At 32.8% G+C, this 72,089-nt stretch overlaps 6 protein-coding genes, 1 long non-coding RNA gene and 1 other non-coding gene across 10 annotated transcripts; 7 read left to right on the top strand and 1 right to left on the bottom strand.

Moving 5' to 3' along the window:
* Positions 1–6,332: 6,332 nt before the first annotated feature.
* On the top strand, positions 6,333–8,262 carry LOC107896260 (rhamnogalacturonan I rhamnosyltransferase 1). Its single transcript, XM_041113183.1, has 6 exons — positions 6,333–6,546; positions 6,633–6,725; positions 6,960–7,027; positions 7,113–7,201; positions 7,283–7,445; positions 7,899–8,262. Exons 1-6 carry the CDS (start codon positions 6,516–6,518, stop codon positions 7,938–7,940), a joined length of 486 nt encoding a protein of 161 aa, XP_040969117.1. The 5' UTR covers positions 6,333–6,515; the 3' UTR covers positions 7,941–8,262.
* A 15,067-nt stretch (positions 8,263–23,329) lies between these two features.
* On the top strand, positions 23,330–25,333 carry LOC107906634 (transcription factor FER-LIKE IRON DEFICIENCY-INDUCED TRANSCRIPTION FACTOR). Of its 2 annotated transcripts, none has more exons than XM_016833683.2 (4): positions 23,330–24,344; positions 24,437–24,637; positions 24,759–24,932; positions 25,020–25,333. In XM_016833683.2, exons 1-4 carry the CDS (start codon positions 23,856–23,858, stop codon positions 25,053–25,055), a joined length of 900 nt encoding a protein of 299 aa, XP_016689172.2. In that variant the 5' UTR covers positions 23,330–23,855; the 3' UTR covers positions 25,056–25,333. The 2 variants fall into 2 exon arrangements, with proteins under 2 accessions (XP_016689172.2, XP_016689171.2); XM_016833682.2 differs by having other exon boundaries at positions 23,332–24,344; positions 25,042–25,333.
* Positions 25,334–26,576: 1,243 nt separating this feature from the next.
* On the top strand, positions 26,577–29,537 carry LOC121229296 (superoxide dismutase [Cu-Zn], chloroplastic). Its single transcript, XM_041113182.1, has 8 exons — positions 26,577–27,039; positions 27,611–27,672; positions 27,775–27,814; positions 27,913–28,008; positions 28,098–28,129; positions 28,244–28,319; positions 28,540–28,593; positions 29,351–29,537. The coding sequence occupies exons 1-8, from the start codon at positions 26,751–26,753 to the stop codon at positions 29,374–29,376; spliced, it is 675 nt and encodes a 224-aa protein (XP_040969116.1). The 5' UTR covers positions 26,577–26,750; the 3' UTR covers positions 29,377–29,537.
* A 7,375-nt stretch (positions 29,538–36,912) lies between these two features.
* On the top strand, positions 36,913–38,132 carry LOC121229295 (zinc finger protein ZAT5). Its single transcript, XM_041113181.1, has one exon. The coding sequence runs from the start codon at positions 37,157–37,159 to the stop codon at positions 38,030–38,032; it is 876 nt and encodes a 291-aa protein (XP_040969115.1). The 5' UTR covers positions 36,913–37,156; the 3' UTR covers positions 38,033–38,132.
* Positions 38,133–40,352: 2,220 nt separating this feature from the next.
* LOC121229294 (uncharacterized) lies at positions 40,353–41,048 on the top strand. Its single transcript, XR_005927024.1, has 2 exons — positions 40,353–40,564; positions 40,714–41,048. It is a non-coding gene; the product is annotated as an uncharacterized lncRNA (long non-coding RNA).
* TRNAV-UAC (transfer RNA valine (anticodon UAC)) lies at positions 40,520–40,592 on the top strand. Its single transcript has one exon. It is a non-coding gene; the product is annotated as a tRNA-Val (tRNA).
* On the bottom strand, positions 40,918–43,849 carry LOC121229293 (50S ribosomal protein L9, chloroplastic). 2 transcript variants are annotated; one of them, XM_041113179.1, is made up of 7 exons: positions 43,570–43,849; positions 43,343–43,470; positions 43,109–43,154; positions 42,596–42,693; positions 42,457–42,504; positions 41,421–41,601; positions 40,918–41,123 (listed from the first exon to the last, which is right to left on the bottom strand). In XM_041113179.1, exons 1-6 carry the CDS (start codon positions 43,711–43,713, stop codon positions 41,481–41,483), a joined length of 585 nt encoding a protein of 194 aa, XP_040969113.1. In that variant the 5' UTR covers positions 43,714–43,849; the 3' UTR covers positions 40,918–41,123; positions 41,421–41,480. The 2 variants fall into 2 exon arrangements, with proteins under 2 accessions (XP_040969113.1, XP_040969114.1); XM_041113180.1 differs by having other exon boundaries at positions 41,355–41,601; positions 43,570–43,811.
* A 26,535-nt stretch (positions 43,850–70,384) lies between these two features.
* Positions 70,385–71,985, top strand: LOC107906639 (protein SENSITIVE TO PROTON RHIZOTOXICITY 2). The gene has a single exon (XM_016833690.2). The coding sequence runs from the start codon at positions 70,506–70,508 to the stop codon at positions 71,703–71,705; it is 1,200 nt and encodes a 399-aa protein (XP_016689179.2). The 5' UTR covers positions 70,385–70,505; the 3' UTR covers positions 71,706–71,985.
* The last annotated feature ends 104 nt before the right edge of the window (positions 71,986–72,089 follow it).

The raw sequence follows: 72,089 nt of genomic DNA, 5'->3' as shown, positions 1-72,089 counted from the left end.
CTTAAATATACTTTGATCATAGCATTATAATCATTTTGTATGTTGTCCGTCGAGAGGTATGGAAATGTTGGTAACGGTTAGCCATGGGAAGGGTTATTCTTGATCACTTTTGGAATATGTATGACAAACTCTAGTTGATCCATGGAGGATCATGAAATAGGTAAAGTTTACCTTAAAAAAAACAGATGCTGGCAGCAGCAGTGATGTGGATGTGAAAAATCACTAAAAATAGTAGGAATGGAATTAAATAGTGAATAAATTATGTAAGCGAACCTTGATGAATCTATTTTCATAGGAAAGTAACGAAATGATCATATGGACAGTATGTTAAGAGATATTCAGGTTCTCGTGAGACAGGGCCAGAACGGTTTCTGGATTCCCTGTTTCGACTTTGGAAATTCATTATAAATTAACCAGATATAATTAGGAGTCATGCCATATATTTATATATTCCTATCTGAGTCTAGTTTCTATAGAAACAAACGGCATCAGTATTGAAACTCTGTGCAGGGAGATATCCAAATCGTAATGCATGAAGGTCAGTGTAGTCGCACCCTGTAACAGGGGAGAATTTAACGAATAAACTGTACTAATTGGCCCGACCAAAAATTCTAGAAAAAAATATGTAGATGGGCATATGAGTCTAGTTTCAGGGAAAAATTACGAAACTGATTTTCGAGTTGTGAAACTCAAGATATGATTTTTAAGGTGACAGTGACGCAGTTAGCCAACTGCCTGGAAATTTTTAAAATGGACTGCGATAGTAAACGAATTTAGTCTGTGAACCCCTCGTGTCCGAATCCGGCAACGGTCTCGGGTACGGGGTGTTACAATTTTATTGGTATCAGAGCTACGGTTTAGTCGATTCTAGGACTACCGTAATACGTTTGGGTCTATCTATACATGCCATTATGTGAATATTTGATAGTGTGGTGATTTCTGACAATTGAAAATGTGTTTATTTATTGTAATGAATTCCGATCCCGATCGAGCTGTAGCAGATGGTATTGAGAGGACTGAGACATGCTTATGATGTGTCAATATTGAGAAGGGTATAACATAAGTAAGTTCTTGAGTAATAGAGCTTAAATTATGATTTGATTAGATCATGTTTTAAGCAAATCAAAATCATGCTCTTTGTGTGCGGCTATTGAGCCGAAATTGCAAGAGTGATAAGTGTCTTGTGTTTGAGTTTTGCTAATGAAAATGAAATACGAATGTGTCATGATTTATTGTTAAATGTGCATGGTTATTCAAATGATGTCCGGGCTAAGTCCCGAAGGCTTTGTGCTAAGTGACCATATCCGGACTAAGATCCGAAGGCATTTGTGCGAGTTACTAATTCCGGGCTAAGCTCGAAGGCATTGGTGCGAGTTACTAAATCCGGGTTAAGTCCCGAAGGCATTTGTGCGAGTTACTATAACCGGGCTAAGTCCCGAAGAGCATTCATGCTAGTGATGTATCCGGGCTAAGTTCCGAAGAGCATTCGTGCTAGTGATGTATCCGGGCTAAGTCCCGAAGAGCATTCATGCTAGTGATGTATCTGGGCTAAGTTCCGAAGAGCATTCGTGCTAGTGATATATCCGTGCTAAACCCCGAAGAGCATTCGTGCTGGTGTTATATCCGGGCTAGGTCCCAAAGAGCAATCATGCTGGTGACGTGTATTCGGGCCTTCGTGCCCAGTAGGCTTCGTGCCGGTAATTTGAGCAAAGTTTAAGTATTCATTACTATACGAATTCAAATTTAAATGAGATGATATGTTTAAAAGTGTACATACATGATGTTTATAGACTTGGTTAAGTCATTTTAATGTGTAATAACGAATGAATAAGAGCACTATGTGTGTGAATGATTAGAGGCACTGTGTGTGTGTGAATTCCTTTAATCGAGCACTATGAGTGCGAGATCGGTCAGTGGGCACTAAGTGTGTGAAGTGGAATTCATGTAAGACCTCGTCTAGGACGAAGGCATTGATTGAGATAGTGTGTAAGACCATGTCTGGGACATGGCATCGGCTCGATATGTGAGCATATGAAAGACCATATCTAGGATATGGCATTGTAAGAGCTATATGTGCTTAATGAGTATCCGTAATGATTTCGAATGATTCAACGGGTATCGTTAACAGTGATTAAATGTGCTAAATGAATTCAATGTTCAGGTATGTGGAAGTTGATTTTCTTTTGGAAATGAGTTAAGTTGAATATTGAGATGTGATAAAGTTATAAAGGATATTTATTGGGATGTTTGAGTATATGTGTACTTTCGGTTAGGTTACAGCTTATACATGAATGAAAATGTGGGTTACAAATATGTGGGTTGATGATGTGAATTATACATGTTATTATGTGCTTAATATGTGTTTGAAATGCATTTGTGAATTAAATTAAGTGATTATTGCTTATGAAATCAATAATGAATTACAATTGCTATCGATGAGCTAATGTTTATATGAATATAATTCAATAAGAGGACGTTATCCTAAACTATGCATCGGTAGAAATTTTCGGGGACGAAAATCCCTAAAGGGGGGAAGAGTTGTGACACCCCTAAAGTGACCCTAGTCAGAAAGCGGTCTCGGGACCGCTAGACCGAGTCACCAAATTATTTGAATGTGATAATTATTTTCTAAAATATGTGAATATAAATGTGTGAAAGTTTTAAGCTTCGATTTAGTTAATTGCATGTGAATTTAGTTGATAGGACTTATGTGAGAAAATTTAGAAATGTGCTAGGCAAATGCAAGTGGCCCAATAGTGCATGTAATCAAAGGGGTGGACTTGCATGTCAATTTCCCCCCATTTAAGTACTAGTGGCCGGCCATGACAAGGGATGATGGGCAAAACATGTTGTGTTAATGGAAAAATAAAATAAGAAGCATGGGCAAAACATGTCATGAAACATGTTGTGTTAATGGAAGAATAAAATAAGAAGCATTGGCAATAAACTAATAAGAAATTGAAGGAAGAAAACAAAGAGAAAAAAATGTGTTCATCATTCTCATACATGACAAAAAAAAAGAAAAAAGAGAAAGGCTCTCATGTTGTTCTTGGCCGAATAGGAGAAAGAAAAAGAAGGAAAAAGAGCTTTGAGGAAATCGGCTATGGTGGTTTGATAGACTAAGGTATGTTTGATGATGTTCCATGAGATGCATGCATGTTTTAGTAGTTAGCTTGAGTTCTAAATAGCCCATGGTTCAAATCTTTACTATGTCATGGAGATGATATTCGGCCAAGGTGGATTGGTGTTGATATCATTTGCATGCTAAAAGTGAAGCTCTGTAATGGTGCATGTGATGGTGGATTGATGATTCTTGAATCTTCTTTTTAGCATTTTTGAGTGAGACATTAAGTTCTTTGTTTAACCATGACCAAAAATTGAAATGGTATGGTGTTGTGATGCAATCGGCCCCAACATAGACATGTATGTTCGGCCACATGAATAAGTACATAAGTTATGTGTATATTCGGCCATAAGCTAGCAAAATGAGACTTTAATGAGTTAAATTTGTTTGAATTAAGCTCAAGAGCAAAGGGGAACTAAATCCGATAAAGGGAAGGAAAAAGTGGTCGAATAGCCGCCGAAATCGTTCGACAACATCCGAGGTAAGTTTTAAGTGATTAAATGTTGAGTAAATTCAATTATAATAGGACATGATGAGTTGATTTAATAAGATATGATGTGGCCATGATATGTTCTAAGTTCAAATGGTAAGTTCTTAAGTGTTTGAGCTTGGGAATTTAAGGGTAATTTGAAATAGTCTGCTTAGGACAGCAGCAGTAACGTGACTTTAGAAAATCACCATAAATTTATGGATTTGAATTAGAGGCTGAATGAGACATTAAATTAAAGCTTAATGAGTATAGTTTCTTATAAAAGAAACCGTGTAAGCAAAGGAATCTCCGATAATGAGATACTTAAATTTGTGTGAGACAGCGCAGAATGACACTGTAATCCTCTGTTCTGTATTTAGAAAATCATTATAAATTGTACAAAAATGGTTATAAGATAAAATTTATATGCTTAGACTCCTTGATGAGTCTAGTTTCAAATGAAATCAAATACAACACATTTTGAATTCTGTAAAATGAGAAATTTGATTCGTAGTGAAGAGTGGTCAGATTAGTCAAACAGTGAAACAGGGGAAACTTTAAGAAAAATCTGGTATTGATTGGCCAAACCTAAAATTCTGGAAATTTTATGGATGGAAGATATACGAGTCTATATTCAGGAAAAATTAACGGAAAGTGATTTGGAGTTTTTTAGCTCCAGTTATAAATAATTTAGTGACTATTGCTCAGGAAAAACAGCTTGTGCTGAATTTGAGATTGTGTTGTAAACCTTGATAAACTTGTTTTAGTTGCTCATAAGCTATTGATTAAACCCATACGTGAATTCTAAATTGTGATATTGGAAAATGATAGATGTAGATTCAGCCAAGACAGTGTGTATACGTGAAAGTATATGTGGTATGTGAAGTATATTTGGATAATTGTGATGTGAATACATGAAAATCTATATTTTGATTTAGGATTCTATGTGATGGATGTGAACATGCATATATGAGATAAGGCCTAATGGCCGATGTGATGAATGTGAAAGTGAATATATGTGATAAGGCCTAATGGCCGATGTGATGAATGTGAAAGTGTATATATGTGATAAGGCCTAATGGCCGATGTGATGAATGTGAAAGTGTATATATGTGACAGGGCCGAGTGGCCAACGTGATGGATGTAAAAGTGTATAAATGTGATAAGTCCCGAAGGGCATTTGTGTCAGTACTATATCCGGGTTAAAACCCCGCAGGCTTTATGCGAGAATATTATCACTGATTAATGTCCGTAAGCTTCATGCTCGTACTATATCCGAGCTCTAAAGACCCGATGACTACGTGTGGGGATTTTGTCCGGGTAAGACCCGATAACTTCGTGTGGAGATTATGTCCGGGTAAGACTTCGTAATAAGAATTGCTTATAAATATATTCAATGCGAAAGGTTAAACAGGTATGTACTCCAAGTTTATATGTGAGCTTGATTTGCACTAAATCATAAGGTAGTTATGTGATGCATACGAGAGCAATCTATGAGACTATTCCTATGATTATGTGACATCGGATCAATGTGAGAGGTTATGTGAAATCATACGATATATCTATGTCACATGAGCTCACTTTTATGTGAAAGTTTATCTGCCTATTGTATATGATGAGATGTGCATATTCGGTAAAGGGATGGTATGCCCGAAGGAAGAGTGAAATAAAAAAATACGAACAACTATATTATAATTTGATTGTTATCTGTTGACACTGCTTAAAACTTACTAAGCATTAAATGCTTACTCCGTTCTTTGAATCTCTGTTTTATAGATTTTGGTTCGTCAGCTATCGGACTCGGGATTTTTTGAAGTCGAAGTCTCCCACATTATCAAAGCCCCCTTTTGGTACAATTTTGGTTGAACTTTGAAATGGCATGTATAGGACTACCCTTTTATTGTTGGTTATGTACCCTTCGGTTTTGTGTAAATTTGGATAGCCATGCGAAAATGGCTTAAATATACTTTGATCATAGCATTATAATCGTTTTGTATGTTGTCCGTCGAGAGGTATGGAAATGTTGGTAACGGTTAGCCATGGGAAGGGTTATTCTTGATCACTTTTGGAATATGTATGACAAACTCTAGTTGATCCATGGAGGATCATGAAATAGGTAAAGTTTACCTTAAAAAAAAAAACAGATGCTGGCAGCACCAGTGATGTGGATGTGAAAAATCACTAAAAATAGTAGGAATGGAATTAAATAGTGAATAAATTATGTAAGCGAACCTTGATGAATCTATTTTCATAGGAAAGTAACGAAACGATCATATGGACAGTATGTTAAGAGATATTCAGGTTCTCGTGAGACAGGGCCAGAACGGTTTCTGGATTCCCTGTTCCGACTTTGGAAATTCATTATAAATTAACCAGAGATAATTAGGAGTCATGCCATATATGTATATATTCCTCTCTGAGTCTAGTTTCTATAGAAACAAACGGCATCAGTATTGAAACTCTGTGCAGGGAGATATCCAAATCGTAATGCATGAAGGTCAGTGTAGTCGCACCCTGTAACAGGGGAGAATTTAACGAATAAACTGTACTAATTGGCCTGACCAAAAATTCTAGAAAAAAATATGTAGATGGGCATATGAGTCTAGTTTCAGGGAAAAATTACGAAACTGATTTTCGAGTTGTGAAACTCAAGATATGATTTTTAAGGTGACAGTGACGCAGTTAGCCAACTGTCTGGAAATTTTTAAAATGGACTGCGATAGTAAACGAATTTAGTCTGTGAACCCCTCGTGTCCGACTCCGGCAACGGTCTCGGGTACGGGGTGTTACACTACTCCCCTTTGAACAACTCTTCCCGATTACCGTCAGTTTTCCTATATGGCCGTGATTCCGAACATTGGCTTATCATTTTGGAATTTCCAGAACGCCCAAAACCTTTGAAAGAAGAAATGATCGATACCTATGTTAAAACCCTCGCTTCTGTTGTCGGCAGGTTTTTAAATTATAATTATTCCTTCAGATTTCATTAAATTTTGAGTTTTATTTTTCTTTTTTATTTGTTCTGATCTTGTAATGAAGAGGAAGCGAAAAAGAGAATATACTCTGTTTGTACAACGAGGTATACTGGGTTTCGTGCTATTTTTTCTAAGGATTTGGTCGAAGAACTTAGAGGTAATTTCATTTCTCATTTACTAGGGTTTAGGGTTTACATGGTTTTCCCTTTTTCTAGTGTAATTGGAAGAAGAAATAGGTTTTCTGAAACAATGGGTTTTCAGAAAGAAAAAATAATAAACATTGGTACCTTGTATGTGTCCCTGAATTTTATTGAAGGAAATATTTTTGCTTTCTCAGTTTGATCTTTTGGTAAAAGTAAGACCTTCATTCTTTTGCATTTGCATTTTGCAGGAAACTATAAAACTAATGGTTTTCTCAAAGTTTCATGCAATGGGGGCTTGAATCAAATGCGTGCTGCGGTCTGTGTCTTTCCTCTAGCTCATCTTTTCCTTGTTCTTCTATTCAACATTATGTTATTAATTTAAGCTGATTAAGCCTTTTTAGATCTGTGACATGGTAATCGTTGCTCGACTTTTAAATCTCACTTTGGTTGTTCCAAAACTTGATAAGACATCATTCTGGGCGGACCCTAGGTAAATTTATAATTCTGGAAAGGTTGTTTAGTTCTTTCTCAGCTGCTGTAAATTGTCTTTGACTCATGATCTGTTTGGCAGTGATTTTGGTGACATTTTTGATGTGAGCCATTTCATTGATTCTCTAATGGATGAAGTTCGGATTATCAAAAGGCTGCCAAAGAAGTTTAATAGGAAATATGGGTTTCAAGCTTTTCAGATGTCTCCTGTTAGCTGGTCAAATGAAAAGTACTACTTAGAACAGGTTTGGTTGCTTGTTATTAATTACTATTTTTAGCTTAAAAATATTCATGTCAAAACACTCAAATTATCATAGCAAAAAGTGGTGTACCATCTGTTTAGGAGACACAAAGTAGTGATTAGTGAACCCCAGCATTCACACATCCTACAAATAAGATAGAAAATCTGTGTGCTGCGACTTAGATATGAGAACTTCTCTAAAGTATAATGTCAGACAGGGAATAAAAATAACAGTATGATGCCTTCTGCTGTTGGTAGGCAAATAACCAAAGTATGACCATGGTGCACCCTTGCCTTGTTTTTTATGAGTTGCATCAAATGTTTGCACTAGTGATGACAAGATATTAATCTGCACTTTTAAATCTATGAAGTATCTTGTGATCTTAATATTATCAGTTTCAAGAATCAGGACGCAATGATACAGAAATGTAACTAGGTAGTTACCCCTTTCTTTCAGGTACGCATACCCTTGGTGGAGAGAGAAAGAGATAATGTCTGAAGAGAGGAGACAACAAGGGTTGTGTCCTCTGACACCCGAAGAAGCGATGCTAGTTTTGCAAGCATTAGGTTTCGATAAGGAAACTCAGATTTACATAGCTTCTGGTGAGATTTGTGGCAGTGAACGGAGATTGGCATCGCTAAGAGCTGCATTTCCACACATTGTGAGATTTTGACCCTGTAAATGTTTTGCTCTGGGCATTTGTAAGGTTGTTTAAAGCCTGGTGAGAGCACTGGGTTTCTATATTGACAACTTTTTCGGATATCTTGATGATAATATCTTATATTTTACATGGTTATGATTTAAGTCCTTATTTCATTGATATCTTTATATTTAATTTAATTTAATTATTTATTTTAGTTTTGATTCTAAATTTTTATTTTTATTTTAATATTTTTAGTTAAAAATTTAATAGAAAATTTTTATATTTATATCATGGATATTATTCTTCTCAATATTTTGATAATGAATTTTAAATTTTTTATATTTTTCATGACTTTTATAATATTTTATTTTTTTAAAAATTTCATTACCTTTAGTGGCGTTTGTGGGAAAAGTGCCGCTAAAGGTCATGACCTTTAGCGGCGTTTTTTTAAATAAACGCCACAAACTTTTGTGGCGCCGTTTATAGCGGCGTTTTTTGCGGCGCTTGTAAAAACGCCGCAAATAATTTTAGCGGGGCTTAAAGACCTTAAAAAACGCCGCTAAAAGTCAATTTTGCTGTAGTGCATCTATGAAATGTGCATAAAGTACATAAACATGTACATAATATGTATAACAGTGCAAATGTATGTATGTCTAGCTTATATTAGCTTTAGCTAGTTATATCTAGATTAATTTCAATTCTGTCTGATTTTTTATTTACTATGTATTGAACTTGATCAAATATGTTTTTATATTTATTTTGCATACTAATAAAACTGAAAATTTTACAATTATAGTTAAATTTTAACTGCACAGCCAATATATAACAAATTTGAATTCAATGAATGATTTAAATGAAGTTTGAAAGGTAGATAAAGGATTCCGCATCCTTCCTTCAAATACTTGTTAGTTATAGTTTATTAAAAATTATAAAATTACGACATTGATTTTATGGATATTTTCATTACGAATAGTTTGAAGTTATACTAAAAAAATAATAATAAAATTATTTTATTTTTATTATTATTATTAGATTTGGATCCATTAATATAATTTCTTTTTCTTGGAGAAAATCGAAGCCACGCCAGCTAGAACCCTATTGATTCACTTTTGGCGAACGCGAGCTGGAGCACATGTGTAATGTGTTACTATTATTTGTTTTTTAAAAGATTTTCCGTGTCTGATATTTAAGTATAAATATAAATAACAATAAAAGTAATCCTTTAAATCTATAAAAGTTAAAATACGGGTGTATTGATATTAAATATTCATCTCAAACATATATTCCCGCACCATTAATTTTGAATGATTAAGGGGATAAGGAGAAGAAAATGATTGAGTTCAGATGCAAAGAACGTATGGGCCGAAGAACCATATTCATGGTTGCAATTTCTAGATGTAGTTGTCATATGCTATCCCTGTAGTATTGCAGATTCATAATACACAAAGTGCTTGTCACTTATATAAACGAACAAGAAAAATTATTAAGTACAAAAACATGGGCTCATCATTCCTCACGTTCTCATGCAAATCAAATCAAATTTGAATCTAATGTATGTGTTGGCTTAATAGTTAAGGTGTTTATAGTTTCAAGTATGACTTCGGTTTGAATCGTTCTATTCGCGTTGTTATTGAGACATTACTTTTCTTTTGTAATTCACAGAATATAAAGTTCCACAAAATTTCAATAAGAGCTCACTTTTCTGTTTTCATCACCTCTAACTTGCCTAAGCTATTATAAGTATTATTATATTTTATGTTACATAAAAATTATCTAATATGGTTAATTAAACTTTAATTCAGTTGGTAGTGTTGTTATTATAATAATCAAAAGAATTTGTGTTCGAATACGTTTATACGTGTATTTTATTTCGATTTAAGAGTTCAAAACATTATAGGTAGAAATAGATATTGTATTAAAAAAATATTATTTAATTTGTATAATTAAGTAATGTTTTGTATAAAAAATTATATTCATATATGGTTTGTGGAGTTTTTTTAAACTCCACATGTAAGTTTAGGGTAAGACATGTGATCTATAGGTATAGTAAAAAGTTTTAAAAATTACATATATAAAGGACACTTATCACATTTTTAACTATATTTATGAAGTTTAAAAATTTCATAAAAAATTACATATATAAAGGACACTTATCACATTTTTAACTATATTTATGAAGTTTAAAAATTTCATAAGTTGTGTATAAAGTTATTACCCTTTGTATATATAATCACCTAAAATGTTATAAATGTTTTGTGTAATTGCACAAATCGTTACCTAATAACAGTGGGTGCCAAATCTAATAAAAATAAATTTCCACTCAAAACATATTTTCTTTTTGTATGTAACAGTGAGCAAAGTTTAACCCACAAATATTGGTGATAGTTCTATTTCTTTAATCAATATGATGGAAATTTAGATTTGATCATCCATAAAAAAGATAAATTTAATTTAATTTAATAAATTAGTTATAATTACCAACGTCATACTTATTTCTCTAATATTTTTTTACCTTTTTTATAACCACGGTGAAGCTTGTCGAAATTATTTTCATTTTTCATTATTTAAAACAATCTTATAACAAAGCATCTAAGATTCCATTTATTAATAGCTTGAAAAAATAGAAATCTAATTCTAGTCAACAATTACAAGCAATTAGTGTTTATTTAAACTAGATTATATATCGATTTATCAAGTATTAGAATAATTGATCAATGCAAATGGCATGGGGAGCTTTCTTTTACAAGATATAGAGGGAACGAAACTATAGATTTTTTTATAACACTCATTTGTCAGAGCAAGTAATATTGGAGAAGATTAAAGCTGCAGTTCGTATGAGGTTATTTGATCCTAGAATTAGATATGATGAGATTGTAAATAATAGAATTTGTATAGCTTGGGGTATAGAGTGATTTTATTGTATAGCTTTTGTTTACATATTGGAACTTCCTATGTGTTAGGTGGGAAACCCATATTTTCTGCCACAATGTTTTGTCTTCTTTGGTTTTGTCAAAAGCCAATTTTTTTTGGCTTTTTATGTGTGGGATGTGGGCAGCATTTTATTGAGACAAAAATCTCAAATTAAATCACAGAGCGAGATTGAAGCTCGTCAGAGAGAAAGAGAGAAGAAAAAATTAATTTTTCAAGTTTGGTGCAGCAGTGATCAACTCTTCGATCGAAGGTTCATCCGCGGTTCGATTGAGCTAATTTTTGGACAGCAGCTAGGCGATAAGGTGTTCTTGACTTTGTACGGTCAGATTTTTCATCCGAGTCTTGTAGCATCGAAAATACCCGTTTTTCAGCAGTTGCGTTTTTGGTGATATTCTCTCATTTTTCTCTTTTTTGCTAAAGATTACATATTGTTAGCCTTGTTGGAGTTGAATGCTTGTTGTAGGCTTGATATTGTGATCTTGTAGTTGAACATTTGATGATAGTGGAGCTCTTGATCGGACTCTAAAGTCCCGTGGTTTTTACCCTTGATTTAGAGGGGTTTTCCACGTAAAAGTACCGGTGTCTCTATTTATTTTTGTTGTGGTTACATTAGTCGATTTGTGGTTGATTAAGGTTGCTAGAGAACATATTTTGTGCTATTGTGCTTGCCATAATTTTTGACAGGAGTTATAGGGTGAGAAAGAACACCGGTTGTGCTTTCGCTTTGTTTCGGTTCTTCAGTTTCTTCCCAACAAACTGGTATCAGAGCTTGGTTATTGTGTCAGATAATTATGGAAATTAATACGAGCAAGATGATTATGTTGAATGGCACAAATTATCAACTTTGGCGGAATAAAATGAAGGATTTGTTGTTTGTGAAGGCTTTGCATCTTCCGGTCTTTACTACTTAAAAACCTGATTCGAAAAGTGATGAAGAATGGGAATTTGAGCATCAACAAGTGTGTGGCTTTATTCTGCAATTTGTTGAAGAAAATGTTTACAACCACATTGATCAGGAGACACAGGCTTGAACATTGTGGGAGAAGCTTGAAAGCTTGTATGCTTCGAGGTCGGGCAATAACAAGTTGTTTTTGCTGAAGAAAATGATGGCGCTGAAATATAAAGAAGGAATGTCTATAGCTGACCATGTTAGTGAATTTCAGAGTGTGATGAATCAGTTGCTTGGTATGGGTGTCAAATTTGATGACGAGATTTTAGGACTTTGGTTGCTTGCTACTCTACCAAACTCTTGGGAGACCTTTCGGGTCTCGCTCATTAATTCTGCCCCACAGGGTATTATTACTTTGGATTTGGCTAAGAGTGGTATGTTGAATGAAGAGGTTAGAAGAAGATCTCAGGGTTCTACATCACAGTCCGAGGTGTTGGTTATCGAGAACAGGGAGAGGAACAGAGACAAAGATGGAAAGGGTAGAGATAAAAGCCGAAGCAAGTTAAGATTGAGATACAAGAATCTTGAGTGTCATCATTGTGGTAAGAAAGGTCATATCAAGAAATATTACTTCAAGTGGAAGAAAGAGAAGAAAGGTGGTGGTGATAAACACGATCGGAATGACAATGAAAAATCCGAGCGTATTGCTATTGTTACTCGTGAAGATCTGTTAGTTATTTGTGATGAGAATTTGGTCAACCTAGCATGCGACGAGACTAGTTGGGTGATTGATACTGGTGCATCACTTCATGTCACGTCGAGGAAGGAATTCTTCACATCTTATACTCCTGGTGATTTTGGGGTATTGAAGATGGGTAATGATCGTTTGGTTTCGGTTATTGGTCTGGGAGATGTTAGCTTGGTGAGTAACAATGGAACAAAGTTAACTCTCAAGAATGTCAGACATGCACCGGATGTCCGTTTGAATTTGATTTCTACAGGAAAGTTTGATGATGAGGGATTCTGTAACACCTTCAGTGAGGGGCAGTGGAAACTGACTAAAGGCTCATTGGTTGTGGCTCGAGGAAAGAAGAGCTCAAATTTGTACTTGATGCAAGCTTTGACTTCTCGAGAGACGGTGAATGTGACAGTGAATGACAGCTCAACTGAGTTGTGGCATAAACGACTCAGTCACATGAGTGAGAAGGGGCTTAACTGTTTAGCGAAAAAGAATTAACTTTCGGGTTTAAAGAATGCTACACTGAAGAATTGTGCTCATTGTCTAGCAGGAAAGGAGAGAAGAGTTTCATTTAGAAGCCATCCTCCTCATAGGAAATCAGAGTTGCTAGAGTTGGTCCATTCAGATGTTTGTGGTCCGATAAAAGTAAGATCACATGGTGGTGCACTTTACTTTGTGACTTTCATTGATGATTGTTCAAGAAAGCTATGGGTTTACACTTTGAAGTCTAAAAATCAAGTCTTTGAGGTGTTTAAACAGTTTCAAGCATCAGTTGAAAGGGAAACTAGGAAGAAGTTGAAGTGCATTCGTACTGATAATGGTGGCGAGTACACAGGATCGTTTCATGAGTATTGTCTGCGACAGGGAATTAGACATCAGAGAACACCACCAAAGACTCCACAGTTAAATGGGTTAGCTGAAAGAATAAACCGAACATTGATTGAGAGAGTCAGATGTTTGTTGTCAGATGCAAAGTTGCCAAGATCGTTTTGGGCTGAAGCTTTGAATACAGTGACACATGTGATAAATCTGTCTCCTAGTGTTCCTTTGAAAAGTGATGTGCCAGATAGAGTTTGGTTTGGTAAAGACGTGTCATATGATCACCTACGTGTGTTCGGTTGTAAAGCATTTGTTCATGTTCCAAAGGATGAAAGATCCAAGTTGGATGCCAAGGCTCGACAATGCATTTTTATTGGTTATGGTCTAGATGGTGAGTTTGGTTATAGACTCTATGATCCAGTTCAAAAGAAACTCGTGAGAAGCAGAGATGTTGTCTTCATTGAGGATCAGACCATTGATGACATTGATAAGACGGAGAAAGTGGATTCACAAGGTAGTGGTGACTTGATCGATGTGAATCCGGTTCCCCTAGACTCTTCACCAGATCCTATCCAGGATGATGTGCATGGTGATGTTAGTGGTGACCATCAGACTATAGGTGACTTTGATACTCCTATGGATGATGTTGTGAATGATCAACAACAAGCACCTATAGCACCACCAGCAGTTCCACTTCGAAGGTCTTCCAGAAATCGACGATCTTCTGTCAGGTATTCTCTTGATGAATATGTTCTTTTGACTGACGGGGGAGAACCTGAATGTTATGAAGAGGCTATGGAGAGTGAATGCAAAGATCAGTGAGTTGAAGCGATGAAAGACGAACTTCAATCCTTGCATGAGAACCATACCTTTGAATTGGTGAAACTGCCTAAGGGCAAAAGAGCTTTGAAGAATCGGTGGGTTTACAGGTTGAAGCAAGAAGAGAAGTCTTCATCTCCACGATACAAAGCTAGATTGGTCGTCAAGGGTTATACTCAGAAAAAGGGGGTTGATTTTGAAGAAATATTTTCTCTGGTTGTGAAAATGTCCTCTATAAGAACTATACTGAGTTTGGCAGCTTGTTATGACTTAGAGGTTGAACAAATGGATGTGAAAACCGTTTTTCTTCATGGTGACTTGGAAGAAGAGCTTTACATGGAGCAGCCAGAGGGTTTTGTTGCACAAGGGAAAGAGGACTATGTGTGCAGATTGAAGAAGAGCTTATATGGTTTGAAGCAAGCTCCAAGACAATGGTACAAGAAGTTTGAGTCTGTTATGAGGGAGCAAGGCTACAAGAAGACTACTTCTGATCATTGTGTATTTGTTAAGAGATTCTCTGGTGATGATTTTATTATTCTTTTGCTCTATGTTGATGATATGATTATTGTTGGTCAGAATGCTTTTAGAATTGAGAAGTTGAAACAAGAGTTGAGTAAATCCTTTGCAATGAAGGATTTGGGGCCAGCAAAGCAAATTCTTGGTATAAGATTGACACGTGATAGAAAGGTCAAAAAATTATAGTTATCACAAGAGAGGTACATTGAGAAAGTACTTCAAAGGTTTAGTATGGGCAAAACTAAAGCGGTGAATACTCCATTTGCTATGCACTTTAGATTGAATGTTAAGCATAGTCCTTCCACAGAAAATGAGAAGGAAGAGATGCAGAAAATTCCTTACTCTTCAGCTGTGGATAGTCTGATGTATGTAATGGTTTGCACGAGACCAGACTTGGCTTATGCTGTTGGTACAGTTAGTCGGTTTCTTTCTAATCCAGGCAGAGAGCATTGGAATATAGTGAAGTGGATTATGAGATATCTTCGTGGCACTTCCAACATGAAACTTTGTTTCGGCAATGAGAAACCTGTTCTTGTTGGATATACAGATTCAGACATGGCCGGAGACATTGACTCGAGGAGATCTACTTCAGGTTACTTAATCACTTATGTAGGAGGAGCTGTGGCATGGCAATCGAGACTGCAAAAGTGTGTTGCATTGTCCACCACCGAATCAGAGTTCATTGCAGCAACCGAATCGTGTAAAGAGATGCTTTGGATGAAGAAGTTTGTGCATGAGCTTGGTTTTACTCAGGAGAAGTATGTCCTGTATTGTGATAGCCAGAGTGCTATTCATCTTGGTAAGAACTCAACTTTTCATGATAGATCTAAGCATATTGATGTGAGGTACCATTGGATACGAGATGTTCTTGAAGCTAAGCTGTTAGAGCTTGAGAAGATACACACTAATGATAATGGTGCTGATATGTTGACGAAGGCCTTACCAAGAGGAAAGTTTGAAGCATGTTGTTTGACCTCCGGCATGGAGGCATTCCCCACATAGTTGGAGGGGGAGATTTGTTGGGTGTGGGTCCCACTATGCGAGAAACCCATATTTTCTGCCACAATGTTTTGTCTTCTTTGGTTTTGTCAAAAGCCAATTTTTTTTGGCTTTTTATGTGTGGGATGTGGGCAGCATTTTATTGAGACAAAAATCTCAAATTAAAACAGAGAGTGAGATTGAAGCTCATCAGAGAGAAAGAGAGAAGAAAAAATTAATTTTTCAAGTTTGGTGCAGCAGTGATCAACTCTTCGACCGAAGGTTCATCCGTGGTTCGATTGAGTTGATTTTTGGACAGCAGCTAGGCGATAAGGTGTTCTTGACTTTGTACGGTCGGATTTTTCATCTGAGTCTTGTAGGGTCGAAAATACCCATTTTTCAGCAGCTACATTTTTGGTGATATTCTCTCATTTTGCTCTCTTTTGCTAAAGATTACATATTGTTAGCCTTGTTGGAGTTGAATGCTTGTTGTAGGCTTGATATTGTGATCTTGTAGTTGAACATTTGATGATAGTGGAGCTCTTGATCGGACTCTAAAGTCCCGTGGTTTTTACCCTTGATTTAGAGGGGTTTTCCACGTAAAAATACTGGTGTCTCTATTTATTTTTGTTGTGGTTGCATTAGTCGATTTGTGGTTGATTAAGGTTGCTAGAGAACATATTTTGTGCTATTGTGCTTGCCATAATTTTTTACAGGAGTTATAGGGTGAGAAAGAACACCGGTTGTGCTTTCGCTTTGTTTCAGTTGTTCAGTTTCTTCCCAACACTATGTTGTTTTGTTGTAGCAGATTTTCTGCTTCTCGATAAATAACTTTTACAGATTTATCAAAAAAAAAGAAAGGAAAAACCTCATAAACATGAAGAATCAAAACTTCAAAATCTCTTGAACTAAAAAAAACTTTAACAACTCATGTTCAGAGAAAACACAAAAATAAAATAATACTAATTGTAGTTAGGTCTATTTCTTATCTTAAAACTATGTATTTATAAGTTAAAATTTGCATAAGAGCATAAAAGATAAAATTGTGGTTTTTTTTATCTTAATAATACAAAAAAAAATTAATAGCTTAAATGGTATGCCCATAAGATTATTTATTAAAATAGTATGTTTATTAGTGTTACATGATAAATTGGCGACATTGGACTAAAATGTAATGACTTAAAATATTAAGGGACCTAATATGAAAATTTTTCATTTCTGATGTCCCTGCATATTTTAGGTCATCATATTTCAATCTAGTGCTGTTAATTTATTAGGTGACACCAGCAGAACGTTGTAAAAAACGTACCATTTTGATAAATAAATTTCATGGGCATCCATTTAAGTTATTATATTTTTTATATTATTAAAGTAAAAAACCTTAAGATTGCCCTTAATGAATAAAAGCAATTTTTTCAAGTTTGTCAGATTTCTGTCATAGACTTCAAGACTGTTTTTTTTTTTTGGTATTTTCTTGGTGTTTTTAAGATTTGAGTGTTAATATGTCAATTCCTTCGAAAAAGTAAATTATATACTCAAATTGAAATTTTATAGCTTAAGATATGATTAAAACAGTGAAGCAAAGTCAAGTTGAAATCTTTAAATGAGTCCAAATCATAAAAACTTATTTAAAATTACTTTCAAACTTTTTTTTTATCCAATTCTTCCACTTAGGCAAGAGAAAAACATTAAAATATAAGTTAAAATAAAATAATTGAACACTTAAATAGCAAATTTCGGAGGAAAAAATAAGACAAATAATTTGAATTTATGCATGATATTAGATAACATAAGCTATTACAAATGTATGCAAAGCATAAAAAAATTATAATAATTTGTATAATTACACAATTATATAAAAATATTACAAAATAGAGGTGGAACTAAAAGTGGCTCTAAAATAGAAAATTTCACTTTTAAATTATTTATAATTTATAAAATGTTAAAATTAATATATGATAAATTTGTACATTAACTCTTAAAATGATAATTTTTAATCCTTTAAAAATTTATAAAAATATAAATTATTAAAATAATAAAATTACATTTTAATTTTTGATTATCATATTAATTTTACCTCTCTAAAATATGGTTAGCAGATTATATTTTAATTTTCCTTTATCACACCAATTTCTTCTTTCATTCTCTCTCCTTTTCTTTCTCCGTCACAAAAAGTTTGTACATCAACTACTCTAATAGGAAACACAAAACTATTAACTAAAGATCTAATTTAAGAGCAAAATGATAAAATATATGTAATCTGTAAAATTTGTGGATCATTGAAAGTGAAAAAAACAAAATCAAAGCTTTAGACGTAAGAAAACTTAAACTCCATTCAAAATGCAGCAATGATAGCTTTGATGATATAAAGGTAGAAGACTGCCGCACTCAAAAAATCTTACAGGTTTTAATTGAAAGGGCCGTTTAGTGGTCCTTAATCAAACAAACAAAATATAATAAATAAAAATGATACATATCAAATTTATACATTAATTTTACTTTAATATATAATTTAATAAATAAACTTTGATTTGGTGTAATTATACACATTAAATTTAAATTATGAATCATATATATTTATAAAGTTTTGATTTTGATTTTGATTAAACCTCATGTAACAGCCTTACAGTTAAGGATGTTCACTGCCCCAAGTGTAATTTAAATTCGAGTCACACTAATTCTATTTACTATTTGAGTTTTGACCTATTATTATCATTCACTAACAAAAATTTTAATTTTGATTAGAAGTAACACAAGTGGTAGAAGGAATAAGCAAGGAATAGCGCTTCTTGTGTTTTATGTTGACTAGAAAGAGTTGATGATGGTCATCATTTCTTCCCTTGAGAATACCAATAAAAATTTACAATTATGCGCCCACTAGAGACAATCTTCATGTTGCTTATGTGTGTGCATATGTATTAAGATTCATTTTATATGTAAACCCCTATGATGTTGGACAAGTTGATGTTTTTGTTAGAATTATGTGACCCAAATTCTAAGAGATTGCTTGCAAGTCAAGTTAAACAAAAATATATTTTCTTTCTAGAAGATTTAGTATTTATTAGTATAATATATTTAGCATTTATTAGTATAGTTTATTTGACTTACTAATTTAGCCTATAAATAGGCTCCTTTACAATCTTAGAATTAAAGAGACACCCATTAGATTAGAACTCATAACACATTTAGAGAATTTTGTGTTTACGTTTGAGGGTTCTTTGTTTTTCGGGCTTTCGGGGTTTAGTTTTTATCTCTATCTTTTGTACTCTTCATTCTTTTGCCATTATAGTAAAATTATCTTTGCCCGTGGTTTTTTATCCTCTTTTGAGGGGTTTTTCCACGTTAAGTTTGTGTGTTCATCTTCTCAATTTCTTCTACTATTTTTACTTGTTCGTTGCTTATTCGGGACGATCCTAACAAGTGGTATCAGAGCTAGTTTAACTTTCATAGATCAGCCCGGTCAGAGATGGCAACAACAAGGTTTGAAATTGAGAAGTTCGATGGTGAGACAAATTTCAATCTGTGGCAAGTTCGGATGATGGCAATTCTAGTTCAAAATGGCTTGAAAAAGGTTGTTACAGGGAAAAAGCCTGAGAATCTAAATCAAACAGAATGGGAAGAGCTTGATGAAAAGGCCTTGTCTGCAATCCAGTTGTGCCTCACGAATACAGTATTGCAGGAGGTATTGATGGAGAAGACCTCATTCGCCTTGTGGAAAAGGTTAGAAACTCTTTATGCTACTAAGTCTCTCGCTAACAATTTAGTGTTGAAACAACGTCTATTTACGTTTCGCATGAACGAATGTGAGCTTCTTAAAGATCACATCAGTCAATTCATTACTCTTTTAAATGATTTAAAGAACGTTGAGGTTCATATTGACGATGAAGATCAAGCTATGCTATTATTGTGCTCTTTACCCTCTTCATACAAGTCTTTCAGGGAGACCCTGATTTATGACAGAGACAAACTCTCGTTCAAAGATGTGAAGGGTCATTTGTTGAGTAGAGACAAACTCGACAATGAGTTTGATTTGAATAGCAAAGCAGATAGACAAGCTTCCGTTTTGGTAGCATCAAAGAAACGAGACAAAAGGTGTCGCTATTGCAAAAAGTTAGGTCACGTCAAAGCAGATTGTTATAAACTACGAAATAAAAGAGCTGCTGAGAGTAACGAGGAAGATGTAGCTGGTGCTAATTTGGTCGATGAAGGCGGTGATGATTTCTTGTTAGTGTCAACGAGCGATAACTCCAAGCTTACGTCTGAGTGGATCCTAGATTCAGGATGTTCTTTCCACATGTGTCCCAATAGAGAATGGTTCTCCACATACAGTTCAGTTGAAGGTGGAGTTGTGCACATGGGAAACGATTCATCTAGTAAAATAATCGGTATTGGTACTGTTAAAATTAGGATACACGATGGGACGATTAGGACACTCTCAGATGTCAGGTATGTACCTGATTTACGAAAGAATCTCATCTCCTTGAGTATTTTAGACTTGAAAGGATGCAGAATCAACATCGAGTCGAGCGACATTAAAGTATCTCGTGGAGCTCTCGTTTTGTTAAAAGGTAAAAGAACCGGCAGTCTTTATATACTGGAAGGTTCTACAGTAACCGGTGAAATCGGACGTCCCTCGTCCGTTACGGAGTCAAAGTCAACTCATTTGAAGCGGAGGCAACTTGGTCATAGGAGGGAAAAAGGTATGACTGTTTCGTTGAAGAGAGGTTCTCTTTTGGATGCAGGTTTTGAAAAGTTAGGGCACTGTATTCGTGAAAATCAGACCCGGGTTAGTTTTGATTTGACAGTGCACAAGTCGAAGGCTAGAAGTCTTCCAGCTTCTAAGCATAGATTCGACTCAGTTAATTCCCTGCATAGTTCAAGATAGGCCCGTGGCGGGTTTTGGCAAAGATGGCATTGAAAGAATTCGTGTCAAGGTGGAGATTGTTAGAATTATGTGACCCAAATTCTAAGAGATTGCTTGCAAGTCAAGTTAAACAAAAATATATTTTCTTTCTAGAAGATTTAGTATTTATTAGTATAATATATTTAGCATTTATTAGTATAGTTTATTTGACTTACTAATTTAGCCTATAAATAGGCTCCTTTACAATCTTAGAATTAAAGAGACACCCATTAGATTAGAACTCATAACACATTCAGAGAATTTTGTGTTTACGTTTGAGGGTTCTTTGCTTTTCGGGTTTTCGGGGTTTAGTTTTTATCTCCATCTTTTGTACTCTTCATTCTTTTGCCATTATAGTAAAATTATCTTTGCCCGTGGTTTTTTATCCTCTTTTGAGGGGTTTTTCCACGTTAAGTTTGTGTGTTCATCTTCTCAATTTCTTTTACTATTTTTACTTGTTCGTTGCTTATTCGGGACGATCCTAACAGTTTTCTATTCAAATGCTATTTAAATGACTGTGAATTGATTTTTCATTAGTTTATCAGTATAACCTAAATACCATGTCTATAGGTAGGGACGAAGCCAAAAAAAATTTTTAGGAGGGCCAGATTAAATTTTAATTTTCTATAGTTTATATATTTATAATTTGTAAATGATTAAATCAAATTTTTATAATTTTAAGGGGGCCAAAGTACAATTTTACCTTTATTAATTTAAAAATTTTAAAAAATTTTAAGGGCCTAAAATATAATTTTACATTTTAGGGGGGCCAGGCCCATGCCAGCCCCTGGCTACGCCCCTGTCTATAGGATAGACAAGAGATATGTTAATATTTTTTTGTAATCACTTGATTGGTTTATTTGTAAGATAAAAAGAAATTAAAAAGTATTGAGACTTGTGTTTTATGATACTTTTTTATATTTAATCTGTTAATGAGCATGAATGAGGTTCAAGATGATAATAAAGAAATATATTATTTTATTATTAAAAATATTTAAAATGATATATTATAATATTTAAAAATATTCTGAATGGATTAAGTTGAAACTTGAATATTGAAATTTAAAATTGAATAATATTCTTATTTCTTGAAAGGAGTACGAAAACCTTGACAAAGATTTTTCTTTTTGAACTTTAATTTCATTATGAATTCCTCTTATATTTACTTTTTTTTTATATACAATATTTAGAACTATTAATAGTCTCTTCTCAATTCTTTAATAGGAGGATAATATACTTCACCGTACTTAAATCTATGTTGTAATATATTGATAATAATATCGATGCCAATCGAAACTAAAACGCAATTCACAATATCTAAACAAAGTTAATTCCAGCTTAAAATCATCAGAGGTAAGCTCAACATAAACTTTTGACGAGGCTAATATCAAGGCCGAGATAACCCTTATGGCCCATGTCAAAATTGGTTATGTTGTATAGTCTGGCCTGAAACTTGAACATTAAGCATTAAAATACAAAAGACAATAAATTAAGCCCGTGGAGACCCAATGTTGCTTCATTAATTTATTCATATTTCAACCAAAGAGCACCTCAACTTCATGGAAGGCACGTTTCCCCACGCGCAGTACCATCGAATTCCTCACATGCAAATTTTCTAAGCTTCATATTTGACGGAATCATGATCTTTTCTTTTTAGAAATAAAATACACAAAGCCTAAATATAAAAAAAAAACTAATTACTGTTTGATCTCATAAGAATATTCGAATAGGTATTCTTTTTAAATAAAATCTTGATTTTAAACCGTAGTTCTTCAAGTATCACTAAATAATCAATATTATTACTAACTAAATTATTTTTAGTTTATTAAACAACATTTAATAAATTAAAATTGTCTAATATAAATTTACATACAAGTATGGCATCCAAGCAATAGTCAATAAACAATTAAACACATAAATTAAATTATCAATTGCACTAAACTTGCTATAAATAAAATATTAGACATTAAGTGGTCAGGTGAGATGCAAGCAAAGTCCACACCTCAAATTAGAATATTCTAAAAAAATAAATCGTTAGTATTATACGGTGCAGGTAACAACCATTGTTTCTATATCTGGCGAATTTATAAAATTATTTTTTTTTCGAGAACCATCTTTGATAGTCCCTTTTAAAGAACAATATATGTGCGTGTGCATGCCAATCCAGGCATGAGATGGATATGGTTATCTTAATTTCAAGCTATAGAAAGTCAAAAGAATATTTGAGGTTTGATGCAAATTTCATGCGGCCTATGATTGTTTGCTTAATATCGAAGTCGGGTTTTATTAAACTTATTGACATTGAGTTTTCATTTTGTATATGTTGGATGTTTGCGTACAACACGTATTAGAGGCAATCTATCAACTTTGGATTTGACTGTAGATGAGTTAACAATCACAGGTACTGACAGCAGCAAGTATTTTTGCTGTTTCTTCTGGTGGATATGTATATGTATGTCTTAATCTTGTAAATGTTTGAACTGTAGATTATTTGTGTTTAAAACCACTGTTTATTAAACAAAAGTACGCGATTCCATTCACACCCATGAAATTTGGATGAACTAACTATGCCCTGAAATCTTTATTAAAACAAAACTGCATGTCACCTCAAAAATGTGAATACCAGAGGCTGGAAATAGATTCCCCGGAAAGTTAAAAAGAAAGAAGTAAAACCGAATGTTGATGTCATTGCTGATCATTTGAGGAGTATAGTAAACTTGGAGAACTTGGTCATTGATTTTGATCTCATAATAGCAGTTAGAAGATCAGCATCTCAAGCTTAACCTTGAATTCAGACATGTTTGACTAAAGTAATTCTGCAGAAATTGCGAAACCCTGAATTCAGATCGGTCTTCCTCTAAAGAAAAAGTCACCCTACAGAATATAACAGCAAGTCAACATCAATCCTAAAAACTCGGCTCAACTACAATACGGTGTTTGTTTAATGGAGTTGAATATTATATTTGTTATATATTTTTTATCAATTTCCAGGGCCTGATTGATGTTGCTATGTTACTAGTATTTGAAGTAATTAAAAAAAAATCGCTGGCAGCCTTAGGTTCTTCAGTCGATTCCGTTCACACCATGAAATGACGTGAAGCAGGTCCAGATTTTAATTTGAAAGTTACAATATATACAGCCTACACCTCTCACAGTCAGGCAGTGCATAAGAACCAATGGATGCATCGAGAAATTACCCTCTGCAGTTCCCAAATCAGTTTGAACTATATGATTTCATTGATGATCCGAATTTTGATCAGTTCATCGATCTGATTCGTGGTGAAAGTAAAGATGCAGACGTCGGTTATGATTGCGATCTTATCAATGGTAGTTTTGTTGAGGATAAGCAGATTAGTTCCACACCTGGGGATACTTTTTGCCTTGATGCTTCAAGCACCATTGTGCCAGATCCTAACTATGTTTTCGATCCATTGCCAAGTACTTTTTATGGAGAAATGATGAAGGATGGTGAGGATGATAACGACGAGGAAAACTCTTCCGGGACAACCACCGCAACCGCAACGGCAACCACCCCCACAACACCAACAGCCACAAAGAAACCAAGGGTTGATCGGTCGAGAACTTTGATCTCGGAACGACGGAGGAGGGGTCGGATGAAGGAGAAGCTCTATGCATTGCGTTCCCTGGTTCCTAACATAACAAAGGTATGTGTTACGTATATATGTAAGTATAACATGTGTTGGATCCAGTTGCGAATATAATTCGATGGATAAGGCTTTATTTTATGTTACCGCAGATGGATAAGGCTTCGATTATTGGAGATGCCGTATTGTATGTGCAAGACCTGCAAATGCAGGCTAAGAAACTAAAAGCTGAGATTGCGGGTCTTGAAGCAACATTGGCAGGATCCGAAAGGTACCAAGAATCAATTGAAAACCCTGTTAAGATTCGAGTTGCAAGAAACAATAGCCACCCAGTTTGCAAGAAGATAATGCAGGTAAAGAAAATAATAATAATAATAGTAATATAACAATCACTTGTTTTTAATAATTGTGATATTATTTACTGCCTTTTTTTTTCCATGGAAATGAAACAATGGTTTTCACTTTACAATGCAGTTGAATATGTTTCAAGTGGAGGAAAGAGAGTTTTACATTAGATTGATATGCAACAAAGGTGAAGGGGTTGCAATATCACTTTACAACGCCCTTGAGTCCCTCACTAACTTCAAAGTTCTGAATTCCAATTTGGCCACTGTTTCTGACAGATTTGTATTAACATTTACTCTAAATGTAAGTCAACCTTTACTCTTTTTCTATTCTTACGCGAATTCCAGTACCATATATAGCTGCTGAGGTTTTAAATTGCAAAACTTGCAGACTGATTTATATAAAACTGCAGATGAGAGATTGTGAGCAGTCAATGAACTTGCCAAACCTGAAGTTATGGGTGTGCGGGGCTCTTCTGAACCAAGGATTTGAGTTTATAACACCTTTATCTTCCTAATCGGTCTCGTCAGTGCCTGTTAATGATGCTTGTTCTTCATCGACAATGAAGTCCCATAACTGTTAGTTTGTTATGTAATAGTTCTATTTTCTTGAACACTCGAGGTTGAACTTGATTAGCGAAACCAAGACTTTAATACTCTTCCAATAGACTACACGGGTTGCAATAACAAATTGATTTGTTTTCTTACTAGTGTTAATGATCTGTGGCATTTGGATCATGCCTGAAACACAAATTTGTGCTAATATACGTGTATTAATGTCTTGTTTCCGCAAAATGATCTTATAATTTTCAGTGGCTAACTCTAATTTATCGTTATTTGAATAAACAATCCCGACGAAGCAGAAAATTAGAAAATTGATCTAAATTAAGATTAAGCCATTTTATTTTAATTTACTGTTAATTTGTTTCCTACAATTGTGATCGAATCTCGCTAACTTGCTCAAAAAATATTTAAAAAAAAATTGTTGAGCGTCCAATTTTTTAGTTTTGGCAGTGAATCGGATTCTCAACAATGGTTGGCATTGTTCCCGGGTTGTGCTGGGATTTTTTTCTCTCACCTCTACCAAAAATCAGCATATCATGAGTAATTTTGTTTACAGAGGGAGAATGCCTCGAGGAATTAGATTGTTTGTTGGCGCACGACCACCTCCATAAATGAAAATTACCCCTTTAGTCAAGTTAATTTAATGTAAAATTATATTTTATCTTCTAAAATTTAAAATTAAATTATGCTTTTTTCAAAGACAAAAATTTTATAATTTAATCTTTTCAAATTTATAAAATATTACATTAATACAATAATAAAATTATATTTTTAACTCTATCAAAAGTTTATAATTTAAATTTGACTCATTTAGAACAAATTTTGACTTTGCCTCTGACTAAGGAGATGTTAGCACTAGCCTTTGTTGAGTTTTGAAACTCTTAGCTGTAGTATATAGGTCACCATTTACGGGCTTGTAGGACCACCAATTTAAGTGCTCTCAGCTTTGTAAGTCAAGCCCATCGGGCTTCTCCTAATGGCACATTAACTCTCAATAACGCACAAGAGATAAAACTCCCATAAAAAAATAATACTTTTAATTGTTGATCCCACAAGCAACATTTAAAAAAATTATTCCAAATAAATTGACCCATCAACAAACTTAATTTTTAACTATAAAAAAAATAACTTAATAAATTTAATTAAATATTTGTATAGTGATAATTATATTTTGTTAAACATTTAACTTTTTATACAATTAAACACTCAGTTTTAATAATTTTTTTTGTATTAGATGATTTTTGTTTTAAATTTGTGATGTTCATGGAACTTTTAAATGTTATTATATAGTCATTAACGATAGCGGTTTGTTAAGTGTCATTAGTGACTCAAGGATCCTGATTTAAGCAAATATAAGTTACCGAAGTTGTAATTTACCAAAAAACACATTTTATAATGAGAAAACATCTTTTAAGGTCTGTGCAAACCAGATTGTCCTCATTCCCAAAAACACGATTTAAGCAAAAGCACAGTAGAATCTAGTTAAATCCCAGGGGTCACTGCAGCCACGTCTCACATTATCTCCATCATAATCCTACACTCTGCACCCACTCATCAAATGCAAGCTGCAGCAATAGTAGCCATGGTAGCCCACGCTATTCTCACTATAACCCCATCTCACCACACTCTCCTTCATGCACTGTCGACACCTAACCCTTCAGACCCACAAGTTCTCCAATCCACATTTCATGGTGTCTCTCTCAACCTCCCTCGTCCATCCTTTTCCATTGCTGCTACTGTCCGCAAGAAGCAGTTTTCCGTGCTTGCTGTATCCAAGAAAGCTGTCGCGGTTCTTAAAGGTGATTCTAAAGTTGAAGGCGTTGTCACCTTGACTCAAGAAGATGATGGTCTGTTTTCTTTTCACTTTGTGTATTTACTTGTTTCCCAATGCATCTTGTGGTTTGGGTTTTTGGTTTTATACTTTTTATTGGAGAAATTCTGTTTCTTTTTGTGAATTCGTTGTTTATTTATGGAGAAGAAGCGAGAGAAAGAGCATGAGTATATTTTGTTTTTGTTTTTTTTTTTTTTTTGAGGGGGGGGTTTCCTTTTAACTTTTTGTTGATGAATTCATTTCCATCTTCGATGCTTTGAGGTTGGATAGGACTATGGTTAGGGTGGTACTCAGTTCTGGATCATATTTGCGTCAATGTTGCGATTTGCGAAAGCCAGATTTTTAGTTCTAACTGCTATCTCGATTTTCCTCTGTTTATTTAGAGCTGATATTGATATAAGTGTTTCCTTGGTGCTGTATACTTGTATTAAATATTCCAATGTTCACGTTAAAGTTGAAAGGACTGTCTAGCCTCTTACAAATTTTAGACATTGTGAAACTTTACATCAATACATGTTCTGTTGGCTTATCTTTTTGGCAATTGAGTGTTGCTGTCTTCTGTGAATGCTTAATTTCACTATAAATAGGTCGAACAACTGTGAATGTTCGTGTTACTGGTCTTACTCCAGGGCTTCACGGGTTCCACCTTGTAAGTGTTTTTTGGCTTTAGCTGCTCATTCTCAGTGTATATCAGCACATAAAAGTTCTTTTGAAGTCTGGTTTTAATCTTTACTTTTTGTTCTACATGTAGCATGAGTATGGTGACACAACAAATGGATGCATGTCAACGGGTAGGACGTATTGCATTTGAATCTCATTCCATAGGATCTTATTGTTTTAGAGTTCTTTTATGTATAACTTTTTTCATTTTTAAAATTTTAAATGATAGGAGCACATTTCAATCCTAACCGTATGACACATGGTGCTCCTGAGGACAAAGTCCGCCATGCGGGTGACCTGGGAAACATAGTTGCTAATGCTGATGGTAATGCATTCTTAAATTTTATTCATTTTCCTTTCTAAATTAGTTTGAACAAATTAAGTTATTCATTGCTTAATGTTTGAGTGGTGCAGGAGTGGCAGAGGCAACAGTCGTGGACAAGCAGGTGTAGTAATGCATGCATATTCCCTTGTGTGCTTTGCACATGCATGAATTTTCTTTTCAATGAGAGAGGGTTCTCACTCCTGCTTCCTTTGTAACTTTTGACTTTCATGTGCAGATACCACTAAGTGGCCCAAATTCTGTCATTGGAAGAGCATTTGTAGTTCATGAGCTTGAGGATGACCTTGGAAAGGGTAATTATTTATTTGGCTTGCAATTCTTACCTTTGCGTTTGTGCAGAAACTTCCCAATAAGTTAGAGAAGGGAGACCTGTAGTGGCTATTTTTATGTTGTTTGGAGGGTGGATTTTGATCCTAAAAATAAATTTCTTTTTGTGTACGTCTTCTGCAAAGCTTCCTTCATATTTGCTTGTTTTAGTTTTTCTTATACTGCTATTTACTTATGCATCTACAGGTGGACATGAACTTAGCCTAACGACAGGAAATGCAGGTGGAAGATTGGCATGTGGTATGTGCACAAGCACTTTAATCTTTAGTTCTATATCTATCTGTTTCCAGAGCAAACAAGAAGTTCATATTTTTTCCAGACTCATCTCTGATTTGTTTTTTGCATCTATGTTTTGAGCATAAATATCTTTGACTTGGTTGTTATTTTAGCGAAGCAAAAACATAAGTTATTAACTTGGGGGACTCTGCAGTACCGTCTGCAGCTTGTTTTACCAGTTTCTGATGGATTTCATTTCATTTTGAGCTTCATTGGCCTGGTTCAAGCATTGGTTTTGCTTGAGGGGCTCCAGCTTTTCTCAATACCTGAATAAATTAGATTTGACTTTTATTTATATAAATTTGGAGGAAAAGTAGTGGAAAAGACAAGGGGTTGAAAATATCATGGTTTTCATGTTGATAGATTGGCAGTCTGCTAGGAGTAGGAAAAAGTCTTGGATGGACTCTTGAACTGTTGATTTAGTTGGTACGCCTTTGGCTTGGAATGAATGTGATGTATCTGCTCCCTAGTGTGCCAATTTAGTACCTTCAGTAGTATAGGGGAAAGGGATGTTCAATTCCTGTGGGAGGGTTTGAACGTTGGATATCAGTTAGGTGGTGTTGTCCTGTTGTGCCTATGAATTCTGACAATCATGGATGGGCATACCTGCCTGAAGAATTCTTCCCAGGCATAACGTTTATCTTGTTCATATCATGTAAAACATTATATTGAAACTTTGAAGTTCATCTCATATTTACTTGTTCTGGTAATGTATATGCAGGTGTTGTGGGTTTGACACCAATATAAAGAAACCAGCTTGGTCTTCGGCCATTGTTGTTTGCTTTTCCTACACATTAGTTACTTGCAATGGGTTGTAAGTGTTTTAGAAGTTACTTATTGAATCCAGTAATTTGGCTTTAAAACCAACTAATTTCAATTAATTATGAATAGAAAATTGATTTTAGATATTTTATTATTTTTAAATAATAGTACTGACCATGGTATCTGATTGGAATAGGGCTTGAATTTTTCCTTTAAAAAATGAAATTGTAGCTGGGCTCGGCCCGTGACCTACCTCCTCCTATTGAGACTATTAATAGCTTGCCATGCTCTTTAGGGCTTAACAATTTTGGATCTCTTAATTAATGGCGTAAAATAAAGAAGATGGCCTCAGGTTTATGTTAATGTCCATTCTTCACTCCATTCTATTTATTTGTCTTGTAGTGTCAAATTGGATAAGATTAGATCACTTTCACAAGTTGTAATATTAATAAAACTAGCAAATAAGTCAATCTTAAATTTATGGTTCATTCTCTCATTGAACTTACACAGAAACAAGTCATGTTATCAGCTCCCATAACTAATAAAATATGTATTTTTTCGTTTACATTAATCTAATACTACTTGGAAAAGAAAAAAAAGCTTTTAAATGTCACATCTATGTTCGTTGCTGATTGGAGTTTTACTATAAATTATTTATCTGCTTATGCTTTAGACTTTTTCCTTTTTTATACATGATGATACAATAAACTGTATATTGTATAGTAAAATAAAGAAAACTGAACATGTCAACTAAACTTTTAATAAAGGGTTTCTTTTTTTGGGAGATGGGAATGCAATATTTGACTTTTTATATATTATAGAAATTTGTTTGATATGATAACCCAGGGTTCATGAAAATTCTCTCAATGATATCGTTTACAAGGTTATTGTTGTACCCAGTGATAGTTATAATTTACAAATACAAAATGTGGTATCAGTTGGTTTAGCAACAATAATAAAATTGCACCCATTGCACAAAATAAGTATGTTGGTTTCACAATCATTGGAAAGAAAATCATGAACCGAGAAGAAAATACTCTAAATGATTAGGTTGAAATTAAGGGCCAAAGAATACCGGCAGTTAGGCCAGGCCACCTAAGCAAAACTCAAATTAACCATAAAAATTGGGGAGAAAATTCAGTCTTGTATATACCAAACAAGCATGAAATGTGCTATAATTGCATAATTAATTTCTGCTTCTAGATTGTGAGAATGTGCATCTGGTAATAGGATCCTATGCGTATGCCTCTTCTACCGTTTAGAAGCTAACAAATATTATATTTATATATATAGCTTTACCTCAATATTAGGTAAACAAGACAATGCATAAATTATCTCACAAAAGTGGGCTGCCAATATAATCAAGGTAATCTCTAACAACTTGAAAAATGAAAAATATTTTATTTTTATTTTTATTTTTATGGCGTATCACAAAAGAAAATAAAAATAGTTAAAAAGAATAAATGAATTATTATGTCATTAATTTGTTGTAATTACACTACTTTTTTTAATTTTTTTAAATAAATCATATATCAATTGTTTGTTTGTTCTATATTATATATATCCTAAAAATTATAAGATAAACTTTGGTTTTTGTTTATAGAGTTCTTTAATGATCTAAAAATAATAATGAGAATTTGATCAGAACAACAAATATATGTAAATAAGCTAGATTTGGTACTTCATGCATGCTGTGTCATATTTTGCATTTATCTCGTCTTAGTTATATGAACATAAACTTAAAGTAAATTATTAAAAGATCCAAAATTCAAAACATGAATATAATATACAGACATTAAACATGTATATTTATTGTAAAGAGAATGTATGACAACTTTGAGATCATACTTTTCCAGATTTGGTTATGTTTAAGCATACAGATGATGGTATTTATTAATTGGGTTTTTAGGTTTATTTTTAAATATTTGGAATTGGAAATTAAGAGAGGTAATGTGAAGGGTGGTGTGAGCAATGAATAGGTATAGAGTTAAAAGGTGGTTAGGTTGATTTAACATGAGTGCTTGAAGAGTTATAAAACTGAAATCACGAGGCAATTGTGAGAAGCAAGTTAGAAACAAGTGAGAAAGAGTAAGCAGTGTAGTAGTGTAAAGCCTAATTTAAGGGATATAGTTGGCATAAAGTCGTTGTTTTTAGTGGAAAGGACTTCGATTTTGATAGCTACCCTTGCCCTTATTTATCTTCTTTGCTTCACCCAAAGTTGTTCTCAAAAGCATCATATCTGCTACTACAAGTCATCCCTCAAACTAAAACTATGCTACCAAATTTCTTCCTTTATTGAAAGGGGGGAGGGGGCTATTTGGCATGCAATTTAAACTTCCCTTATATCTCATCTTCTTTCATGCAATTGGGGTTGTTCTTAACTATCAAAGAAGGCATTGACTTCACCCCCCCCCTTCTGCCTATGCATTGCTTTTACTTTTGGTTTAGGGTTTCCTCATTTAAATATAAGCATTTAAGAAGTTTGAGCGGAAAGCCAAGCCAAAAATCTTTATTCATATCTCACGCCTCGACTGTCTCTATCACACTAAGGTGATATCATCTAACATCAACAGTTTGAACTCCTTTTAATATATATATATATAGAATTAATAAAGTTGGACGTTTCAATTGGACCTGACTTTCTTCACTTCACTATACATAATTAATAGTGTTAGATAAGGAGAAGAAGACAAGGTGCTTTGCACAGCATACTAAATCATCAGCTGCCACCAAGTAAATCTCCAAATGCTTTAGAGTGAAGCTTAAACAGATCATGTAACCAAGTAAAGAACATGATTTGGGACGAAAAATCATGTCAAATTTCAGACTAATTTATCATGTATATATTCAATCAGCAGATAGGTATATCCTAGCTACAAATCAACTTGAAAAGAGGTCTTTTTTTTTTGTTTGGCATAATAATTTTTGTTAAAATATAAAATTCGAAGAGGTTACAAAATTGAAACACCTACTCAAACATCTCTGTCTAATCGAACTCCCTATAAAAATATGATGACAAAAAATATCAAATATTTTTCAAAATTAGAGAAAAAAAAACACTCAAATTACGAAATCACAACACCCAGCATACTTGAAAAGAGTGTGTAAAAAAATAAAAACGTATAAGGTGTGAGAACCGGTTGAGAGAGACTTTAGTCCAGGCATCCTTTTCTTTCCTATAAGCTAAGCCTGAATGGTATATATAAATATATGATTTTCCTCTTAAATCTCTGCAAATGACAAAGTAATTTGTTGATGTTGTTGTCAATCCAAAGACAGTTGGATCCTGACATGATAACCATGGCTGCTGCCACCCAGTCCAAAGTAACATAATTCATATAAAAAAGCCAAGAACATATAAATCTTGAGACTGAAAATGAGTGGATATTCAGCATTAACTCATCACACCACCAGGCCCCACGCACTTCTCCATAAAAACAAGCAAAATTAGTACCACCTAATTATAATTAAATAACATGACAACTCATTCTATATATGATATGATAGAAATCATCCAACAGTTTTAATTTTATCAAATTTCGATTCAAGCCTGCATGAGTGTCACAAATACACTGAACTTTGGCTTCTTAACTTCACATGTTAAATGAGATCCAGATCATAGAAGCTTTTGATATCAATGCATTTTACTTGCTGCTTCTTCTTTTTTCATATGAAATTCCCATTCCTTTTCTTAATTCCAATTTATTCTCAATTAATCACCAAGATATAGAAAAAAAAAGAAAAAGTCCATTAACCGCCGCACCACGATTAATTAAGTTATTGATGTAATGTTGAATTATTTATCCATGCTTATAAAAAAAATCAATTACGTGGTTTGTAACATAAGGAATGGGTATTCTTACTTTCTCTCTCCTTACCATTTGGCAATTGGCATCATAAAAATAGTCCTTCTCTCCACCGTTTCAGCTGACTCTTACTTGATAAGATTGGGTTTTTTTTCCTTATATATCAGGGATTGAATTGAAGTTGGACGGTTTTGAAAGCAAATATTTTAAATTAAATTCATTCATTTTCAATGGGTATAATTTGTATATAAATATATTTTAGTTTTTTTAGTAATTTGCCTCGCTTTATTTAAATCATATACATATATAGATTTTCTCAAAATTTATTTTAATGTGTTTTCGTATATATTTTAATTATTAGTATACTTACTCGTAAACTTGAAACAAAACTAACCTATTAATGGAATAAATCCAAAAATAATTAAAACATAATTTATATTAAAATTACTAAATATACGTTTAAATAATATAGTTAAATTTCTAAACGAATAAAAAACGAGTATTGAAAAAGATTGAAGAATTGCGGCCGTGCCTTTGCGTACCTTACTTTACGTCCCTCGCGTAACTAACAACGTCAAGAATCAGGCCACTTTTGCCCCCCCCCCCTCTGCAAAATATTACATCTTACCTTTCTTTCTTTTATTTATTTATTTATATTATTATCGGTAGTAGTAGTATTCAGTGGAGAAACTATAATTGTTAAAAAAAAGATCCATGTACTAATTATTTAAGGGTTACGTTTATATTATTTATGCCTCATCTGGTTGTTAACATAATAAAATAAAATAAACTTTATTTTTTACTCAAATATAAAATAAAGAATAATTAGTGTAATTTAAACTTGAAATTGAAAATATAAGTAATAACACTTATAAAAATAAATAAATAAAACCTCTTCAAAATAAGGAAAGAGTTACTTCTCTTTGCTAAAAATAAATCATGGTGCAATTAAATATAACCAATTGAATTATTTTATTGCTAAACCATATACAAAAACATGTGTAAAAATAATACTTTTACTAAATGTAGCATTAGTGTATCACTATAATATCATCTGATTAATTTCGTCAATTAATTATTTTAGGGGGAGAACATAAAGTTAAGTTATGTTCAAAAAACTATTTTTAGGGTAAATTGTGTTCCGATAGTAGACATTATTTTGGCTGTTAAAAGAATGGAGATAATTTTGTTTATAGAGTTTACAATTAAAAATATGATAAATAAATTCATGTTTGAATAATTAGAATGTAGAATCAAAACAATACAAAAGATGAAAGAATAAAAATAATTAATCCAAATCAAAACTCACACATGCCGACACATTTTGATGATAGAGACCCAACTATAACAATTGCATCGTCAAAATAAAAATCATTTTATAATTTTAGTTATTTTTGTCATAAGATTTAAATTGATAAAATTGTGGGCAATGAATCGTTAACTTGTATTGTATGTAGATGTTATTAAATGTTGGTAATTTTTTAAAGTTTATAATTGCAAATAATAATGAGCTAAAATCAAAGTAAAATAGTAGAAAGAATAATGGGGCTAACAATAAAAACTAAATTTGGAGATATAATTAAGGTAAGGTGTTAGTGAAATCTCAAATATTGAAGTGGCCTTGGTGTTTACCGAGGCATTGATAGAGTTTTTTAGAAATACAAATTGAAGATAAATGGGGATTGTTGGGATGTGAAGAATAAGATTAAAAAGGTTTAGAAAAATGATAAGAGATACAGAAGAATTAATGGCGCCCTAATACCCCCAAATTAGGGAAGCGATACAAAAATGAAAATGAAGACAATTTAATTTGGTTTGGCGGAAAGGCATGGGAATTAGGCATTTGTCTAACAATAGCAAACGTGACCCAATCAAAGTACACGTTACATTACTACTTTTGCACTTTCACATTTCATTCTTCAGTTAATGGCATGGATCAATGTTAGGATTTTCTTTTGGTGTTAAACCTAACTTAATTCGTTTGGGGTTATAATTCAATCCACCTAGCTAATCAAAAAACTTTTTTTTTTAAGATGCCTATTTCTTTTCTAAAAATAAATTCACCTTCTTTTCTTTTTCTTAATTTACTCCAAATATGAATACGTGTTTAAATAAAAATATTTTATTTATTTTAGGAGTACCTTCAATTTAGAACTTGAAAATTAAGCAAACCCCATTAAGATTTTAATAAATTTAGCATTTTAATTTAGATAACATGTGGTGGGGAAATTATTTTAATAACATGTTGATATGTGGTGGGCGAAAATTATAAATGGTAAATTAAATAGAGAAAAGCGAAAAGGGAAAATTAGTCACAGAACCCATGTGTTGACATATTTTCTTGACTTGTGAAATAAACATGCTCTGTTCAACAAAAGCCCACTTGACAGTTTGACAGTTGATGAGTTGTGTCCCTTTCTTTTCTTGTTGGATTGGGGCGCTTCCCCCCTACTCCTAACCCTAAAATTTCTTACAGCCTAGCTAGCTATTCCCACAAGCTTTTCATGAGACTCACAGCCAAACATAACAATTCACAATACACCATACTCTTTTTCTTTTTCTTTTAAATACGGTAATAAATTTAATAATTAATTATTTACGTTTTACGTGATTTATTAAGGGATTAATAGTGAATTTAAAATTATTTTATATCTAAAATAAATATCAAATTCTCAATAACGGACTAAAGTAAGAGGAACTCTTAGTATCTTATCGTGAATATAATATTAAAATCACCATTAAATCTAACTAAAAAAAGAAGGGATAATAAAATTGGGTTTCCTTAGGAGTAAAAATGAGGGTAGCATTCGTATGCTTGTAACGTGTAAATCATGGCTTTTTCTTTTAACGGGGATATTTTTCTTATAATTATTTTGAGTGTAAATAACAAAATATATTAGTTTGTAACTTGGGTGCCGAACTGTGTGCGATAAAGTTAAGACCAACTCAATTGAACTGTCCTAACTCCCTCTTTTGCCCTCTTTTTCAGCACCTTATCAACTTCACCTAATTCTCGACTATACTCTTTACCTACACTTATCTTCTCCACTCTAAGATAAGATATTACCAAAGCTTTAGATTTTCTTTAATACATATATAACCCCTTCAAATTCTAACTAATTAAACAAGAAATAAAATTTTTAAATTTACTATAATAATAAATCATATCCAATTGTGACCAAAGATTTAAGTAATCAATGCTTACTATGATATGTAGTATTGTCAATTCTAAACCAATAAAACAGATAACCCTTTGTAATTAATGATTTTTTTAATAATACTCAACTTTATTTTTATTTTTAAATTTAGTTAACTTTATTTAGTTTTAAAACAAAAGGGTATAGTTTCAAATAACAACTTTAAAGATATATTTAGTTTATAAATTTTTTACATCATTTTTACCCTTTTAATTTCGGTTATAAAGATTCAATAATCACTTTAAATATATATTTATACTTTAAAAAAATCTTTTTTATAGCTTAAAAAAAAAGCATGATCACTAAATTAAGGAATATCTAAAAATAAGAATTGAAGGACTTTTTATATTTATTTTATGAAAATGATTTTTTTTATTGGAAAAATGATGAATAAAAAAAATTGAAAATAAAACTTCTATTTCTACTAGCCAGTAACACCTTTGTACGTTAGAAACCAAAACAAATTATGACAGTAACTATTCACGGGGGCGGCTTTCTTTTCTCTTTTCTCCTTTTTTTTTTTTTTATTTGAGTTTTGACTTTTAAAAAAAAAACACTTAATACTACAAACATTTTCAATATATAAAGGAAAATACACCACCAACTGGTTCCACCATTCGCTATATATTAAAATCCCCCTTACTCTCTCTATCTTTGCTTCATTGCATTTGATTTCTGTAGCCCTTAGTCTGTTACTCTGTTAGGTCAGCTGCCTTATTTTGATTTCCTTTTAGTACTATTTTTCTTTAGATTTAGGTGGATATGCAAGCTCAACCGGATTTTGAGGTGTCTAATATTGATCATCAAGCCTTGATCATGAAAGGCAAGCGTACCAAGCGTCAAAGATCATCGTCCCCTTTTGGTGTCACGGTGACTTCTAGCTCCTCAAGTGCTTGCGGCGGCGGCGGTGGAGTGGCGGAGGAATACAATTCGATTTCCTCTCCGGTGACGTCCGGTGAGATTTACGAGAGCACCGAGGAAGAAGAAGACATGGCTAACTGCCTAATCATGTTAGCACAAAGTGATGGCCCAAAAAGGAGGAGCAATATTGAAGAGAAACAGGAGATGGTTACTGCAACAAACAAGGCTGAAGTTTATGCGTACGAGTGTAAAACCTGTAACCGGTCTTTCCCATCATTCCAAGCACTAGGAGGGCATAGGGCAAGCCACAAGAAGCCCAAGGGAGCCACCGCATATGAGAAAAAACCACTTGTTTTGGCATTCAAAGATCATGGTGTTGAAGACGCTGATCAATTCAATAGAGAAAGCCCTGCGGTTCTTGCTTTACAAGTAGGTAACAACTACAACAACAACAAGACTAATTGTCATGGGAACAAGGGTAACAAGATTCACGAGTGTTCAATCTGTGGCTCTGAATTCTTGTCTGGTCAAGCCCTTGGAGGCCACATGAGACGGCACAGGGCGGCGGCAAGCAATCAAGCTGCCGTGAGTGTTGATACTACTAGCATTCCAATTGAGTCCGGCAATGGTGATGGAAACAAGCCTAGAAATATCCTAGCTCTGGATCTTAATCTTCCTGCACCAGAAGATGATCTCAGGGATGCCAAGTTCCAATTCGGAGCACCCCAACAAGTTATTGTTTTCTCCACACCAGCTTTGATAGATTGCCATTACTAAACCCAAAAAGAAGAAAATCATGTATCAATGTGAATCATATATAATTTGTATTGTTTCAATTCAAGATTATTATTTACAATTATTAACTATATTCTTTGAATTCTTTGGTTTTCTTTTTACTTCTTATTTCTGATGATCCACTTGTTGAAGTTGAATACTTTGAACTAGTAAGTGGTTAGTGTTCATGGTTGCCTTCCATTCACGAAAAGTGATTAACGGAAGCATATTTTATTTTATGCGCTTTTTCCTTTTAAAAATCTATTATAATAAAAAAAATTTCTGTATAATAAAATCGTATTTTGAAAATGAAAGACACCTCTAAAAATCGACAAGTAAAATTGAATTTTCGAATTATTTCATTTTTTTTAAAGTGGGAAGAGAGTGATGTATAACACTTAAAAAGAGTGTAAAAACACACAAGAAATATGGGGGGTTAGCATTGGCCATTGGCTATCTAGGGTTTGGCAGCACCAGCACCACAACCTAAAGTCGTGGATTAGGTTATCTTTCCTTTGTGAGTTTTGGGTTGGGGGTGTTGTCATTAATACTCTTTTTATATATTATTTTCCTTTTTTTTGGGGGGGGGGGGGTGGGGGTGTGGTGGTCTGATATATATTCTTTTCTTCACTCTCACAGTCACTCTCTCCCACTACATGCCACAGTCTGTTTCATTAAATGACAAAGAATAAATGAATAGCAAAGCTGAGTTGTTAACTGCCCAACCCATATATAAATTTAATATCCATCCTTATTTTATATATATATTTTTAATGGACTATCCTGCTGCTGGGTAAGCTAGATCTGATTTATATTTTTTTTGTTTTAAGTTACATTCATCGATCAAGAGTAAAACCATAATTAGAAAAAGTAATGGAAATGAAGTACCGCACCTAATTAACTAACTACAATATCCCTTAGTTTGCAAGTCACTAAACCAAATTATCATTATTTGAATTCACACAAATAATATGTATTTACATGAAATTATTACCACATAAGAAAGGATGCCCTTTGGAACAAAAAAGAGGGTGTGACATAATTGACTCACTCATACTCACTTCACTAGTTGTGTATAAATGGAATTTGTTAAGTGCACGTTTAGGTAAATGTTGGTAAGCAAATCATGTGGACACTTTGCGTGCGATCATGTCCAAATATAAAGAGAATTAGATAGAAATATCATCATTTGACATTTGCACATGTAATTGCCTTGTCATGTAACCTCCCAGTATTATTCTCTTCAAATATAAATATAAACATAAACAAAGGGCTTCGATATAAAATATTTAAGCTTACTTTGCTTGGTTCCTATGAAAACGCTTCTCTCTCTTTCATATGCTCACTCAACTACTCAAAGTAACCTAAAATAACTTTGTTTTGTGTAGAGGAAATGTCACAATAATGCTTTTCCAAGTCCCTTTCTTTTGTTTATTACACTTCTTAACCAATAATTTTTATTATCCAAAAATTTTCAGCCAAGTACTTGTATGCATATGTTGTCATGTTCTTATTACTACTAAAAAAACGGTTTTTGAATCTAACTGGAACCAATTAATAGTAGCCGATGACACTAGAAAAATATATATACACATAAATGGTTCCTTTTGATGTACTTTAAGGGGAAGGGGGGGGTTCCAATATGGTCCAACAAATTGACACGTGGAAGTTGATGATGATATGTATCTCTTAAACTCGCCAGTGGCCTTCAACTTCACAGCTGGATGGCTATCCAAATCTCTCGGCGTTCAGCTTTTGTGCTTCTTTTTCTAAATAGATAAAAGAATTCGGATCAGGTTATCATGAAAGTGACCAAAGCTTAATAGTGTTTTCTAACCATGACAACTATGTAAGGCAACAATAATACAGAACTAAGCTTCTATGAATCAGATTATTAAAAACAATTAACTAATGGTTGGAATGGGATGAGCCAGATTATTGAAAACAAACATATGGAAAATGCAATAAAATGATCTCTCACCGGCTATTCATATAAACCCCCCAAAAAATATAGCTAGTGTGGTTAGTCCTTCCTTTTTGGTGAGATATTGCCTACCTAATGCGCTTCATACTGATTTTTTTTTTTTTTGGTTTGGGGGTTTGGGGGGGGGTGGGGGTTAGTTAGGTTTATTCAAAGGTTACGGTAGTTACCAAATGAAAAGTATGTGCGAATGGCAAAGTAAATGTAGATATCAATATTATCTATTTGCAAGCTTACCGTTCACGCAGATAAAGGCATGTAATTATATTATTTCAAGTTGAAATTTTGCTTATTAATAAGAAGTAATATCTCAATACATTGAATGAGAAACTTAAAATTTGTGATCAACCTGATCTGTTCCCGCTTTAGTTAATTACTTGCCTAACTAGCTTAATGATTCATGTCATTAGGTATTTAATTTGACTTAATCTTCTTAGTAATAAATGCGAAGATATGTCTCTCATTGTTACGAATATTAATTAAACAAATCATTCTCCCTCACACGAGGCGTTTCTGTGGTGTAGTGGTTATCACGTCAGTCTTACACACTGAAGGTCCCCAGTTCGATCCTGGGCAGCAACAGTTTTTCTTTTTTTAACACTTCCAAACCCTGCCAAATTAAGCAGATATCATTTCGATGGTTTTGGTCCTAATTACTTCTTAGCAGAAAGGTGATCTGATTAATTTCATTGTTTGATTGCAGGAGGTACAAAATACAGGACTGAATTAAAGACCCAAATTGCCTAGACCCAAACCTTGTAACCAGGTATATATTTTTTCTATGCGGTTCAAATATAGATTGTAAAATGGAAAATCCGTGTAGATCAGATGACATTTAAGAGAAGCCCAAAATCCAGACCGTTCTTATAGGATAGCAAGTTTAGAATATAAAACACAGTAGAGCCCATAGAGAATAGATGTTTCAGATAAAATTAAGCAATCTAATCATACTTTTCAACGTCTCATTACGTTCTAAAAGAGAATAATGAAGAACTGGAAATACAAATAAAGCTAAATACATGTTCTACAAAAAAAAAATAAAAAAAAAAATTGAACGTTGCCACACAGTCCTAAACAGGCAGCAAGCTGAAGTTTCCCTGTATCTTGTACCTCCTGCAATCAAACAATGGAAGTGTTGAGCATTGGGAAACTTTTGACTCCAGCTGGGATCATAAAACACCTTTCATTAAAACCTTATTTAGACATTATGACCTCATTGCTCAACTGTCTTTAAGTGATGTGAACATGGGGTTGAGAAGAGAAGTCCCTTCTCTTTCAATGTACAGATATTATGTTTTATTTTTATTTTCTTTTATCTTGCATAATTACGGCTTCTCTCCAAACCTGTTACTCAGGCTTTTTGTGTATGAGTGTTAGGTACAGGTATCCTCCTCGGATTTAGATGCTCACATAGCTTAGACTGATGCAAATGGCTGGCAAAGCTGTGCACATTTGGAGAGGAAGTTGTACTCAGTTAGCATAAACATTAATTCGGACTCGGGCAGTAACTTCAGGGTGGAGCTTCAGCTCTGCTACATATTCTCCTGTTTCCCTGATCTCTGGAAGAAAAACAATTCTTTTGTCCACATCCCTAAAGATCAACAAATTAATAGTTGAAAAATTAAACAGCCATCATTAGGGATAACGGCAGATGGGATATCTGCAAGACTGCAACTTATTATATATCCAAATCCTATCCCACTTAATTTATTTGAAAATTGAATCTATTTAGTATCCACTTACTATGTGAATATTACAATACTATTCCTTCTATTTAAAAAGCAATATTCATCGGATATCCAAACCAGGCCAAAACTAAAGCAGAATTGAACAACGCACATCCAAAGGTTCATATTGAAATCCACTGCAAACAGTAAAATATAATACCCCGGTCCTCAAAAAATGGATCATATGGTGTCAGGTATCCAATTTTTTACTATATATTGCCATGTTTAGACCAGGATGATGCATATGGAAAAGTTGCCAGGAGAAATGCATGCTGCAGCCAGAATTTTTTTTATCTCATGTTTCTTGATTAAGATTTTTTCATTCAGAAAGGATTCTTGTCTAGGGCTAATACACCATTTTAAACAAATGGATATAGGAATCCATAGTTGGTGTCTGTTCATCCAGCTTTAGCATTATTACTAAAGGCGTGACACTGAAACTTATAGAATATCACAATTCGCTAACGAAATGCAAATGATTCATGATGTCATGTCAATCAACAGACAAACTAAGTTTATGGATCAGAATGCCAGCTTTATTTGTTTGCTGTAACTTGTAACCACAGATGCAGATTGCACTAAGAATGATAGTGAGGGCATATACATAATCTAAGGCAAATAGCTTGAATTCTTATTTAAAGCAATAAATTTTGAGAATAATTTGCAGAGTTGTGATGCTTGTTAACATCTAAATCCCACAAAGATTTTACGATCAGTACCTTTGAAGTTGTGCCTTGATAATGTCTACAAGATCTTGAGCAGTAACACTGACAGAAACAAGCGAATGTCAGAGAGTAAAATGATAAGCAGAAAAAACAAACGCATGAACTACTTAGTGTGGATTTGGACCCTACTCACCTTCCAAAAATTTGCTTTCCTTTTCCACCTTTTCTCTTCACCTTAAAAGCTCCAACTGTTTCGAATATTAGAGCGAGTTGCTGTGCCTCTTCTTTCACCTGGAGTAAAACAAGATCATTTAAAAGATTCACAAGATCATGGTCATGAATTGAACAAATTACCCTTATAATGCCACAAATGGCAAGCAAAGAAATAGCCATAAAACACCATATAGAAACAACATTAGTATATCTTGCTCATTGTATAACAGCATTGAACAAATGAATATAGTGTTTGATTTCAACACCATAAAGAAGTATCATCGACATTATTCCATATAATCTGAGCAAACACACATACATAAACACAATATGATAGGACAAGTTTCACTCCAATCAGGGAAGGTTGAAATTTGGCATAGCAAACATGTTTTCAGCCTCAAATCATTAAGATGCTCAGTTGCCTAATGGAAAGTCATGACCAAAATGATATTCACTAAAATAAAAAATTCAAAACGTAAGCCACTAAATTTACCCGTTGCTTCTCCGCTTCAATTCTTTCCTCCTCCATTTTCATTTCCCTGAGGGAAAAAAACCACTAATTATTTTCTCAATCACGTATGTTTATGTATTATACTACTAAATCAATTTTATATCAATCCTTCTATTTCTCAATTGAATGCTATCATAACAGCAAGAAGAAAAGGAAAACAAATTCACAAAAAAAGGGGAAAAAAAAGAAAGAATTGAGATTAAGGTTACAACACACTTAAGAAAAGAAGAAGTGATAATCTGGGCTTTTCCCGTAGGCAAAAGATAATTCCTGAAATACCCAGCTTTCACATCCAAAAGCTGCCCCTTTTTCCCCAGGTATTCCACATCCTCCTTCAGTATTATCTGAAACCCATTATTAACAACAACCACTCAATCAAATTACTAAACAAAAAAAACAAAAAGAAACCAAATTTCAACATTGTATGAAACAATTTGCTTTACCTTTCGAGTCTTTTTAGCTTTCTTCTGGACGAAAACCACGAAGACCCTGTTTTTGTCTGCTACTTTTGTTGTCTCGTTTGGGGTTCCTCCGAAGCTGTGAAGCCATGAGAGTGTAGATGCTGCTGTAACTGTAGCGGTTGCCATTGCCACTCCCTTAGAAGAAAAAAATCCTCAGAGTCTCTTTTACCTCTGTTCTGTCCCTCCCTTTTGTAATCTTATCTGTTATCGGACGGCACTCTTAGCAACCGTTTTGTGTATTATGTTCTGTCGTTTTGAAACTACCTTGTAAATTTGGGTGGGCTATTTTTATGGATTAAATTTAGTTCCCAAAAACATCAATTCCAACCCCTACCGGTACCGATCCGAATTTGGGTGGGCTATTTTCATGGATTAAACTTAGTCCAAACTTGATATAAATCCAGTCCAAATCTCGGAAAAACTCGAAATTATAACTAAACAACTACAATAAAATATTAATAATTAATATAAAAATAAATGTTGAGGACAAGTATTTGCTTTGGAGTATCTCAAACCTCAATCGAAAGTATTATAAATAAATTATAATTATTAAAATCTATTTAATGATCATACAAAATATATAATAACATAGTATATTTGATTTAATAATTTGATAATTAGTGTTATACTTATCACAAGTGATTTATACTAAATTTAATTTCAAATCATGATCTTTTAATAAAAAAATTATCTATGACAATGTAATTTACAAATTTTAAAATTTGTTTAAAAATCAAAAGAAAAATGTAATATTAAAATATAATAATTAATAAAAATATATTTTGAAATTCATAAAGTCACATAAATATATAAATCTGATTATTAATATAATTATATAAAAACAAGTCATCCTAAATTATAAATCACAATGAAAATTTTATAACTATTACTATATTAATACATTTATATAACTAGTATTATATTGTAGATTATAATAAATAATAGTATCACATAATATTATAATCTTGTTATACCCCATGCGGCATTGTAAGAAAGCATAGGAAAGACTTCTACAAATAGCTCTCCACCTCTCATCCTTTTAATCATCATCAACTGCTTAGCCTGCCATACAAGTTACCTCTCATAGGGATTATCCGACTGTAGCAGGAACATATCCAGCATAAAGCCATCTGTTGTTATGGTCAAGTCACTCGTTTTCAATGCAAACACTCTCCTTTTAGAGACTATCGAGGTCCATTTAAGCATAATAACCTCATACCACTTCAAAAGGAATAACATAATGGGTCTTACCATGCATGTCCCCTATGCACTCCATGATTATAATCAATCTATAATGACCTTGCCATGTCATCACTATTAGATAAGAGGACCTCACTTATAAACACCCACCATAACGATGAGAAAGGGATCTTCTTCCTCGTTAGCAACCTTAAGCAGTTATTATCTACACATAGCCTTCTTAATCTTTAGAGTAACCTTCCTCCTCCTTTTGTCCTTCTCCGGCTCTCCGCCTATTTATATGAATCAACCTCATTTGCCAAAAACTATATATATATATATAATATTTCTAACTAATAAAAAAAACAAAATAATATAGACATATCAATGATTAATTAAGTAAGTCCATACGATCTTACTTGATAAAGACATCGACAATTACAATATCAAGGACCAATCCACAAAATTACCCTATTCGCGAATATCCTCAGACTGGTTCAATCCTCGATTTATTTAATAATTCATTTCAATTTATCAATTTTAAAATGCCTTATAACAGTTTATTTTATGCATATACCAGCCCAATTTTCATTTTACAACAATTCCATAAAGTTTTATATTTTATTTGATTTAGCCCTTAAAACTGAAATAGTTATAACTTTCAATTTTAAGCTTCATTTTTCAATCTAATTTCAATTTCATCCTTCTATAACTATCTCAAAATAATAATTATAGAATTTTCATGTCACTTTCAAAATATTTACGTTTTAGTCCTTATACTAAAAATTAACAATTTTCACTTTACAAAATAGTCCTCTTCATATCTAAGCATCAAATTTAACCAAATAATATCAATTTCATCAAACATTCATCAATGATATCATTTATAAACTTTAAATATTTTGAAAACTAACACCCGAGTTAGCTAAACCGAACTCCTATGATCTAAAAAACATAAAATTTACGAGAAATAAACCAATTTAAACTCACCATACATAGAGTTGAACCTTAAAAGATTCAAACAATGGCTTCCTACTTTCTTTTTTGTTGGTTTTAGTGGAGAAGACAAAGAATTGCATGGATGACAACATTTCATTTTCATGTTTTATACATTTATTATTAATTTAATTAAAATTTATAATTTATTAATTCAACCACTACCAAACCGTCCACTAGCATGCTAAAGTTGTTGATTGCCACTTTAAACATTGGTTCATTACCATTTAAGCCCTTTTAATAAATAAAAATCAATGGCATTAACTTTTATCACTTTTATGATTTAGTCATTGTACCTTAATTAGCCATCGATTCGGTGGAATTTCCTATCTAATATTTAATTCATCTATATAATAAATTCATAATATTTAATAAAAGCATTTATGAGCCCGAGTTATGAAAACGAGGTCACGATACCTCATTTTTCAAGACAACTGACTTTAGGATCAAAACACTTATACCGCAACTAACTATCTAATCAATAAATTAATTAAACTAAAATTTAATATAATATTATAATTGTCTCGTAACTATTATTTAATAATTTTTGCAACATTAACCCGTTAGTCATCCCATAAGGAGCTCAAAATCGCTTTAGCATTACTCAGGCACTGTAATGACCCAAAATTCACGGGCATCGGAAAAGTACATTAACAGGCCTCCGTCTTAGTAAATCGAGTTCGAAATAATTACTAGAAATATTTATGAGTTTAGCGATGTGTTTAATTAGGTTTAAATTAGGTGAATTTAGCTTAATTAAGAGTAATTAGGAAAAATGACTAAATTGAATAAAGGATGAAAGTTAAATTGTAGATTAAAAGAAAATGAAGAGGACCAAAATGGGAATTATGACATTTGTCCTAAGTGAGGCGGCATAAACATAAAAATCTGAGATTTTTATGTGTTAAAATATATATTAAATTATTATTATTAAAAGTAAAGTAAATAAAAAGGAAATAAAGGAAAGAAACAAAAGAATAAAAAGAAGGAAACAGAATAGCAGGAAACAAAACAGAGAAGAAACAGCGGAGAAAGAAAGAAAGAAAAGAAAAAGGGAAAATAGGGTTTTAAAGGTTCCAAGTTAATTTGGTAAGTCAATTTAGCCTCTTTTCTTATGATTTTTGAGTTTTTTTGGAATCCTAGAGATAAATAGTACTTGTTTTAAGTAGAAATTTTGAAAGTCATTAGATTTCTAAGTTTGGTTCATGTTGAATAAAATGATGGAATTGGGGGTTTATTTGATAGAAATTTTGATTGGAATTGAATAAAGGATTGAATCGTAAACTAAGCTATAAGTTTTGAGTTTTAGGGATTAAATGGAAATAAATTCGAAATTATGAAAATATGCTGGAAATTTAATAGTTAAGTATGAGTTTGGACAAAATTTGAATAGAAATAAAGTATGAATTAAGATAGAAAAGTAAGAGAATTTAGTTAGGATTAAATTGAAATTAAAGTAAATCAACATTTTGCACTAAAACTGTTTTAGACAGCAGCAGTAGTCTAACTTTGAAAAATCATAAAAAAATTATAGAAATCTAATTAGAAGATGAATAAATATGAAATTAAAGCTTATTGAGTCTAGTTTCTTATAGAAGAAACGATATAAGCAATTGAATTGTAAATTATGAGATATAATGAATTTTGTGAGACAAGGTCAGAATGAATTCGGGTTCCCCTGTTCTGACTTTGGAAAATCACCAAAAATTGAAGAAAAATAATTAGAGGCTTAAAGTTATACTTTTAGAATCCCTAATGAGTCTATTTTCAGGAGAAATCAACGGGAATATTATCCGAGTTCTATACTGTGAGATAATTAATTTTTAGTGAATAAGGGACGAAACTGTCAGACAGCAGAATAGGGGTGAATTTAAAGAATAAACTGTACTTAATGGCTAAACCAAAAATTCTGAAAATTTTATTGTAATAATATTTGTGAGTCTAGTTTCAGGGAAAATTAATGGATCTTAATTTGGAGTTTCCTAGCTCAAGATATAAATGATTTAGTAACAATGACTCAAGTAGACAACTTTGAATGAACATATAAGTAAATAGTGGAATTATGTGTATAAAAATGGTTAAATTTGCATATTTAGGCTCGTGGATTAAATTGAATTGTGTTAGATTGATGATTATAAATTATTATTATTTTCGTAGTTAACAAAGAACCCAAGACATCGACGCACAAAGGAAAGGAGAAAGCTATCGAGGATTAAAACGAGAAATTCACGGTTTGTATTACTATAATTCAAATTACTTTTTATTAAATGTTTTATATCAATTCTATATTTAATAATTGAATTATAAGGTAAGTATTGATATTTGAGTTGAATGAGAATTGAATTGAATGGTGAATGTGTATGTATAATTGAATTGTAAATTGATTTGAATGCGAAAATTTTAATTGAAAAGTAATCTTGGAATGTAAATGAAAGTGAATTGAGAATTGAAATACCCTATTAACTAGTCGGGCTAAGTTGGATATAATAGGCATGCCATAGGATCTGGAAGTGTACGGGATTTGCCGGCTTTATCGATTAGGCACTTTATGTGTCGTATTTTAGGCACCTCGCGTGTCGTATCAGACACCTCGTGTGTCGTATCAGACACCTCGTGTGTCGTATCAGACACCTCGTGTGTCGTTTTAGGCACTTTATGTGTCGTACTCTGATCAGGTACTATGTACCGTTTTAGGCACAATGTGCCGTACTGGTGTGTTTAGGTTGGAATCCGTGTATCCGTCAAAGTCCGGGTTTGTTAATAGGGGTAAATAAGTGAAAGATAAATCGAATAAATTTGATTGATCAAGCTATTGAAATGAAAAGAGAAATTGAATTGAGAATTGAAAATTTAGATATGAAATTGAAAATATGAACCAAAGGTTCATGAAATGATTGGAGTTCGAATTGATGATATATGATGCCACTTGATGAATTGAAATGTGATTTGAGATATATGAATCGCATGTATATACTGAAAGCTATCAGGGATAGTAAGTTGATATGATATAAATGAAATTGACTGTTATTGAAATGAATTAAAATGGAATATGATTGATAAGTGTATAGTTGAATATAGTTTAATGATATTGAATTGTGAGTAAATTAAGGGAAGCTATACCGAGTAGTAAGTGAAAGAATGGAGTAAATAATAATGGATTTAGTTAAGAATTGAACAATTATGTTATTGTGTTTATTATATGATTTGTATAAAATTTATATGGTAAGTAGTTGAAATTTATCTATGAATAAATAATTGAATAATTGTAATTGTTATTATGATCTTAAGTATTTGTTATATTATTAATTGTTCGGATTATAGAAATACCACTGAGTATACCATACTCAGCGTACGGTTTGTTTCCGTGCGCAGGTTAAGTAAAGATAGTACGTTGAATCAGCATCCCAAGATGATCCCGAATTCATTAAGGTAAAGTATGTTGAGTATTGATAATGGCATGTACCTAGGACGTTTTATGAGAGTCATTTAGGTTATAGAAGTATTGATGAAATGAGTAAATTATGGTTGGCAACGGTATGTAGTATGAATTTTGAAATTTACTAAGAATTCGTAGTGATTCTAAATTAGTCCCGAATTGAATTTACTGTTCATATTGGACCGCGAGGGCCCATTAAAGGGACGACATTTTAAAACTAGGATGTGTGTGAATATTTATTTTAATAATGACCGGAATTGGACTGTACTGACTGGTAATGTCTCGTAACCCTATTCTGGTGACGGTATAGGGTTAGGGGACGTTACAGGCACACTTGAATGCTCAAACCCCAGTCGAGGCTCTTTGCACCACAACCAAATGTGCACTTAATTAGTCCCAATGCTCAAACTCATGTTGTAACACCCCCTAACCCCAAACCGTTGCCGGAACAGGGTTACGAAGCTTACCGAACCTATCGGACAATTTACATAAAATACCTATGTTCAACCCATCTAAACACATTTAAATATGCTCAAAACTTGCTAAATTTAGACATTTTATACATTATCCAATACTCAATTCCAATCACTTATCATATATTATCAATATGATTCAAATTCATACTAAATTAGTTAAGTCCTATTATATACCATTACCAAGCTTAATTATACTTATTTCATCAATACATTAACAATCCAAAACGACACATACATAAAACATCCTAGGTACATGCCATTACCAATTATTAACACGCTTTACCTCATTGAGTTTGGGATCGGCCTGGGATGTTGATTCAACGATCTAGCTTTAACTTAACCTGCACACGGAAACAACCGTACACTGAGTATGAACTCAGTGGCTGAACACTTAATAAAATGAAAATATAACAAAGACTTAAAAATCATATGTCATATACAATTCATAGATAAATCATTTATAACTTATTCAATTTTTATCATCTATTAACCCAATTAGCTTCCGAAAATAAATTCACAATCATTTAAATAATAATATTTTCATTCACATGTCTCATTTATACTTCTGTTCACAATTCAATATCAGTAAATAATTTTCAGTATCGAACAATTTTTCAATTTCATTCAGTAACATTCAATCATTCAATAACAATTAGTTGTTCAATAAAATTCAATCACTCTTTAACAGTCAGTTATTCAGTAACGATAAATTATTCAGTAATAATAAATTATTAAGTAAGAATTTTTTTATAGTAGCAGTCAGTTATCCAGTAACAGTCAGTTATTCAGTAGCAGTTAATTATTCAGTACCTTTATTTACCCCTATTAACATGACTTGGACTCGGACGGATACACGGATCCAACCCACACACCAGGATAGCATACAGTTTTCATCGGCCGAAACTGGAATACACCGTATGTAACACCCCCTACCCGTATCCATTGTCGAAATAGGTACGAGGCATTACCGGAGTTTACTGAACATTTTCAGATAATTCTGAGTCATTTATTATTCATATTTTGAAAATAATCACAACGTCTCTCTATTGGGCCCTCGAAGCCCCAAACATACATTAAAAACCAACCGAAATTAAATCGGGATCATAAAAAAATTTCGCAAAATCTTAAATTTTATTTTTATCTAAGTACTTACCATTTCAATGCTTCTTATAATTAAACATGTTACCATTCAATCAACAGCTTGGCACTTGTCTAAGCGTCAAACAACATCATTGTTAGTATACTTTCACGTATTTCATATAAATTCAACATTGATATACTTATTTTCTCGACATGTCACACTTGAGTTTAATAATTGTCTTTACTTACATAATTTCCTTGCATGAACATATCAAAGATAATCATATGTACATGTCATGAAACATATCATTCTCTTACCGTTTCTTCATAAGTATATATCAATCATTTCATTATATCAATATTTCATGCTCCATCATTTCCATATATTTTATGCATATTTATTCCGGTAAATTTTATATCAAACTTAACATAAATTATATTCCATGTACTTATTCTTATTTCGTTTATCTATCTTCATAATTATTTCATACAACTATTTTTTACATATATTTCCATATGACCAATTCTTGTAAACATTTCACACAACCATTTCATATAACCATTCGTCATCTGATACATATTACCTAAATATCAATTGTTTAATAGATCTCATCGCGTCTCCCATCCACGGTCTTATTTATCTCTGACATGACGCCATAGTGTCTTTCAACTATGGTCTTACTCATTTTCTGTCATGTTGCCATGGTATCTTTCAACCATGGTCTTATTCATTTCATGTCACGCTGCCATGGTATCTTTCAACCATGGTCTTATTCATTTCCCGTCATGTTGCCATGGTATCTTTCAACCATGGTTTTATTCATTTCATATCACGTTGCCATGGTATCTTTCAACCATGGTCTTACACATTTCATATCCGGTTGCCATGGTATCTTTCAACCACGGTCTTGCACATTTCATATCAGGTTGCCATAGTGTCTTTCAACCATGGTCTTACACATTTCATATCAGAGAGTACACTCCCGCAAACCTCATCCTTACAGTGGGATTACCAGTCCAGGCTAAATCCCTTGTAATATAAACTCATAGAGTATTGTCGGGATTACCAGCCCAGGCTAAATCCTCTACAACGACAACTACTCTAATGAGCTTGGATCTGAATTACCAGTCCAGGCTAAATTTAGACCCTGATTCGGATTACCCGTCTGGGCTAAATCCATTTACATGTATTCTTCGGAAGGGCTATATCAGGATAGGATCACCCGTCCAGGCTAGATCCTTTTTACCGTTAATTCCTTTTCAGAGATCTATCGAATTTTCCTTTCATTCAACCGAGATTTCTTCCCCTTTTTATCAAATATGTTAATGTTTCATCAATTTTCATACAATGAACATTCAAATCATATTCATATAAAAAACATACATGTTAAGCATTTAAGAATATAATTCAAGTTATACGAACTTACCTAGCGAAATTGTAGAAATATCAAGATTCAGAGACATTTTGGTAATTTACCATTTTCCCAATTTTCACCCAATCTTAAATTGACAATTTCATTCAATTTATTAATTTAGATAATAAAACAATTCATTCCCCTCAAATTGGTCATTTTGACATTTTTACAAAATTACCCCCTGAAGTTTTACTTTTATTCAATTTAGTCCTTAAGCCTAAAACATGCAAATTATCCATGCTAGCTGAATATTCATATATATTTTCCTCCTCCTCCTCTTCACTCCACATCCTTAATGTATATAACACATTTGTAAGTAACATTATCTATAATCTTTGTTATTTACTTTTATGAATATTCAAGCTGTCTATCTGTGTCATAGTCACTATATTATTTATATTTGGAGTTCTAGAACTCTAAATTAAGATCCGCTAATTTTCCCTGAAACTAGACTCATATATCTTCTTACCATAAAATTTTTAGAATTTTTAGTTTAGTCAATAAGTACAGTTTATTCTTTAAATTTACCCCTGTTCTGCTGTCTAATAGTTGTGACTCTTCTTCACTAAAAATTAATTATCTTCTCGTACAGAATTCGAATGATGTTCCCGTTTATTTATATTGAAAATAGACTCATTCAAGATTCTAAAAATATAAATTTAAGCCCATAATTATTTTTATCCAATTTTTTATGATTTTTCAAGTTCAGAATAGGGGAACCCGAAATCATTTTGACATTGTCTCACAAAATTTATTATATCTCACGATTTACAATTCCATTTCTTACATAATTTATTCTATAAGAAACTATACTCAATAATATTTAATTTAATATTTTATTCATCCTATAATTCGATTTATAAATTTTTTTTGTGATTTTTAAAAGTTAGACTACTGCTACTGTCCAGAACTGTTTTAGTGCAAGATATTAATTACCATGTTTATAACACCCTTATTTTCTTTTTCTACACTATTTCTCATCATTTTCTCTTATTTTCTCTTCACTAACATGACAATAACATAAGACCGTATATAAGAAAACTCTAAATCAACATCAATTCCATGCTTTTTCAACAATATTAAACTTAAAAATATATTGAAATCTTGATGTACTTACCTTTTCTTATTGACTTCAATCTTTAACTTGATTTTTCTCTCTCCTCCAGCTTCTATTTCTTGAATCCAACTTGATATTCTTGCTCCCCATCATCTCCTTGCTATCTTTCTCTCTTGATGGCTATGGAAATTCTTTCAAATTTTAGGTGAAAATAATAAATTTTTGGTGGAAAGACTAAATTGTAAAGAAAGAAAACTTATTTTCTTCTTCTTCTCTTATGTTGATTTGCATGGGAAAGGAAAGATGATGATAATTCTTCATCTTTCCTTCCTTTTATACTAAATAAAAAATAATAAAATAATAATAAATATCTCATAAAAATATTAATAAAATAATATTTATGTAATTAATTAATTTAAAATATCATCAACATAATCATTACATTCTAGAATTCTCTCTCTTACTAATTGACCATTTTACCCTTCATGATCTTTTAGAATTCCATCCTTGAGTCATCACTTAATTTGGTAAAATTACAATTTAGTCCCTCATAAATTTTCACCTATTCAATTTGGTCCTAATTCATTAATTTTTCTTGGTTTCTAGATCATTCCACCCTTAAAATATTTGCACCATTAGTCCTTCAAATTTTTTATATTTACACTTCAACCCTTTAAATTTTAAGTATTTACTCTTGTACAACAAGACTTTTCTCATCTTTGCAATTTAGTCCTTTCTTGAATTAATATATCATAATATTCTTCCCAATATTGACATAACTCAAAATTTCCCTTTTTGTCACTTTATTTCCATATTTTACTGTATCACGGATAATATTTTACTGTAAAAATTTTCGGGGTATTACACCGTAACGGTAACAGTAACAGTAACAGTAGCGGTACACAGAGTACCTCATCGAAACAAATTTGGAACAGTAACAGTAACAGTAAGGTACAAAGTACCTCTATGGAACGAATCCGGAACAGTAACAGTAACAGTAAGGCGACACTTATAGTGTCTCACCGACACAAATCGAAATATCCCTGAACACTTCCAATCCTATGGCATGCCAACCATATCCGACTTAGCCCGAATACTGTTAATAGGGTTTTCAATTCACTTTCAATTTTTCAACCAATACACATTTCAATTAATCACATATATTTTCAATTCAATACAATTCAATTTACTTTTCAAATAACAAATATTCAAATTTCACAATAATCACATATTCATATCAATTTAATTCAATAACAATTACTAATACTTACATTAATTACTTACCATAACATTTAATCAAAATAAAACAATTAATAATTAAATTCACCTTTCAATTCCAACCAATGTTTACTCCAATTCAAATATTCATCTCAATGCACTTAACATACATATTAAATAATAATTTCAACAATTATATATTAAGTTCAGATTATAGAAATACAAACCGTGAATTTTTCTCCAGTTTACTCCTCGTCCACCTTTTCTTTTCCTTTCTTCATAGATGCCTCGGGTGCGATGTTAGCTATGAAAAATTAAGTTAATTTATACTATTAATACAACACTAATTTATATTGAATAATTGAATTTTATTCAATTTCTACCTTATTTTCAATTTGATCCTAACTAAGTTCACTTACTTTCCTAACTCAATTCATACTTTATTTCTACTCAATTTTCTATCATATTCAACATAAATATCAAATGTTCATGATAAAACCCTAATTTCAAATTTCTTCCAATTTAGTCCTTCAAACACAAAACTTATAGCTTACTTTACAATTTAATCCTTTAATCAATTCTAAATAAGAATTCTATCAATTTAATCCCTAATTCAATCATTTGTTCAACATGAACTATACTAAAAAACCTAAGAACTTCCAAAATCTCAACTTAATTTCTACAAAACTTTGTTCTAAAACTTCTAAAACATCAAAATTAAAAGAAAATGACTTAATTGACTTACCTATTTAAATTCGAAGCTTCCAAATCCTAGTTTCTCATTTTCTTTTTCTTTCTTATTCTTTCTTTCCCACTTTCAGCCAAGCTTCTGTTCTTTTTCTTCTTTTGTTTCTTTCCTTTCTTTCTTTATATACTTTATTTTATTTACTTTATTATTTTAATTATTTAATAATTAATATAAAATATCTTATGCTTAAATTTTAAGTAAATCAATTATTTAATTACATTTGTACATATTTATGTTATTACACTTGTATAAAATTTACCATATATTTGTCAATTATCTTATTTATTTAATAAAAATCTATTTAACAACAAATAATAATATTACAAATGTACTAATATATTTTATTCTCAAATTTACAATATCATCTATACCATACACTTGTAAAAAAAATCTTATAATTCAATTAATTATCTAATAATAATCTTTTACTTAAAAAATAAATAATAAATATCTTATAATTGAATAATACATGTATTACAATTGTATGTATTTTAATTAATACACTTGTATTAAATCATTACCATACATTTGTCTTTATTTAACTTATTTCATAATATAATAATAATTATTATAATTTATAATTTAATATTAAACCTTAATAATTTTTTAATTAAATATCATGTAATATCTTCAATTCAATCAACTTATGCCGCCTCATATTTATGAATTGGCTTAATTGTCATTTTAGCCCTTTATACTTTCTTTTAATCTATAATTCAACTTTTACACTTTATTCAATTTAGTCTTTTTTCCTAATTACTCTTAATTAAGCTAAATTCACTTAATTAAAGCCTAATTAATCACTCGATTAACTTCACAAATATTTTTAATAAATATTTACGAATCTATTTTTTAGAAACGGAGACCTAAAAATATATTTTTCGATAACCGTAAAATTCGGGTCGTTACATTTTGTCCCTTGGGGCTTACCTCATTAGCTTTCATGGCCTATCTCATACATCATACAAGGTGTACCACAAATGCAACAATGCCCTTAACATTATCGTCTATTGACTCATTCACTTGCCATCAAGGCAACTCATAAGTCCACTTATGGCAACAATATTCACTAAGTGTGGATGGACTCTAATGCTCGCCCCAGGTCAACTAAGAGCCAACTCATTCCTACGAGGCTTCTTAAAGCTATCTTAATCACAACACAACTCTACTGAAGCCATTTTCGTTACATCTCTAGGTTACACAAGCCAGCTTGTTTTCAATAAGATTTTTTCAAGCCATCTCAAGGCCATACAAGCCAACTTGGTACACAAAAAAGCTTTTCTCAAGGCAACGCCACATGCACGTCTCAAGGCTACCTTTGAGCAAACTCGATTGGATCAAGGCTTATCCAAGTTAACTCAAGCCCTATGCACACAAGCATGTTACTCAAGTCATCATCCCGCCTCAAGAATGTGACAAAAATAGCTTTGATACCATATGTTACTGACCACTATTTCCTTAACCTGAGTAGTATGATCCCGTGCGGAACCATGACTACTCTTATCCATTATTAACCTTTTTCATGTCCTTTTTCGTATATTATCGTAGTTTTCATTGATGCATTGTCTCAAAGGTCTCTTACTTGATCTGACCTTATGAAGCCATTCACATACAATTGCTTAGCTTAAGGAAGGACACCCACTTTTGTCGTACATTTGGCACTCATGCTCACAAGAGGTCTCCAGCATAATCTCTACTGATGATCTTGAGCATTGACCATGATGGTCCAAGTTGCAAGGTATCTTGGCTCAAGGCTTGGTACAACCGAACACCAGTTCCACGCTCACTCGATCATCTCATTTGTCAGAACCCAAAAGCATTGCTCGATCGTTGGCCACTGCCAACTAAGAGTCACTTCTAGCCCGTTGCATGTCTCACAAATGCAACTCCAAGGGCCAAGCTTGTTTGCACCACTCAAGGCAATTCTCAAGCATGATAGACACCAGATATCATGCATTGAACATAAGGCTCATCCTAGCTTCGGGGCATTAGGCTCATTCGTTATCTCTACATTCTTACAAGACTAGTAGGTGGTCTACCTACTACTTAACCTAATAAACTGTCATTAACTAATGATCCCAAGGGCAACTTGATGGACTTGGGCAGAGGACCTTGCGAGGCATAGAGAAATCGAAGGTCCAACCCCAACTTTCTGGTTATTGTATGAAACAGAACCCCCCGGCCCCAAATCTTCCTTAGGTTTCCTCTTAAAGAGGCATTGAACATCCACTTTGTAATAACCCTAACATGTATTCAACGCCAAAATAGGGTTACGGAGTATTACCGAATATAATACACAATTAAACATACATTTTTCCAACATTTAAACATTTCAAGCAATCGTCAATCAACATCAAACATAATGTCCCTAATGCGAGCCTACGAGGCTTAAAACATGCTTTGGGAGTGGTTTGGTACTAAACCGATAACTTAGGAAACTTTTCGAAAACTTAGAAAAATTTTCAAACTGTAGGGGCCACACACTCGTGTGCCCTGACCGTGTGTCCCACACGGCCAAGAGACATGCCTATGTCTCAGGCCGTGTGGACATTTGAAATAGGTTCACATGGTTGTGTCCCAGCCCATGTCTTAACCCATGTAACTCTCTAACTTGTCTTACACGGCCAGACCACATGTAACATCTTGATTTTGGGCTTAGTCAGAACAGTGGTTTCGGGACCACAAATCCGATTAGGAAAATTTTATTTTTATCATATTTTTATGGTATAAAATTTCACGGAATGATTTCATGAAAATTTCGTTCGAAAATTTCGACGTTTGGACACTCAATTTAGTAAAAAAGACTAAATTGTAAAAAGTGAAAAAGTTGAGTTTTACATGTTAGAGGTGTCTAATTGTCATGAAATTTTAAATTGGAGGTCCTTAAATGTTAATTAAACCATTGTATAACTTGTTGGACAAAAATGGCCTTGGTTGGGTAAAATTTGAAAGAATAGTAAAAAGAGCATTTTGGTTATTTAGGGGTAAAATGAATTAAAAGACAAATTTTAAACTCCAAATGTGTCCCTTTCTTCTTGCTACAGCAGAATGTACCAAGAGCAGCCATGTTTAGGGTTTTTCCAAGCTTCCAAGCTTAATAGTAAGTGATTCCGAGCTCCGTTTTTAATGTTCTATGTATTTTTGAAATCCCGGTAACATGATCTGCTCATTTCTACCATTATTTTGAGCTAGGATTTATATTTAAAAATTTACCCATGAATGTATGCATGTATTTTGATGTTTACTGGTAGAATATGAAGCTTGAAATTGTGTTAAACAACTTTTGCTAAGCGATTTTACGTGAAAACGAGTAAAACGACATAATCGGTAAAAATACCTAATGTTCATAAGTACATGCTAGAGTGAGAATTTGATGTTTCCATAGAAGGGAAAAATGATCAGCATGTCATAAAACATAAGAAAATAGGATGAAGTTTAATTTTCGAACCTTGGGGCAAAAGTATAAATATGCAAAAGTTTAGGGGTGAAAATGAAAATTTGTAAAAATATGATTTATGGACCCATTTGAATAATGTGATTAGTAAATGAGCTATATTTGTAATGTTAGATCAAGAAAATCGAGATTCAGGCTAAAATCGAGAAAATACCAAATAGTGGACTTAAATGGTAAAAATGGCCATTTTCGTATACGAGGTAAGTTCATATGATTTTTAATAATGCAATGTGTATTTTAATGTTATTCCTTTGATAGTATATGAGATGTAAGTTTATATGTAAATAATGTATTATTTTATTATGTTATAATATTTTATTTTGTGACATGTGATATAAGTTTTAGTATTGTTCAATTAATGGACACAAACGGTGATTTGTGGTTGATGAATTGAGATTAAATGAGGAAATCTTGGTTGAACCTTCGGAATGGAAAAACGTGGTGCTAAGTGGATATACCACGGTTATACGTGTAACGTGGTGCTAAGTGGTTATACCACAATTACACATATTGATACATGTAATGTGGTGCTAAGTGGATATACCACGGTTATACGTGTAACGTGGTGCTAAGTAGATATACCACGATTACACATATTGATACATGTAACGTAGTGCTAAGTGGATATGCCACTGTTACATATATTGATTCATTAACGTGGTGCTAAGTGGATATACCACGGTTAAACATGTAACGTGGTGCTAAGTGGATATGCCACGGTTATACATGTTAATTTGAAAAGTGGCGCTAAGTGTGTATGCCAAAATTAAGTGTTAGCCCAATAGTGTGGCGCTATGTGCATATACCACTAAGTTGGGCATTAATTACTGAAGGTGGAGCTATGTGTTAAAACCACCGGATATTGTTTCTTTCCTAAGTGTTCACCAGGAGAAACAAGTTTGCTAAATGAAATTTAACGTAAAAAAGAATGTTGGATAATACCGGAATATGGATATATAAGTTTTGAATTATGAGTTAGATATGTGATGGAATTTTTGATAAGATGAATATGGATAAGTATTATCTTAAAAGTTGATAATAAGAAATTTTAGTGAAGGAATGAAATTTGGGATAAACAGTCTAAAACAACAGCAGGGGAGTGACTTCAAAAAATCACCAAAAATGGTAGAAGTTGAATTAGAAATGTAATGAGATATGGAATTAAAGTTTATTAAATCTGTTTTCCTATAAAAGAAACAGATAAAACAAAGGAATTCTATATTTTGAGATATTTATATTTTTGTAAGACTGATTCGGACTGATTTCGTGATCCCCTGTTCTGAATTGTAAAAATCATTAAAAATTGTACAAAAATATTTAAGGAACATAATTTATATGGTTGGATTCCTTATTGAATTTTTTTTCAGAAGAAAGAAACGATAACCTCATTTGAATTTGGTAGCAAAATATAATTAAATTTTAGTGAAGAGTGGTTAGAGCTGCTGATCCGCGAAATAGGGGAGACTTTAATGAATAAACCGTATTAATTGGCCCAACCAAAAATTCTAAAAAATTTATGGTAAGAATATATGTGAGTCTAGTTTCTGATAAAATTAACTGATCTTAATTTGGAATACTGTAACTCGAGTTATAAATAAATTACCGACTATGATTCGAGTAGACAGCTTGACCAGAATATGAATAAAAGAGTAATTATAGTTGTTTTACCTAAGGAAACATATTGGTAAATTGCTTATTAATTTCATATGGACTTACTAAGCATAAAGATTACCCCCTCTCCATTTCTTTTAGTATTGGCAGGTCGGCTTGGGGTTGGAGAATTTCGGAGGCAGCATCACACTATCAGAACGTTGATGTGAAGCGTCGATAAATTTCAAGTGTTTTCAAGTGAGTGGCATGTATAGAGACTTAGTCTTTATGATAGTTGTTAGTATGATTTGGCCAAACGTATTGGCTTATGATGGTTAAATCGTATATAGCCATGTGATATGGTTTATATTCGATCATTGGGTTGTAAACCTAATTGTTTATGCATGCTTGATCCATTGCTATATGATATGTCATGCTTATGTAGTGAATAAATTATGATCATTAGATGTGACCATATTCTAATGTAAAGGTGTAAGGTAAGAATAAGTAATACTATTGTTAAAAATGAAATTTTATAGCTCGTATTTTAATAGGATGTTTGTATGTTTGTCCGGTAATGCCTCGTACCCTATCCCGGTCTCGGGTACGGGTAAGGGGTGTTACACCACATACCCGTGTGTCTAGCCCGTGTGCCCTTCGAAATGGCCACACACGCCCGTGTTCAGGCCTTGTGCTAGGCCGTGCCAAAACTAGGGAGTATACTGACTTGCACCACACGTCCAACCATACATCCGTGTGACCAACCCGTGTGAAAACTGGGTGTAACACGGCCAAGCCACATGCCCGTGTGCTAGGCTGTATGAACGAAGATATGCTATTTACCAAGCCAATTTATCAGCCAAACTTGTGCACACCTACACCCAACTCAAATGGCACAAAACATAGCGTATAATAGGTATTCAATCAACTTCATTCAAGCATATTTCATACCATTTCCAACACCAACCAATATCAAATATAAATACCCACAACATGCCATCCAAAATCATACCAAACCTTACTTTCTTAACACATCAACAATGACCAATCTAAAATATGCATTAATGCCTAGATTCACTAGCAAACTATCATTCACAAATCAACCATTTGATACTCATAATACCTACTACCCTCAAACATCACACAATCATCATCTATCACATTTCATGTAATGGCCCATTTTCAGTAAAATCGGAATAGCGGTTTCGTGACCACAAATCCGATCTAGAAAGAAAATTTATTTTAATATTGTGGCATAGTCTATATTACGATAGGAATACTGCATGAAAATTTTGATAGGAAAATTTTATTGATTATATAGTTAAATTGATAAAAAGAGAAAAAATGCATTCTTGGGACTCCGTTCCGATAAATCGGATTCGTAAATATTTATTATAAATATTTACGAAGATAGTTGTGTGTCTAATTAGGTTTTGATTAGGTGAATTCGACTTAATTAGAAATAATTAGGAAAAAGGATTAGATTGAAATAAGTGTGAAAGTTTAATTATAGATTAAAGAAAATAGAAAGGACTAAATAGGCAAATATGTAACACCCCTCGCCCGCATCCGACGCCGGGACAGGGTTCGAGGTGCTACCTGACTTTTACTAACACTTCCATACTAAACAGGGCCATGAAATCTCAAATAATTAAAAACTTTTCTTTTCACATACAATTTGTCCCATATACGGGCTTACGAGGCCCAAAACATACATCTGGAGTGGTTTGGGACCCAACCGAAAACTCATGAAAAACTTAGAAAATCTCTTGCATCAAGGGTTCATACGCCTGTGTGGGTATAGAGCACACGCCCGTGTGCTAGGGACACTTCCGTGTGCTAGGGACACGCCCGTGTCCCAAACCCGTGTCCAAAAACCTGGACAAATACAAGGCTATTTTCCAAGCCATTTTGTCACACTCACAATAGATACACGCATACTTATACAATAACATACAACATGGCAAAATTAGGTACTTAAACATTCCTAACATGTCATGATTATGGCAATTTCACATGCAATAGATATCATAGATTTTACTCACATCTTTAGCACATTCATACTATAATCATTATAAACTCATCACATAATACCATAGCACATGCATGCATAATTAAAATAGATTTACAACCCTATAATCAAAATAGGCCAACACACATGGTTAAAGCCATATCACATACTCTAATATTTAAACTCCTATACATGCCATAGGCTCAAAGTACTTAAAATCACTACACCAATAGCGTTAGCTTGACAGTGTGATAATATCTCTGACGGCCTCCAACCCGAGCTAACCTGGAAACTCTAGAAAACATGGGAAAGAAGAGGGGGGGCAAGCTTTCGCTTAGTAAGTTCATATGAAAACAATAAGCACTCATTAACTTGTTTTATCAATGTTTACAACATATTCTCAAGTTCACTACAAGCTGTCTTTCTGAGCAATGGTCACTAAATTATTTATATCTGGAGCTACAAAACTTAAAATTAAGTTCTGTTAATTTTCCCTGAAACTAGACTTATTTTCCTTTCTTTCATAAAATTTTCAGAATTTTTTGTTAAGCCAAATAGTACAGTTTATTCCTCAAAGTTACCCCTGATTCACTGTCTGACAGTTCTGACCCTTCTGTACTAAAGTTCAATTATCTCATAGTACAAGACTTGAATAATGTTCTCGTATATTTATCTTGAAACTAGACTCATATGTCTACTTAATAATTTTTTTATAGAATTTTTGGTTGGGCCAATTAGTACAGTTTATTAGTTAAAGTCTCCCCTGTTTCAGGGTATGACCACTCTGACCCCTGTGCACTACAAACCAAATTTCTCCCTGTAAAAAATTCCAACGACCATGCCGTTTATTTCCCCTAAAAATAAACTCAATAAGGAATCCATGAATGTAAGGTATGACTCTTAATAATTTTTTTACAATTTTTGGTGAATTTCTAAAGTCAGAATAGGGGATCTCGAATTCATTCAGACCCTATTTCACAAGAATTCAAATATCACACAATATGGAATTCTTTTTCTTCCCCTGTTTCTTTCATGTGAAAATAGACTCATTAAGCTTTAATCCCATATTTTATTCTGCCTCTAACTCATTTTCCACTATTTTTAGTGTATTTTCAAAGTTACACTACTGCAGTAACTCAAATCTGTCAAGGCTAAATTACTCATTCATGATCATTGTTCACAAAATTAATACAACATCGTTTGTATAATCATCACCGAGACATTCATATCACATTTTCATTTACCATCTTACCATATTGTTGTTATGTCGAGTTTTCAACCCGAGGGTTAAGTACATACCTATTCAAAGTATCCATTTCACAGCATTTACCAATACGTCCCTTTCATCTCGAGTATTCCTCCATTTGAGTAGAATTTTACCCGTTGAACACATCGGAATATAATTCGGATACATGGAAAGTTTGCACATAAGTGCCACATATGTAGCCAAGCTACCATGTAACCCGCCCATAAGTGAACTCAGACTCAACTCAACGAGCTCGGGCGTTCGCATCCATAAGTGAACTCGGACTCAACTCAACGAGCTCGGATGCCTAGTTACATCTCACGAACTCGGACTCAACTCAACTCAACGAGTTCGAACATTTGCATCCATAAGTGAACTCGGACTCAACTCAACGAGCTCGGATGCCCAAATATTCCAGTGACATGTCACTTGTATCCTAATCTATTCCTAAGGTTCAACGGGACCTTTTTCCCAATCATGTGTCTCAACCATCTTCTACGGAATGCCGATACCAATACTCGGTAGTATTTCACATTTTCCAAGTATTCATATAATTTGACATATTATCAAACAATTATCACAAGTATAATATCTCATAATAATTATCATATCATTTAAATAACATCAAAACATTTAAAATAATAACTATGTTACCAACATTTACATATGAACTTACCTCGATACCACAAAGGTAAAAAAAGACGTAATTATCCCTTAATCGATTTCTTTCAGTTCTAGGTCCAAATCTCGATTTTCATTATCTAAAATATCACATTCAACTTATTAAAATAATGTACTGATCAAATTAGTCCATTGACACACTTGAGCAATTTTTACAATTTTGCCCCTATATTTTGCCAAAATTACCAAATTACCCCTAGGCTCGTAAAATAGTTTTTATCACATTTCTTTACTCCTTGAGTCTAGATGAACCATTTTCATAACTATAGCAACTCATAATTTCAACTATTTCACACATTTATAACTCATTTTATAACTTAGCAATCTAGCACTTTTTAAGGTGTTTTCATGCAATTTCTTTCACAAAAATTGTTTATTAGACAACTAGGACTCATAATCTTCCATAAAAAACACAGCAAACAACACATTTACTCTCATGGCAAAACCCTAGACTCTTCATCATTTTGCAAAATAGACCCCTCATATGAAAGCTCATGCTTTAGGGGTTCCAAAAATGTAAAAATCATCAAGAAAGACATTAAAAATCACTTACTAGCAATGGATGTAAGTGGCTGATATTTCAGAGCTTCAAAACCCTTTTATTTTCTGCCATTTTCGGTGGAGGAGAAGAGAAAAATGATAGCTTTTTCTTTTTAATTTGTTAATAATAAAACTAGTCAAAATTGGTGACCAACTTCACCTAATTTTGACTTTTCAACAAATTTTTTTGTCTCCCATAACCGGCCATCACAATTTCAATGACCTAATTTCACTTTAAAGACCCCCAATTTAAGATACAAGGCAATTTAACACCTTTAGGTATTAAAACACAACTTTTACCTTTTATGCGATTTAGTCCTTTTTCGAAATTGGACTAGAAATTGCTAAAATTAACTTATCAAAATTTACATGCACTTATAAAATTATATTATAAAACATAAAATAATACTAAAATAATTTTCTCTGGCCTCGAAATAGTGGTCCCGAAACCATTGTTCCGACTAGGCCCAAAATCGGGCTGTTACAAAATATGCCATTATTATTAAATGAGGCGATTTAATGTTGAAAGAAAAAAAAATCTAAGATATTTTTAATATAAAAATATATATTATATATTATATTAATTTAATATTTAAGTATTAATATATAATATATCATATTATTATATTATATATAATATAATATATAAAACATAAGTAAATAAAGAAACATAATAGAAAGAAGAAACAATAAAACAGAATAGCAGGGACAGGGACGAAATAGAGAAAAAGGGAGAAAGAAAAAGAAAAAAAAAAAGAAAATTTGGGATTTCAAGGGTTCAAATTCAATTTGGTAAGTCAATTTAATTTAATTCATTTTCTTGTAATTATTGAGTTTTTATGATCCTAGAACAAAATACTATTAGGTATATGTTGAAATTTTGAGAGTTAGTAGATTTTTTTATATAGTTATTGTTGAATTTATGGATAAATTAGAGATTTAACTTATGAAAAATTCAAATTAGAATTGAGAAAAAAAGATTGAATTGTGAAATAGATTGCAATAAGGAGTAAATTATAAGAAGTTTGAAATTGGAGTTTATTAGTGAAAATTTGGGAGTTAAACTAAGTTATAAGTAGAATTTAAATAAAAATAAAGCATAGATTGTAATAGAAATGGAAATAATTTTAGTTATGGAATAAATTGAAATGTAAGTTAATGTAAGAAATGATGAATTTATTATATCATACATGTTTTTTATTTTTTATAGCATAGGAAAGTCATTTAATTATTTTTCTCTAACATATAAATGTTATATGTTTTATATGAAATTGAAGAGAACGAAAAGAAAGGAGAGGACCTAATTGAAGAAAAAGGAAAAGAGAAGGCTAAGGAGTGAAGGAAGACATCATCTCAATCTTTTGTTGTAAGTACTACAAGATTTTTTTAAATTAATTTTATTTAGATGTTTATATTGTAGTATAGAATTATTTAGAAATAAAAATGTAATATATATGTATATATTTAAATTTATAAGTAAATAAATAATAATAATAGATTATGGAATTATGAAATTATGAAATTTGAAAAGAAAATTATAATTGGAGAATATAAGAAATTATATTGTTTGAACATTAAGTAATAATGTTGTGACAAAAGTATATGTGTGAAAAAGATGTGATATTTGTGAATTGTGTAATATGCACTAAATTGTAATGATGAAGAAATGAGAAATCTTTTTCGAAATATTTATGTAAAGTATTTAAATGTATGAAATTCAGTTTTAATGCCCAAGTTGATGAATTTAGAACTACTAGGATATTAGTGGCATGCCATTAAGGAACTCTAGCGCGCTCTCTGATTATTAGCACATTAGTGCTCTCCGTTCTATTATTAGCACGTTAAGTGCTCTCTGTTTAGCACATCTGTGCTCTCTGTATAGCACTTTAGTGCTCTCTGTTCGTTTGTGCATAATAATGCACTTCTGTATTTGTTCTGTATATCCAGTGTGTTTTATTAAATCTACTTTGGGCCAAAGTTATAAGTTGTGAACCAAAGCAAATTATCAATGTACTAAGGTAAGTTTTATAACTTATATATAATAATAAATTAAATTTTGTTAATATAAGATACAGCTAAAGAAACTTATATGCATATAAATATATATTGATCAAAAGGGATTATAATATTTTAATAAGATTTATTTACCTATTTATTCTTGTAGTGCTTACTAAGCCTTTATCGGCTTAATGCGTTTAATTTTAACGCGTAGGTACAGTTAGACTCGAAGAGGTAAAGTCGGCTAGAAGATCTCTCATCTCATCACATCCTCAAGAGCTTCATAAGTAGGTACCATATTTTGAATTAAAAGTGGCATGTACATAGGTGTTATTTTGATCACATCAGAATGTTACAAGACTTTTGTTGTAAAAAAAAATGGTAATTAGTATTTTTAATGTTTATACTAATGAAATGGTACAAAAGTTTATATAGTATATATGGTATTGGTTGTTTTTGGTTTGAACTTGCAGGGGGTTTTATACAAAATAAGCAAAAATGCTGCCGAAATTTAAAAAAAAATTAAAAAAAAATTTCGTTCCACTCCTAATACGTATTTTGGGCCTCGAGGGTCTATTGTAAAGACTTAAAAGTTAAACTATGCTATGAATGTTATTTATTTATGAATTATTTCTAAGTTATCCAATATGTCCGATAATGCTCCGTAACCCTGATCTGGTGACGATTTAGGGTTAAGGGGTGTTACATTTCATAATACATAAACACATGCATATATATATATACATGATTCAAGCATATCAAAATAACCCAAAATAAGCCATCACTCATGATTATATATACAAACCAAAACATAAACATCTACAAGCCAATTCAAATGGCCAAAATCATTACCAACTCATAACCAAAATGACCAAAGTCCCTATATATACCATATACTCAAAATACTTAAGTCTAAAAGTACCGAGGTAATAGTTGGATAGTGTGATGACGATCCCCGAATCTGACCTAGCTTTAGACGCATTATAAAACATGGAAAATTAACGATGTAAGCTATATAGCTTAGTAAGCTCGTATGAAAAACAATAAACAAATCTCATCAATTATTTTCCAATCAAATAATGGAAAGCAATGTACAACAATTCAGTTAAGTCTCAAAGCTATCGATATTTCATTCACACAACTTACCAAGGAATTCATCAATTCCATAATTTCAATATTCGAATAATTTCCGTACATACCTGTACCATCTCTACCAATCTCATACTCAACCACATCTTTCATTTACCCGTTAAACCATTCGGATTAGGATTTGGATACTCAAGAGTCTCGCACAATAAGTACCTATACCATGTCCCGAAGCCAAACAAGGTAACTTATCTCCGAAGTACTGATATCATGGCTTGAAGCCAAATCGTTATAACTCACACCCGAAGTACCGATATCATGGCCCGAAGCCAAATCAACACTCTAATGACATGTCACTAGTATCCTAAACTATTCTTAAGGTTCAACTGGGATTTCCAATGCCAAATTGTAGTCGAATCACTTTCCAATTACTATCGAATCATTGTCGATCATGCCCGTAGTCTCGTATTCACAATTTATGCAATATCAAATCATTTAAATACAATTATAATAAAGCTCATTACATACGAATTTACCTCGAATGTAAATACGGTGAAATAGGTCGATTAGTCGAGTACTTTGTTTTTTCCTCGATCTAGATACGAAGTTAGTTTTTCTTGATCTATATGTAATCAAAATTAAACTATTTAATTATCATTCCATTCAATTTAGGCCAAAAATCATCTTATGGAAAAATTACACTTTTTCCCTACTATTTTGATATTTTTACAATTTAGTCCTTAGCTCGTAAAATGCAAATTCATGCAATTTAAATCACACCCAAGCTAGCTGAATTATCACTATATCCATAACAGTCCATAATTTTCATTATTTCACATATTTACCACATAAATTTCATATATTTCAATTTAGCTCCCAAATGACAATTTCACTAAAAATCACTTAACAAAAAGTGTTTAACTATCAACAAGGACTCATATTCTTCCATTAAACTTAAAAACCCTATTATACTCATCAATGACAAATATTAAACATTTCAATGGTTTTGCAAATTAGTCCCCTCATTTGATTCCAAAAACATAAAAATCATTAAAAACTGAGATGAAAAATGCTTAAATGCAAAGTTAATACTAGCTGAACCTTAACTAGCATCCATGGAGGTTTTCTTCTTGCACATTCGGTGGAGAAAGATGAACAAAACAACACCTTTTTGTTTGTTCTTTAATTTACCTAACATATTTTATAATTTACTAAAATAACCTTATTAACATAACCATTTAATAACATCCATTTCATGTCCATAGAAGTCCACTAACCTCTTAATGGACTAATTACAACATAAAGACCTCCATTTTAAAAACCATAGCTAATAAAACCTTTAACTAATAGAACACAACTTTCGCACTTTATGCGATTTAGTTTTTTTTTCACAAATTGAGCATATAAACGATAAAATTTCTTAACGAAATTTTTTCACAACAATACAATCATGATGTCGACCTAAAAAAATAATAAAATAATTATTTTTACTTCGAATTTGAAGTCCCGAAATCACTGTTTCGATTTGACAAAAAACGAGCTGTTACACACTTATTCGGTGACCAAACACCATGGCATCTTTCTCGTCATGAATAGCTTGTTTGCACCAAGCAAATCCCATCAACTAGCCAAGGTGAGGGGGAGGTGGAGATATAACACCTATCACTGCCTGTAAAGAGCTTAATAGCTTTTATAGCTATGCTCATATAGGGAACATTAAATGATTGAAACAAGGGTAGTTTTCTTACCTAGCACTCCAAAGCCATCACAAGGCATTCTCCAAGCACACTTCCCCCACATATGGGCTCCTTGTAGCTCAACCCACTGAATGGAATCACCATCCCCCTTTGATCTCATTCACATATGGCCTACCATCATGTTGCTGCTCGATGCTCTTGCATGACATTTGCCCTTCAAGATCCACCATAAGAGAACTCTCACTCAAGGCTTTGACCTTGTCTGATCCACCAAGTGAGATCTCATGGTTGTGCCAGACCATGACACTCTCTCAATATTGTTATTGAGGAAAGGGTAAGATGGATGCTCAAACTAGGCTAAGGCAAAGATGACAGATTGGTGACTGAAGTTGACAGCTTGAAGTTTAACTTTGATAAGAAGAATGCAAATAGGGCTGCAAACTCCATTTCAGGACAGTCAAAAAAGTGTTTGTGCATGTCAACTCCACCACCCTCGTTGATTAAGGATGGACTCCTGTGGAATAATCTTAGTTTCTTGTTGGAATAATCTCTTTGTTCTAACGAGGAGTTGATCCATAATGTTGTTTAGTTGTAATGACTTATGTTGTCTACTCACAAAATGAAATAAGACAAGCAGTATTTTAGCTAAAAAGGGGAAAAAAACTTATTTCTTAAAATTAGAAAAAAACAATACATTAATATAAAAAATATTAAATTAATAATTTTAATAGCAAAGCAAACTTAAAACAAATTCATTATGAAAACGTATGCCAACTTTGTCATTGACTTTAAAATTATTTTTAATCGTCGCCAATCGACAAAGTTGCGAGATTAGTGAATAACTGAGGAAGGTCTTAAGTGGGGATGAACGTAAACAAGCTCTTAAGTTGACTTAGAGCTCTCTTTGTTCTCCCTCAAATGTCTTCCTCAAAAACAAACCTTTTAGTTTTAGAGAGTGCTATTCAAATCCCAACAAAGAAAAGATAAAATCAACCAATAATTTCTTGAAAATGATTTCAGGGTCCGCTTCATGTTTCCCCAGTGCATCACAAGGTTTGCCAATGTATCCCTTGGCTGAAGAAAACATGGTTCCATCTTCCCTCGAAGCTGGTTCAGGTTCAGGCCCAGATCAGTCTCATTCAACCACTCTCCTCTACAATCTCTCCATCCTGAAAGATAAAGTTCACGAGGCTCAGTCACTTGTTAGCATCCTTATATCTCCTGATCAAGCTCATCCGGAGTCAACTTCTTTAGCCGTCTCAAGCATGGGTTCTTTGGTTCAAGATATCATTGTCACAGCATCTTCCATGATATTTATTTGCCAACAGATGTCTCTTGGAACTGCTTCAGGTAACAATATCAACACTGAATTGCATCAGCAGTATGTTAGGGTGATTCCTGATAATCGGATCTCTCAACCACCCAACTTCAGTGATATTTGTGTTGGTAACATTGTTCAAGAAAAAGGGCAAAGCTTTTATTCTAGTGCTGAAACGATTAGCTGGTATGGCGACACCTGCAATAATGGCCGTAACAACACTAATGGCAATAATAGGAATCGAAGTTTACAAGTTAGTAATGACGATAAGCTGGAAAGGAAAGAATTTGTTGAATTTCCTCGAAGAAGTGAAATTAGCGGAGGGTGTGAAGCGGTTCCAGCTATGAATTATGACATAATCGAATTGGATGCTGAAGACTTATTAGCTAAGTACACACATTACTGTCAAGTTTGCGGTAAAGGGTTCAAGCGAGACGCAAATTTGAGAATGCACATGAGAGCTCACGGGGATGAATACAAGAGCAGTGCTGCTTTGATTAACCCCATGAAGAATCCTAGGGAGGGAAGTAGTAGCAGTAGTGCCTTGGGAAACTGTTCAACTAAAATGAATAAGAAGTATTCATGTCCTCAGGAAGGTTGTAGGTGGAACCAGAAACATGCCAAGTTCCAACCCTTGAAATCCATGATTTGTGTGAAGAATCATTACAAGAGGAGCCATTGTCCCAAGATGTATGTTTGCAAACGATGTAACTGCAAGCAATTCTCGGTGTTGTCAGATCTCAGGACTCATGAAAAGCACTGTGGTGATCTCAAGTGGCAGTGCTCTTGCGGTACCACTTTTTCAAGGAAAGATAAGCTTATGGGTCACGTTGCTTTGTTCGTTGGCCATACTCCAGCTCTTGCTACTAATCCTATGGCGAACCCAGGGTAGCTCCAACTCTAAAGCTCCTCTACTATGCAACTAGATTATAGGTAAGATAGATCTCTTGCATATAAATAAATAAATAAAATGTGTGCATGTATGCATGTATGCAATTTTGTTTAATTTTCTTGTAACTCCTCTCGGTGTCAACCTTCTAAGCTTTAACTCAAATTTACGTTTCATGGAACAGATTGATTTCCATGCATAGTATATATCACGCATGTATACCCGTATTTATTTATCGTATTGATTTTTAGTTAACTGAAACTCGTTGCATATGGATTTCATGCAAATCTAACCATTAGCATTCATGTTATTACTGAAAGGTGAGTATCAAACACTGATTATATTTACACTCATGTTTGAAGAATGGAAATCTTAGTACTCCCTTTT

The sequence above is a fragment of the Gossypium hirsutum genome, chromosome A05, assembly GCF_007990345.1.
Source record: "Gossypium hirsutum isolate 1008001.06 chromosome A05, Gossypium_hirsutum_v2.1, whole genome shotgun sequence".
Classification (NCBI taxonomy): Eukaryota; Viridiplantae; Streptophyta; class Magnoliopsida; order Malvales; family Malvaceae; genus Gossypium; species Gossypium hirsutum.
This window is presented reverse-complemented; position numbering and strand designations above follow the sequence as displayed.

Excerpts from the sequence above, each read along its gene's own strand:
- LOC107896260 (XM_041113183.1), top strand. The coding sequence starts at position 6,516 with ATGTTAAAACCCTCGCTTCTGTTGTCGGCAG. Across the intron at positions 6,547-6,632 it reads CTCGCTTCTGTTGTCGGCAG|AGGAAGCGAAAAAGAGAATA; the intron begins GTTTTTAAATTA and ends CTTGTAATGAAG. Across the intron at positions 7,028-7,112 it reads TGAATCAAATGCGTGCTGCG|ATCTGTGACATGGTAATCGT; the intron begins GTCTGTGTCTTT and ends AAGCCTTTTTAG.
- LOC107906634 (XM_016833682.2), top strand. The coding sequence starts at position 23,856 with ATGGATGCATCGAGAAATTACCCTCTGCAGTTCCCAAATCAGTTTGAA. Across the intron at positions 24,345-24,436 it reads TGGTTCCTAACATAACAAAG|ATGGATAAGGCTTCGATTAT; the intron begins GTATGTGTTACG and ends ATGTTACCGCAG. Across the intron at positions 24,638-24,758 it reads TTTGCAAGAAGATAATGCAG|TTGAATATGTTTCAAGTGGA; the intron begins GTAAAGAAAATA and ends TTTACAATGCAG.
- LOC121229296 (XM_041113182.1), top strand. The coding sequence starts at position 26,751 with ATGCAAGCTGCAGCAATAGTAGCCATGGTAGCCCACGCTATTCTCACT. Across the intron at positions 27,040-27,610 it reads CTTGACTCAAGAAGATGATG|GTCGAACAACTGTGAATGTT; the intron begins GTCTGTTTTCTT and ends CACTATAAATAG. Across the intron at positions 27,815-27,912 it reads AAATGGATGCATGTCAACGG|GAGCACATTTCAATCCTAAC; the intron begins GTAGGACGTATT and ends TTTAAATGATAG.
- LOC121229295 (XM_041113181.1), top strand. The coding sequence starts at position 37,157 with ATGCAAGCTCAACCGGATTTTGAGGTGTCTAATATTGATCATCAAGCC.
- LOC121229293 (XM_041113179.1), bottom strand. The coding sequence starts at position 43,713 with ATGGCAACCGCTACAGTTACAGCAGCATCTACACTCTCATGGCTTCAC. Across the intron at positions 43,471-43,569 it reads AAGCTAAAAAGACTCGAAAG|ATAATACTGAAGGAGGATGT; the intron begins GTAAAGCAAATT and ends AATGGGTTTCAG. Across the intron at positions 42,694-43,108 it reads TTGAAGCGGAGAAGCAACGG|GTGAAAGAAGAGGCACAGCA; the intron begins GTAAATTTAGTG and ends GTTTTACTCCAG.
- LOC107906639 (XM_016833690.2), top strand. The coding sequence starts at position 70,506 with ATGATTTCAGGGTCCGCTTCATGTTTCCCCAGTGCATCACAAGGTTTG.